This window comes from Bombina bombina, chromosome 2 (genome assembly GCF_027579735.1).
Source record: "Bombina bombina isolate aBomBom1 chromosome 2, aBomBom1.pri, whole genome shotgun sequence".
Classification (NCBI taxonomy): domain Eukaryota; kingdom Metazoa; phylum Chordata; class Amphibia; order Anura; family Bombinatoridae; genus Bombina; species Bombina bombina.
Window position 1 is genome coordinate 673,999,878 of NC_069500.1, and position 72,089 is coordinate 674,071,966.

A 72,089-nucleotide genomic window follows, 5' to 3' on the forward strand; every position below is an offset into this window, starting at 1 on the left:
TAAACAAAACCTTTAAAACTACTAAAACGTTTTTAGGGTTGACAGGACGAGAGTGGGGGAGCTCCGATAGTATTGCGCAAGCTTTAGGTGTATTATGGAAGTTACCTGAGTCAAGTCGATCCTTGGCGAGTGGCTGCAGTTTCCATTTCTAACCTTTCAGTCAAGAAGTAAGTTTCTTTCAAAGTCAGTCTAAAGTCAGTCTAAATTAGTCAGTTGTCTTGGTTAGGGACTAGTATGCACCATCTGCTGTGCAGATTTTCATTAGGAATAAACAGGGATTGGTGATGTAGCGTGGTAGTCAGTTTTCTTTTTGTTTGGCCCAGTATTGCAAGATTAGTTTCCTTGCTATCAAAACTACCATGTTAAGAAATCTGTGGTCTTGGGGGGGGGGAGTTATGTCATCCTGAATGAAGAATATGTATGTCGCAGACAAAGTTATTTTTGCCTTAAATAATTTTGAAAGTCGGAATGTCGTTTTGCCCCAAAACCTTTGCAGCTTAGGGCAAACCCATACTAGATGAACCAGATTTGGGGAAGGGGCTTAGCATTTGGTACAAATGTTTTTGTACGTTTGGGACCCATTTGGAGCATAGTTTAGGGGTTAGATATACATTATGCAGGAATTTTATTTGGGTTTCCCGTAGATTTGAGGATAGAGTAGCTTCACTTGTTGCGGCTATGCTTTGTGATAAGTGATCTTGTGTGACGTTAATAACTCGCTGACTGTGCCATTTTATCAAGATGTGCTGTGTGGTTTGTGGTTCATAATGTGCTGCTATAAGTTTGTAAATAGGTAAAATTGTGTGTAAGCCCTGTTTGGCTAGATTACATAAGGTGTCTATGTTGCTTATATCAAGCAATGCAAGTCCTTCTGCCAGTAGGGTTTTGGACATAGTGCCGGCTTTGGAAATTGGCGAATCTTTGGGTGTTGGGAAGGGTGTATTGAGATTGAAGATCTGAGAAGGAGAGCAATCGGCGGGAGGTAGGATTAATCAGTTGAGCCACTGATGTTAGGCCCTGACATTCCCAGTGTTTAAAGGTAATTGTGGTATATCCAGGAATAAAGTCAGGATTTCCCTGAAGAGGTAGATATTTGCGTGTGAACTTTACCTTCCACAATTGCCAGCAATTTTTTTTTTAAATGTATGCATACATTTTTTTTAAATGTATGCAAACTATTTTTACTTAAGTATCCATTTTAGGATATGCACAGACAACATGTTTTATGACACTTTAATGGGACATGAAACTTAATTTATTTTCTTTCATGGTGCAGATAGTGCATAGAATTTTAAACAACTTTCCAGTTGACTTCTGTTATCTAATGTGTTTTGTTCTCTTGGTATCCATTGTTGAAAAGCATTCCTAGGTATGCTCTGGAGCATCAATATAATACTGGGAGCTAGATGCTGATTGGTGGCTGCGAGTATATGCCACTTGTCATTGGCTCACTGATGTGTTCAGCTAGCTCCTTGTAGTTCATTGCTGCTCCTTCGACAAACGACGATACAAAAAAAATGAAGCAAATTTAAAAATTCAAGTAAATTGGAAAGTTTTTAAAAAGTGTATGGACTATCTGAATCATGAAAGAAACATTTTGGGCTAGATGGTGCACTATAGTTATAGCACCCTTGTAAATAATCAACAATACTGGCACAATCAGGGCCGCCAAATGTTGTAAAGGTAGTAACATACACACACACAGACACACTCATACACTGAAACACACACACTCACACATAAGGTTTCACATATAGACACTCTAGCAGACACGCAAAGAAACACACTGAGACACAGACTCCAAAACAGACACTCAGCACTTGTTTACATTGACCTGACAAGTAATAAGGTAAACTACAGTTTTGTAAAAAAAAAGGAGATTTAGAAAACAAAATATGGAGTTCTGATTATCTTTTTGTAAAGGAATATGCCAACTAAATGATGACAACAGCATGCAGTGGCTGAAAGGAAGGGCCCTGAACTGCCTAAACAATAATTTAAAGGTTAAATGGTGGATTTGTGACTTCCGGAAAGGTCTCGTTAGTCTCAAAGTCTGTAGAAAGATGTTAATAATCAGTAGTAAGGTCAAAATGTCCTAAAAAGGAACAGACAATGGACACACACACACTCAAACTTGCACATACACCCAAGGAAACACCGACAGAGACAGCCTCAGAAAACACACAAAGACATACACACACACACAGACACCCACAGAAAACACACAAAGACATACACACACATAGAGACAACTACATAAAACACAGAAAGACATACATACACACACCCTCACTGAGACATCCACAGAAAACACACAAAGACACACACACACCCTCACAGAGACACCCACAAAAAACACACACCCTCACAGAGACATCCACAGAAAACACAGACATACATTACATACATACACACACACACCCTCACAGAGACATCCACAGAAAACACAGACATACACACCCACCCTCACAGAGGCATCCAGAGAAAATACATAAAGACAAACATACACACACCCTCACAGAGACAAGCATAGAAAAAGCTCAGACATATGCACACACCATCACAGACATCCACAGAAAATGCACAAAGACATACACACCCACCCTCACAGAGAGACCCACAGAAAAAAAAATACATACACACTCATAGAGACACAAACCAAAGCACAAAGACATAAACACAGAAACACTCACAGGAGGAAACATTTATGCACCTTGCATCCCCTAAATCAACAGTGTGTGACATGCATGATAAGAAAATTGCAGAAATTAAGAGATCACTTTTTAAAGAATCATATTTGTAAATGTGCAAACAAAAATAATTCTGTGAATTCAAAATTGTACCTTAATGATCTGGGTAGATGGCTAGATGAAGAAAAGTACTTTTAAAAGGTTGACATATGTTTGTTTTTTCCCCATTTTCCCCAACCAAGAGCACCACTTCAAAAAAAGTGTACAAATGTTCCCATCTGTCAGCTGTACTTATAGATTTTGAAAATGCTGTACTCTATATGGTCTTGGTAGAACCATAAGCTGTGGTACTCATACCTTTAGATCTGGTTAAATGCATGATTTAGGCTTGTTGGTATGTATTTCAAAATTAAGTCAGCTGTAGTGTAAACTGAACAGTTTTAAGTTAACCTGTCTCATTTCAAACACTGAGCAATCTTAGTCTGAGAGTATAACATTTTATGCAGATGTAAAAATCTTAGATAAAATGCCTCCTTGCATCTGGAAAGTCCTTGCATAAAGGGGCAGTAAACTGGAATGTAATAAATATGTGTGTACAATGATCAACATGTGATATATATTCGATAGACATTTGCTATATAAGCAGTGTTGATCATGGTTCTAATATCATTTATTATTTACAGGTCGCTATGGTGATAGGATAAAAAGTGGCGCAATGCTTTAAACAATATTGGTCAACATTGGATCACACCCCTTTAAAGGTGAGCTTCACACTGGATACGGTGTGGCATTCACTAGAGATAAGCCCTGCATGTGTAAGCTATATGTATATAATCTAAGATTTTTCAGTATGGCACGTTCCCTGTATGTCCATTTGGATTGAATGAGTTGAATCACTACTATGTATAAATAGTGAAGGGTTGCCATGATGATTGTGTACACAGTGGCACTTTGATGATGTCAGGATTCAGCAACACCTAGGCACACCTCCTTAACATTGAGTTACATGCTGGCCTGGCATGCTTTTCTTCTTTAGTGAATCTGTATTAAAGACGAATATTGTTATTAGCATTATTAAGGTAAGATTCCAATGTATCTTATAACATGTAGTCACTATTAAAGGGACAGTCAACACCAGAATTGTTGTTGTTTTAAAAGATAGATAATCCCTTTATTACCCATTTCCCAGTTTTGCATAACCAACACAGTTATAATAATACACTTTTTACCTCTGTGATTAACTTGTATCTAAACATCTTCTGACAGCCCCCTGATCACATGACATTTTATTTATTATCTATTGACTTTTAATTTAGCCAATTAGTGCAGTGTCTGCCACAATTCACGGGCGTGCTCACAATGTTATCTATAGGGTTTACTTGAACTAGCTCTCCCCTGCTGTGAAAAGCAAATACAAAGCATGTGATTAGAGGCGGCCTTCAAGGGCTTAGCAATTATCATATGAGCCTTCCTAGGTATAGCTTTCAACTAAGAATACCAAAAGAACAAAGCAAAATTGGTGATAAAAGTAAATTGGAAAGTTGTTTAAAATTACATGCCCTATTTGAAACATGAAAGTTTTTTTTGGACTTGACTGTCCCTTTAAGCACTGTTAACTATAATACACATTTAACACTGTTTACACAATAATATGTTGTATATATTTATATTATTGCTGATTCACTGTTGCTGTGTGTTTTGGTTATTAGCCTTGTGATAGGCTGTGCACTGTTGGGAGGAGTTCACATTTAGCATTGAAGGTGTGGTGTTTCAATGCTTGTTCACTAGACACTCTCAGCATATGTGTGTATGCTGCTTAAAAAAACAAATTAAACTAACTTTTACTAAAATAATTTTTGCTAATTGAAGTATATTACAAAAATGCTTCTATTTCTACAATTAAAAACAAAACTAATCACCAGCACATATGATAAAGGGGTTATACATTTTTAAACCTTAGGGACGGTTACATTTTAGTACTAAACTGGATGATTTGTATGGCTTTTTTGACTTGAAGCAAACACAATTAGCCTATTAAGTACCTTTTCAAGTGTATTTAATGTTGTACTGGGACATGAAAAATCCCAGGATACTTAACAATAACCTCTTATCCAAGAACCATCACAATCTACATTTGGGTTTTAAGCCCTGAAAACCACAAACCTTATGAATGCTTTAAACTTGTGCATAAGTGCTTTCCTGTTTTATAATATAAAGACAAACAGGAAATCCCCCTTGATGGGATACTATGTAAAGGGATAGTACACAGCTTGTATTTACAAGACATATCTGTTGTGTTGCTATAGAATAATATATTAACCAAATGTAAACATTTTTAAAACACCCACCAATTGCCAATTTTTAAAGGAGCCAATGTGGGCTTGAGTATTAATTGATCACATTTACCTTTTTTTTATTGAGGAAGCTTACAAGTTTAATACAGCAGATGAGCATAAAAAAGTGACAGGAGAATAAACAGTAATATACACAGTGAAAATGGTAAAAGAGTGACTGTATGAAGAAGTGCTGGTATCATACAATTTGCAACTGGTTATGTTTAATACTGTGGCCGAACTGTTAGCCGACGGACATTTGGCCAATAGACATTTGGCCGACGGACATTTGGCCGATGGGTAATAGTCCGACACACAAGTGGCTGTCAGATAACAGTTCGGCCACGAGATAGGTAGATAGATAGATAGATTTGATAGATTAGATAGATAAATAGATGCAATAGATAGATAGATTCAATAGATAGATATATAAATAGATAGATTTGATAGATAGATAGATAGATAGATAATGTCACAGACAGAGAATTACAAGACGTGCGGGCTGGTACCCATGGTTAGGTTCCCAGAGTTGGTTGCGGCGCCCGAGGCTCTGATTAGAACAGAGCACTCTGGAGCGTATCTGCCCTCGGCCGAACTTGGAACATGCTTCGACATTCTGTCTCTAGCTATGAAAACCTGTCAAATGCATTCAGATAAGAGGTAGCCTCCAAGGGCTTAGAAATTAGCATATGAGCTTACCTAGGTTTAGCTTTCAACTAAGAATACCAACAGAACAAAGAAAATGTAATAATAAAAGTAAATTGGAAAGTTGTTTAAAGAGACCTGAAACCCAAAATGTTTCTTTCATGATTCAGATAGAGAATACAATTTTAAACAACTTTCCAATTTACTTCTATTATTTAATTTGCTTCCTTCTCTTGTTATCCTTTGCCGAAAGCTTTATCTAGGAACGCTCAGGAGCAGCAGAGAACCTAGGTTCTAGCTGTTGATTGGTAGCTGCATATATATATTGATTGTGATTGGCTCAGCCATGAGTTCAGTTAGAAACCATTAGTGCATTTTGCTACTTCAACAAATGATACCAGAGAATGAAACAAATTAGATAATAGAAGTAAATTAGAAAGTTGTTTAAAATTGTATTCTCTATCTGAATCAAGAAAGAAAAAAAATGGGTTTTATGTCCCTTTAAGTGCATTAATTGTATTAAAAAAATAAAGATTGTGCTATCTATATTTTTTAAAAAACTACACTAGGCAGTATTTGGGGGGGGGGGGGGGATTTGGGGCACATTTATAAAATTAACCAGAGATCTGACCTCATTGTTACCGCAAGCTTGCAATAGCAATAACCTGCCACTTGTAATGGCTTGTTAATTATCGCACACACGCATGCAAATAGGCAAATGTGTCTGTTTGCAGGTGCGCAGTAATTTAGCGCTTATCTAGCACTAATTAGTCCCTTTATTACCCATTCTCCAATTGTTCAAAACCAACACTGTTATATTAATAATTTTTACCTCTGTGATTACCTTGTATCTAAGCCTCTGCAGACTGCCCCTTATCTCAGTTCTTTTGACAGACTTGCATTTTAGCCAACCATGGTTCCCTCATAAATAGCTCCAACAGAGTGAGCACAATGTCATCTATATGGCACACATGAAGTAGCAGTGTCTGTGAAAAACTGTCAAAATGTACTGAGATATGAGGCTGCCTTCAACTGCTTAGAAATAATTTATTAGCCTACTAAGGTTTAGCTTTCAACAAAGAATACCAAGTGAACAAGGCAAATTTGATGATAAAAGTAAATTGGAAAGTTGTTTATAACTGCATGCGCTATTTGAATCATGAAAGTTTAGTGAATTATCTATATACAGTTTTTATATAATAGGGTCCTATTATTGAACAGTCAATGCTGCTTCAGAGCCCCATCGTTTCAGATCCGCCTGAAACGGAAGTTAGGAAGCAGAAGTCGTAAGACCGCTGACGGACTGAAATCATTCCGATCCTATACGATCTGGATAATTGACAGCCCCTGCTAGCGGCCATTTGGCCACCAATGAGCAGGGGGGCGGCATTGCACAAGCATTTCATCAGAAATGCTTGTGCAATGTTAAATGCCCACACCGTATGCTATCTGCATTTAGCGAGGTTATGGGGCAAATCTACCCCATAAACTCTTTTTTTCTCTTTCCAAAAATGAATTAATCAAAATAATTTGGCATAGCAATAAACATATTTTGCACGCTTTTGCTATAAAAATTGAGCTATTGTAGGTATTTCAGACAATTTACGGTATTTTGCAGCAATATTAGGTTACAGAATTTACTATATGGCCTATCCAAGGAGTTTTGGACAAGCACAGTCACACATTTTACAGCAAATGTAAGATATTTAATAGCAAAAGCAGTCAAAATAAATAAAAATGTGTCTTGCAAATCTGTTTAATTTGCATTAATTCATTTATTTATGGGGGAAAGAATTTTGAATTTGATTTATTTTATTATTGCACTATTGCATGCATATAACTATGTTTTTAACTCCTGCAAATGGATAAAACACATAGCAGAAATGAACCACTAGGAACTAGTTAAATACTGGTGAACCATTGACAAGAGACAAATTTGTGTAGCCACCAATCTCCAGCTACCTGCTGAGCATACGCACATAGGCTTTTCAACAAAGGATACCCAAAGAGCAAAGTAAAGTTTAAACATTTTATTGAGCTAAAGGTGTCTTAAAATTACATGTACTACCTGACTCATGAACATTTAATTTAGGCTTTCATGGTCCTTTAAAGGAACAGTCAAGACCAGAATTGTTATTGTTTAAAAAGATAGATAATCCCTTTATTACCCATTCCCCAGTTTTGCATAACCAACATTGTTATATTAATATACTTTTTACCTCTGTGATTATCTTGTATCTAAGCCTCTGCAGACAGCCCCTTTATTTCAGTTCTTTTGACAGACTTGCATTTTAGCCAATCAGTGCAAACTCCTAGGTAACTACACCATGAGCACAATGTTATCTATGTGGCCCACTAGATGTGAAAAAATGTCAAAATACATTCAGATAAGAGGCAGCCTTCAAGGTGTAAGAAATTAGTATATGAGCCTACCTAGGTTTTGCTTTCAACTAAGAATACCAAGAGAACAAATCTGTTGGCGCTCTACAAATACCTGATAATAATAAAATAACAAAGCAAAATTGATGATAAAAGAACTTTGGAAAGTTGTTAAAAATGGCATGCCCTATCTGATTCATGACTGTCCCTTTAATACTGTATTTATTGTTAGCCAAAGTGTTACTGTACTATTCCTCCAAAAATATACAAAACCCCCATAAATAAACAAATAAATTAATTAAAAACAAAACAATAAAATAACACCAGAAACACTACAAGATTTTCAGACCAGTTCCCCAAAGATTTAAATAATAATAGAGACAATTGCTTTGTGGAAAAAAAGGACTAGTAATTAATTGAAACGTGATTAGCAATTTCTTTTAGATTATAAAAGAAAAACACCTCTCTTCTGTCAATTGTTGGTTTCATTTTCTCTTAGTGGGCTAAATTGTATAATAATTGTTTACTTTATTGAAACATAATTGCTTAATTACCGTAAGTGATTTTGCTATAGATGTACAGTTCATTTGATATGGCTTCTCTTTATCATGTTATTAAAAAGGAAGTTATTAAGCAAATGGCATTCGAATCTCTAACGACAGACACATAACTTTTGCCTCACAGATGTGTTTTTCCCTGCTGATATCATCAAATTGTGACAATAAAAGCCACTGAAATCTCTAGGGGAATTATAAAGTCATTTAAATAATGAATAGCAACACAATAAGAAGCAAATTAGTAAACTAAACTGTTTTAGATTATGAATCTCTTTTTATTTACTGTTTTTTTTTGTTTTGTTTTTAAACGCTTATTCAGATGTATATAAATCTATATTGGTTTTTTTTATTACAAAAGACTTTTTTGTTTTTTTCAATAAGCGAAAAAAATAAATAAAATCTAATCACGCATAAGAAGCACTATTTGTCTAAAACATGTTAATCCCACAGAGAGGCCAAAAAGCTAATTCTGTTACCTGTTAATGGTGCAAATCTAAAACTGGTTTAGGTCATTTGCAACTTTTTAAAAACATAGGCTACTGCTTTTGATCTTTGGCCTTTCACAGTTGTGGGCCCAAACTAGGGTTGCCACCCGTCCCTTAAAATACAGAACACTTATAAGTTATACATGCTGCAGGGTGTGCAGGGAGGAGTATGAATAGTGCTGTCCAGAAACACAATACATGTTCCTCCCCGCACACCCTGCAGTATGTGTAACTCATAAGTGTTCAGGAAAACATGGCTGAGGTGGCAACCCTAGCCCAAACACAATTTTTACACAAAAGCAATAAATAGATAATGTTCCTTTACAGGCATTGTTTTCTTGGATATATCGAAAAATAGAGTTTTAATAAATATCACAGCATTTTGTTGTTGTTAAGAAAAACAGGTGTTCCTCTACTAAAAAATTTACATAAATATGTGGGGCATGTCACTGTCCTCCAACAGCGGTAGTGGAATTCTGATTGATAGCCAATGATTTTATATACCATGAACCATATGTGCACAGGCACACACTTCATGTTAGTTTTACAGTAAAAAAAACAGCCTATAATGTCCCTGATAGTGAACAAATGCCATGCAGTAATTTGTAATCTTATCACTGCAAAGCTATGTGTTTAACTCCTGCAAAGGGGTTAAACACATAGCTAAAGTACATTTCTGGACCAGTAGAGCACAGCTGATCCCCAAGAGGAAACTGCCACTGATTCAGTCAGCAGCACCAGTTACACAGCTGGGGTTGAACACATAGCGTTGCAGCATCACTAGTGATAAAATGGCATGGTCTGACAATTTTTATAGCTATAATGGCCCTTTAATGCAACTTTTTTTTCATGCAAACAAAATTGACATGTTTAAATATTGTTCCTTATTATGTGTATGCTATGCATTTGTTATTTTAATGTCCTTTTTCTATCTATTTAGAAAAAAAAACGGGAAGAAAAGGTTTTTAATAAAATTTAAAGTATCCATAAATGCAAAAACAAAGATAAACTACTTTATAATGTTCCTTTAATAAGGACTCACAACATCATTAAATACTTAATTAATTTTATTTTTTTATTTAATTCTCTTGAGTTGATCTCAGTCTCCTCACACCTATACATTTGTTTTAGCTGTCACCCATATGTTGATGTCACCACTGCTTCTTTGCCATGTGCCAAATATGGTCACTACCCAATATTTGTAATATTCTATTTTGCATTTTATTTGCATTAGAAAGCAGAGTAAAAATAAAACAAAACAATACAATACAAGGGACATTAAACTTAACTAAACATAAACATTATGTGCTAAATTACAAGTGGAGTGCTAATTAACATATTTTTCAGTAGCAAGTCCACATTGGCCCCTCCAATGAGTGGTGAGTGGAATTTGGCGATTGAAAAACAATTGCAGAAAACAAGGTTTTAATGCATTTAAAATATTTTCAAACTTGCCTAGTATGTTAATTCAGTGAAAATCTAATAATTGCATGGTGTTTACTGTGCCTTTATGTGGACTAATAACTTTTTTTTCCTGTCTTGACTAGTAACAAGTAAACTATAGTAAACTTTTCCAAACTTCATAATTAAGATATAGGGGGTAGATTTATGTAGCTGCAAATGCAGCTGTTTCTGCACAAGCCTTCAGGCTCGCCGGAAACATAATTTAAGAAGACTGCTGCTCCTTAACTCATCCGCTACCTCTGAGGTGGCGGACAGCAATCATCCCGATCGGATTTGATCAGGATGATTGACACCCCCTGCTAAATCTGCAGGGGGCATCATTGCACGTGCCTTTCACAATATGGGGCCGCATCTTAATAAATCTGCCCCATATTGTTAAATGTTAATCACTGATAGCCAGTGAGGGGATAGAACTATAAATGGAAAATTCAGAATTTTTTCAAGACTGTTATCTAGACAAGTTAAAGCTTATTTGGTTAGTTAAACAATCAGGATACAGCTACTTGTCTTACTGGTCTTCAGAAAATAATTAATTAAATACAATGGCGTCTATTTATCAAGGTCTGGCGGACCTGATCCAGACCTCGCTGAATACGGCGAGCAATACGCTCGCCGTATTCAGCATTGCACCAGCAGCTCACAAGAGCTGCTGGTGCAACGCCGCCCCCTGCAGACTCGCGGCCAATGGGCCGCCAGCAGGGGGGTGTCAATCAACCCGATCGTACTCGATCGGGTTAATTTCCGGCGATGTCTGTCCGCCTGCTCAGAGCAGGCGGACAGGTTATGGAGCAGCGGTCTTTGTGACCGCTGCTTCATAACTTGTGTTTCTGGCGAGTCTGAAGACTCGCCAGAAACCCGGCCCTTCAAGCTCTGTATGGAGCTTGATAAATATGGGCCAATTTCTCTTATTTTTCAAGATTTACTAAAGATCAGCTGTGATTCTAAAGCAGCATCAAAATGAACAAGTACAACTTTTTTTCTAGAAAGCCAAGCTAGATTATGCATTTAGAGAGTTATTGTTCTATAAAGTTGTGATAGTTTTGTCATTAAACAGCAGAGAGCACAACATCAGCAATATTAAGACAGGTAGTTTGCTGACATGCAATACCTGTATTGACCTGAAATTATAAACAACTAAACTCTTGGTTCCAAGCGCTAGTGCATAAAATGTCAGTGCGTGCTTCACTGCTTACGTCTTTTCAGTGGATGACATTAGGTCTATGGCAAATGAGGTAAAAATATGTATAATCAATGGAGTACAGCATCTGCCCTGGACAAATGATATAATAAGGAATTATGTCAGGTTTTGAAAGGTTAGATCAGCTAGATGGTTTAACCAATTGGCAGAAAAAGGGGACTTAAAGGGACGTTAAACTCATAGCAAATAACATGTAAGCAATGCATTGCAAAATACATCTGTTTTAAAAACATTTCACACTGTCATGCACATCAGAAAAAGTCCACTTAATTTTTTCTATATTAAAGTATGATGGGATCACTTTTTCCTCTATGTAGAAAAAAGAACAAGCACTCATTTTAGAGGTGTTTTACAGCAACAGCAGGCAAAATAAGAAATGAATGTATAATTGAATGCTGTTTTATTAAGTGGCACAGCAGACTACAAAAGCCTAATGCTAATCAGGACCATAAAAGCAGTGAGCATCAGAAATAACTTTGTTTTATGCACAGCATGTATAATATTTGAATAATTCTATCCCAAGGAACCAGCTGTACATGGTAAAGATCCCGTTTTGGAGAGAGTAAAATAAAAGTTTTTGTTTTCTTTCAGAAGGTAGTGAGAGTCCATGAGCCATTACTCCTGGGATCTAATACCCAAGCTGTGGAGTCCACGGGTAATTGGGTGGGACAAAAATTAAGGCAGGCATCTATTTACCATCCACTAAGACTGTCCTGTGAAAAAATATCCCAAAAGAAAAATTTCTGAAAACTCTGACAATTAGATATAAAACCCTTCTAATCACACAAGGAAAGAGAAAAAAGAAAATCAAAACTGGCAATAAAAATACTTGTTACCGGCTGTCTTGCCTGTAGAAAGGTCTCAACTATCTTGATCAAAAACTTTGCTTATGAATAAAAAGTTCAGTCCCTGGGCCCTTAAATTGATAAGCCTGAGATAAGAAAAAACTGAACATTCAGTTTAGGAGTGCATAACCAGCTCTGCATGATCAAGCTGAAGCAATCAGAAGTCCTGATTAGCAAAAGTGCTAGATGATAACTATGATTCTGTGGGGTGCAACAGATGAAGAAATAAAAAGGAAGATTAGATGAAATATCAAATAGCTGTAGAAATCGTAAGAAACTTAGATTAAATATAGCTGGTTCTGGCAAAGCATCTGGGATTGAGAGATAAAACAAAAGACCACAAAAGCCTAAAAGAGAAACTAAGGTCTCCATACTAAGTCATCAATCAATGCGACATTGTAGACGCGGATAAACTCGCTGTTACTCGCCGTGGGCGAAATGGTGTCCGCTGTTGCTATCTATTAAAAATCTACCCAGAAAAACAGTGGCGGATTATTGATAAATTTGACGCCTCGCTTGCCGTGACTAAGCTAATGTACTTAAATCTCAGTAGAATTGTATGGACAATTATTAACACATGACATGCAAGGTGTCAAATATGTCATAGTAGTCACGGGAACAGAATTTGTCTACTATAAAAGTGCAACTTTTTTAAACAACTTTATTATTGTTCAAATTTTTTTGATCAATTCATACAGTGCTTTATTTTTGTAATATTTATTTACAAATTTGATATGGCTTCATCTGGATCAGATACCACTTAAAAATCCAAGAATCCTCACTTTTCTCACCAGCAAAACGTAGTTTTGAGTGATATGATTATTGACTCATGATTATTTATTTGGATGTCGTGTAAAACAGATCAATTTTTCAAGGAGGAAGATGATCTGGCAACGGATAAGCGTTAGTTAGTGCCCAAGGTCCTGGAAAAAAAGGATGTTGAACAGCTCAAGAAACGTTATAACGACATCAAACGTTTCGTCAAGGCAAAATTGGCCAGAGAAAAAAATTCTGCACGTGCTACCGGGGGTGGACCAGCATATGTGGTTGACTTAAATGACTACGAGCAGAAGCTTGTTCAGCTTCTAGGGCCTGAGATCATCACCGGCATAACGGACGACTGTGACAGTGATTTGAGAGGTAAACGTATTATCGTAATAATTGACGCCAAATGCTTGTGAAATAACGATAGTTCTATTTGTCCAATATTATGGATGAAAAATAACCTTATTGGTCTTCTTACTAAAGAAATTAGCTGCTTACGTTTGTTAAGTCGCACCTAGGCCCCACTGATTTTGATTCATATAAATTATGACGCATTATTAAAAAAAATACATTACTATCGATTTTTTAACTAAATATATATATAATACAAATAAATTCAAAAAAATATGTGATTCTACAATAATCGTGTTTCTCTAATTATCTGTTGTATGAAGCTTTAACGGGAATATAAGAAAAATTTGGATATATACTGTATCTACTCTATTGTTCATGCATACAATAGTTTATTCAAAAGTTAAACATTAAATTCTTACTCAATAGTAAAATACCTTTTTATGACGCATATAAACCTTTTTTTATTAGTTTACTATAAATATAGGGGAGAACTATGTAATGTGATCCCTAAAGATAAAATTGTGCTAATGCCGTGCCTTTGTACTAAAACTTTGTCAAAAAATTTAAAGAATAGGCCCAATTTAATTGTAATTGTGATGTAATTAAATGCCATGTGACCGTTTATGTTCTAATATGCTTAGATACAAGTAAATAATATGATTTACTTTGATCTCAGCATATTCTGACCCCGTGATCACATGCATTTTTTATTTATTATCTATTGACTTTCATTTTACACAATTAAAGGTACACTTATCCCAAAAAAATTGTTGCAGGATTCGAGTATAGAATACAATTTTAAACAACATTCCAAATTAGTTCTTATAACTAATTTTCTTCATTCTATAGATATCCTTTGTTGGAGAAATAGCAATGCACATAGGTGTTGCAATCACACGATCTATGTGCATCAACCAATCATCAGTTACTGAGCCTATCTAGATATGCTTTTCAGCAAAGTATATCAATGGAATGAAGCAAAATAGATAATAGAAGTAAATTTAAAAAAAAAAAAAAATTGCATGTTCTTTGTAAATCACGAAAGAAAAAAAGTTTGTTTTCATGTCCCTTTAATGCTTGTGCCAGCAGCCACTGGCGTGATCAGAGTATTACCAGTATTAGCTTTCTTATTGAACTGTAAATTAAAAAAAAAAAAAATTGATTAATAACAATATTCAATTTTTTTTATTATTTTAAAGCTACACCAACACCACAACCACAGCCAGGGAGGAGTACCAATGAAGTGCCCACTTCTTCAAGATCTTCTGCAGCTGTTTCGAAACCATCTACAAGTGCAGCTCATGGTCAATTTATAAGGTCGACATCTACTGTCACACACAGTTCTTCATCTGCGGATACACTCCTTGATGTAAGGACCAGCACTCCAGATACCGGTGTTGGAAGAGGAACTGGTAAGTAAATGATTCTTTCTAACAAAATCACAAATTAGCATTTATCTATGTGTAAAAAAAAAGAAAAATGGTTGAAATTTTTTTTAACAAGCGTGGGTTATGTCTTTCATCTATCAAATCCAAAAATGTAGATTAAAACTAATATTTTTTTTTCTAAACAATAAAAAAAATGTACAACAATGATAGTATTGACATTACATTGAATCTACTTCGATATAGTTTAGAGATAGGAATGGCAGGTGAATGACATACACTAATAAGCTGAGCTTGTCATTAAAGGGACAGTAAACACCAGAATGTTTGTTGTTTAAAAAGGTAGATAATCCCTTTATTACCCATTCCCCAGTTTTGCATAACCAACACAGTTATAATAATATACTTTTTACCTCTGTGATTACCTTGTATCTTTGCCTCTTCAAACTGCCCCCTTATTTCAGTTCTTTTGACAGACTTGCATTTTTAGCCAATCAGTGCTGACTCCTAGGAGCTTCACGTGCCTGAGCTCAATGTTATCTATGTGAAACACATGAACTAACGCCCTCTAGTGGTGAAAAACTGTCAAAATGCTTTCAGATTAGAGGCGGCCTTCAAGGTCTAAGAAATTAGCATATGAACCTCCTAGGTTTAGCTTTCAACTAAGAATACCAAGAGAACAAAGCACAATTGGTAATAAAAGTAAATTGGAAAGTTGTTTAAAATTACATGCCCTATTTAAATCCTGAAAGTTTTTTTTTTACTTGACTGTCCCTTTAATCTCAAAATTAGTTGATATTAAATGTAATTTTAAAATTAATTTAAAGGGAATGTAATCGCATTATAATATATGTCAATAATTAAAATTAACTCAATTTTAATTATCCAATTTTTTTTTATAGTTGATTTGGGACGTTTGTTCTATAGTTTGACCGGACATTCATCATTTTTTCATCATTTTTTTTTTATACATTGGTTAATATGTAAATTTTTTGGGATGACTGTATTATAATCTCTCTCTTTCAATTCCATCTATTAAACCATCTGTTAATGCTTTTATTTTACAATTTTCTTAAATTTTATATTGTTTGAACTAGAAGAAGAAAACTCATCAAGGGAGATAACCATAAATCTATTACCAATAAGAGAGGAAAATCCAAATTCAGAAGAAAATACAGGACGTCAGGATGGAAGTCAGACTCCAGATTTTCTAGATGCCTTTGGAGATTCCCAACAATTTGAAATACATACCCCAGAGAATCAGGATGAACAAGTGGAAACACAGGCACCACCACCACAAGAAACAGGGGATGTAAATATTGCAAATCCACCAGCTGTTGGACTATTGGCCGACGTTGGCTTAACTGAAATGTTGTCACTTGCCAGGCAATATAGAGAGGACCACAGGGAGATGCAGAATGTAAGTAATACTAATATTGAACGTTGGGCAGCTATATCCGAAAAAAGTATTGAAATTGAAAAAGAAAAAATGGAAATTGAAAGGCAAAAATTAAATCTTCAAAGAGAAATGTTTCAGTGACAGAGGCAGATGGATGAAGAAAAAACCCAGCAAATAAATAGAGCCATAAGCCTCACTGAAAGACACTCCAATCACTATTATCTATTATAAGGGAAAGAGATGGTACAACAGACCACAAAACACCAAGGCTTCAATGAACAATTTATTTTTTATTTATACCCCCAACATTTCAAATGTTATATTTAAAAAAAAAAACCATATATATTTGTTCTATAAAGTTTTATTATTTATTTTTGTTTATTTTTTGTTTGATTTTTTTTCAATTTTATTTTTGTTAGTAAATACATAAATAATAATAATAAAAAAATATCCTTTATTCACAAAAACTCAAAATCTTCAATTACTATTGATTGATCAAAACCAAAAAAAGGAGTTGGTATTTTTTTAGCCTTTGTTATGAAAATTATATTCAATAATTTTTTATAAAAAAAACAAAAAACAGAATAAAATCAAATAACATATTTTTGGTACATTAAATCGACTTGCTCCAATAACATTCCCAAACTTGCCCTAATTTTAGAGATTTTGAGATTAACATTATCTTCAAGACAACTCTGAGGGCTTTAGTCTTCAGTTTCAGTAGTTGATGTTAAAGACACATCTGTAGAATAACAAAAACAAAACAATGAGTATTTAACTTTACATATCCATATTCAATTTATAAAACGATTATCTGTTCACAATTATTACCTCCTGCTGGTGTATTATCTATATCAACGACTATATTGGTTTCTACAATTTTGTCCACTCCTTTAAAGCTTTCATCAGACCTAATTCCTAAATTAAGAGTAATGAGTATGAAACATGCCTTAATCTTTCATAATTGTTCTTAAAACTTCAATTCTTGGCTGACTATCATCTGAACTCAACCCTTCACCTAATGGCACCCTATCAGGATTTTGAAAATCATCTATTTCAGCCATATTTTCTAGGTCTTCCTTTGTCATATCTTTGTTACAGTAATAAAAAAGAGATACATAAACAACTATGAAGCCAAAAAATATTTTAATTTTTTTTTTTAGATGTCATCTAACCATTACCTGTCTGTGTGTTTACACTCATTTGTTGAAAACCTTGATATGGATTGGGAGATAATTCAAAATCCAATAGCGTTAGCGGCATAGGTGGAGATAAAGCTTCACTCCTGGGTGTTTCCACCAACATTGACCAAAGGTAGCGTAGTGGCTGTTTACCCTTTCTTTTCCTACTTTGCATATCTATAAACATAAATATTAAAAAAAATATTCAAAACTTCAAAAAAGAATTAACATTGAAAAATGTTAAACAAATTTCTTAAAAATTGTAAGTTATGCATGCTACTCCAATTTTATTAATAGTATTTTTTTAAAGCAAGAATTTACATTTCATTTTACTAACACAGTTCTGCATGCTTATTTGTATAAAAATTTATATTATAATCTACTAACATTCAGCCAGTTTACGAGTTTTGCGTTATGAGTGGCTCACTAATAACTTGCAAGTTATTTCCACCACTCACCTTTAATAGCGCTGCTATTACAGGTTTGCAAAAACCTGGCGTTTGCGGGCGATATGGCTGCGTTGAGCTCCATACTGCACACAAATACCAGCGCTGCTTTGAGCTGATGTTACGTGCTCGTGCACGATTTCCCCTTAGACATCAATGGGGAGAGCTGGAAAAAAAGATTTCCCCTTAGACATCAATGGGGAGAGCTGGAAAAAAAAGATTTCCCCTTAGACATCAATGGGGAGAGCTGGCAAAAAAAAGCCTAACACCTGCAATCGCGTAAAGCTCTGTAACGCAGCCCCATTGATGTCTATGGGGAAAGAAAATTTATTTTTACACCTCACACCCTAACATAAACCCCAAGTCTAAACACCCCTAATCTGCCGTCCGACATCGCCGACACCTACATTACACTTATTAACCCCTAATCTGCCGCCCCAATGTCGCCGCCACCTACATAAATTTATTAACCCCTAATCTGCCGCCCCCAATGTCGTCTTAACCTACCTACACTTATTAACCCCTAATCTTCCACCCCCAATGTCGCCGACACCTACATTACACTTATTAACCCCTAATCTGCCGCCCCCAATGTTGCCACCACCTACATAAATTTATTAACCCCTAATCTGCCACCCCCCAATGTCGCCGCCGCCACTATACAAAAGTTATTAACCCCTAAACCTAACCCTAAGTCTAACCCTAACGTAACCCTAACACCTACTAACTTTAACCTAATTAAAATAATTCCAAATAAAAATTACAATTAATACCTAAATTATTCCTATTTAAAACTAAATAAATACTTACCTGTAAAATAAAACCTAAGCTAGCTACAATACAACTAATAGTTATATTATATCTAGCTTATGTTATATTTTTATTTCACAGGTAAGTTTGTATTTATTTTAACTAGGTTGATTAGTTAGTAAATAGTTATTAACTATTTACTAACTACCTAGTAAAAATAAATACAAATTTACCTGTGAAATAAAACCTAACCTGTCTTACAGTTAAACCTAACATTACACTAAAATTAAATCAATTACATTAATGACATACAATTAACTAAATTACAAAAAAAACACTGTTACACAAAATAAAAAAGAAATGATCAAATATTTAAACTAATTATACCTAATCTAATAGCCCTATCAAAATAAAAAAGCCCCCCCAAAAAAATAATAAAACCCCTAGCCTACACTTAACTGCCAATAGCCCTTAAAAGGGCCTTTTGCGGGGCATTGCCCCAAAGAAATCAGCTCTTTTACCTGTAAAAAAAAATACAAACAACCTCCCAACAGTAAAACCCAACACCCACACAACCAACCCCCCAAATAAAATCCTATCTAAATAAACCTAATCTCCCCATTGCCCTAAAAAGGGCATTTAGCTCTTTTACATTGCCCAAAACCCTAAGCTAAAAATAAAACCCACCCAATAAACCCTTTAAAAAACCTAACACTAACCCCCAAATATATATAGTTTTGGAAGACTGGACATCCACCCTCATCCAGCCGGGAGAAGTCTTCATCCAAGCGGCAAGAAGTCCTCAACAAAGCCGGGAGAAGTCTTCATCCAAGCGTCAAGAAGTCGTCCTCCAGGCGGGCAGAAGTCTTCATCCAGATGGCATCTTCTATCTTCATCCTTCCGATGCTGAGCGGCTCCATCTTCAAGACATCCGGCGAGGAGCATCCTCTTCATACGGTCCCAGTGGTACAGCTATACCTACAAGACTCGTAATAGCAGCGGTAGTGAAAAAGCAGCGTTATGAGCCATAACGCAAAACTCGTAATCTAGCTGATTGTTAATCAAGTTCCTTTTTACTGACTACTTAAAATTACAATTTGTGGCGTGTCCGGGCTATGGTCCAAGATGGCCGCTAAACTAGGAGCTCTGTAACCCAGTGTTACATTCTGCCTATAATCTGGAAATTAAAAAGCCATCCAGAGGGAATTCATACCCTATAACATGGGGGATACCTTGCTGATTGGAATCATATGAAAAATTTTGTTTGCAACGCAACAGGACTCCCTAGACTGGACTGCTGCATGTCTCTGGCGGCTTCTGAGAAGAGAGAGCTCAGCCCCCCTCGGGACAATGGGAAAACGGAGAAAAGTGAAATTCTCTACCTAACAGATACATTGAACATGGGAGACTTATGTGTGCTTTTGCAAGAACTGATGTCCTCTTTTGAACGCACAGTGTGCGATAGATTAGATCATCTCCTGATCCTCATTGAGTCCACCCATCGCAAGGATGAGAAATCAGATCAAAAGGGAAGGATTCATGCAGAGTCAGACGAAGCAGACATGAAGATACAATTAGGTATGTCTGTTCCCCCTGAGAGGGGAGGCCTGGCCTACATACAATTGAGCAGCTATGAGAGATCTCTGCCTTCCGCTGTGTCCCAGGGGGGTGCGGCCGGCCCTCCAGGGGTAGACAGGGAGAGTGGAGCAACGGCGTTAAGCTATAAGGCTAGAAAGTTCTTTGCCCCTATCATAAGGATACCTACCTATTCGGCATCTCCCACAGCCCTTCAGAATCTAACGAGACTGAAAACGTCGAGCGGAACCTACCTATCTACAGAGGGACTTGTACTGCAGTATCACGAACTCAGGGAACGCCATGCCATTTTCTGCCTACAGGCTACTTTGCAACTTAGTCTTCTAATTGGCCCTGTTCAATTTCGCCGAGTGCAGCACAGAGTCTTAAGAGAGACACCATACTTTGATGTGATCCATTCCCCAAAAAGGTTGGGACTCTGCAGATATTTCAGGGTCGGTATCGGCTAGTGGAGGAGACCTGGTCTCCTAGTTTTCGGGCTCAGTGATGGACACAAATCTCAAAATTCTGCCGATATTCATTCTCAGTTCATTGTCTGGCCCGTTTCTTCATGGACATAGGAGGCACACCTATATGTACTTTTGTCTGCACACATGATGATTTCTCTATTACATCTAGGTCTCTCTCAGATATATTTTATTTATATGATAGGTTCCTAGAATGGGGGCCTGACTAAGATTAGGATTAGGTTTTGTTGCAGTTAGTTACCTAGTTTGGCGTTATGTACATATAGAAGTTTTATGCTGCGAGTCATAGATTAATTTAAGTACTGCACATGCTTTGCCTTTCCTTTTTTGAATGATATTTCTATTGGGGAGACTGGGGTTGAACTGTCATACTCAAATAAATATAGGTTATATAGAACCCCACCAATCTGTTAGGTCCTAGAGGGCTCCTGGAGCTATAACCCCCTACATTTACCTCATACTTATTTTCAACACACATGGTTCTAAAGTGGCCGCTAATTTTCAATTGAGGTATGTTCCATTCTAATTTTTACATGTTTTAGGGGAGCTGATACGTACTGCACGGATATACCATTCTTTGCTATTGCAATTAGGAGAATACATAATGATTGTTGGGGGACAATTATATCACTATAAGTTCATATTGATTACTCTACTAGATTCATATAACTGTGGCTGTGCTAATCTTTACAGCATTATGTATGATAAATATAGGATCAGCACAAATGTTTATATATTTTTTTATTTACAGGAAGGTTTTACTACTGCAGAAATGGCTGGTTTTAAATAGGTGACTCTAATCCTGAAGGATATCTGGTTAAGCAGCCTTTGTTTCCATATTTCTATAAAATTATTAACCAAATTTCTTGGAGTCTAATAGAGGCTAGTGCACTCCATAAACTCCCTATTCTTTTTTAATTATTTATATCTTCTCCCCTTGGGAGATAACTACATTAAGTGGAGTTTTCATAATATCTTCTAAATACTTAATTGCTGCTTGCATTTGCCTTTATGTAGAGATGTATCTATAATAATGCGTCATTACCCCTAGAATTCCAGCAAGACCTGGCGTAAGGCAAGTTGCTATATATATGAATATTACTTTACTAAGGATGTTACTTAACCAAACCTAAAATATTGTTGCTGGGATTCTTTGAGGCCTAAGAGTGACCCTGCAGATTTGCGAATGCATTATAGGGTGCTAATTCACTCATATGTATATAAAATATCTAAAGTCCAGGAGTGACCCTGCTTCTCTTAAAAATGGGTTTACTCAATACCATAGAATACCTTTATTTTTGTTACCTGACTATGTACTGCGTTAAGCAGATCTAGAGTATCACATTTCCTTGTTGTTGTTTATGTTATGGACACACGAAGACCTATGGCTTTTCTTTTAGAGTTTGTATATGAAAACTAGGTCTTATGACTATCATTTGTTATGTTATGCTCTGTCCATGTTAAAATATTTATATATAAAATGAGGTACCCCTCATGGCCTACTATATTTCCTACTGTTTAGGAATGTATTCTGTTTGTAGATCTAAGACATGCCTATGTATTAAGTGTGCAAGAATTAATGTATGTATATAGGTATGTTGCCATGAAAGTATATAATGTTATTTATGTATGTCATTGTTACCTCAATAAAAAATAATTTAAAAAAAATAAAAAATTACATTTTACTCTACTAACACATGGCTGCATGCTTACTTTTCTAAAAATTAAAACTTTAATATACTAACATTGTTAAAGGGACACTCAACCATTTTTTTTCTATTTCATGATTCTGATAGAGCATGACATTTTAAGCAACTTTCTAATTTACTACAATTATCAAATTTTCTATAGTTTCTCTTGATATTTTTTTTAAAAGCAGGAATGTAAATCTTAGCAGTCAGCCCATTTTAGTTTCAGCAACATGGATAGTGCTTGCTTATTGGAGGCTTCCATTTACCCACCAATAAGCAAGAAAGATTTACAACCAAAAATGGGCCTGCTCATATGCATCACATTCCTGCTTTTTAAATAAAGATAGCTAGAGAACGAATAATTATTGATAATAGGAGTAAATTATGAAGTGGCTTAAAATGTAATGCTCTTTCTGAATCAGGAAATCATTTTTTGGGGTTTAATGTCCCTTTAAGCATGTTCCTTTTTTCTGACTAACTAAAATTGCAATCATCTACTAACACTGTTCAGCATGCTTACATTGATAGATAGTTATTATCTATAAATTCATGTTTAGTGTTCTATGACAGTAAATTATTTTTATTCTGTTCATTATAAATTAAATGAAAGAGACACTAAACACAAATTTATTATGTAATGATTCCGATCAAGCATGCAACTATAACCATCTATACAATTTGATACTACTAACATAATCATTTTAATAATTCTCAATATCACAATTGGATAAATAAGAATGAAAAATATGAATGAATTGTAGATTAATCATCAATGATGACGCAGCTAAAATTACATTATATGTTTCTTTTAAAATAAATTTAAAAAAATATATGCAAATCTTAATATATATATATATATATATATATATATATATATATATATATACACACAGATAGATTAAACTTACATGTCCTTATCAATCTTCTAATAGATTTGTAGTACTTAGGTTCCCTTCTCTTCAAGTCACTATATTTTCGAAGACACTGACATCTTGTTCTTTTAATTTTCAAAATCCTATGCATTCTTCGAAGCATCTCATATATAATTTTGTCACGGCATTCCTGTTTTACTGCCCTTACACCACCAACATGTTTTGGAAAATATTTATCCATCCTATAAATTAATATTACCAATTCCTCAGCACCAAATGGTTTAGGACGCCACATGCTTGACGATGACATCATTAATCGTTAAGTCAATGATTAGCGCAATGATCGCGGTATTTAGCAACTAAAGAATGCCAATGTTTCTAATATAATATATATTTCGATGTATCTATTTTTTTAATGTTTGAAAACAAAAAGAATTAATAGAATGTTCAATATTAAAACATTGTTTTGTTTATGTTGAATGGGATAATAAAGTCAATTTTTTTAATGAATAATTTGTGTAAACAGCATGAAATTTTACAAAAATGTATTGTCAAATATTAATTATTAGATTTACAACTTCAATTAAAAAAAAAAACAGGAATGAAAGATTACTAGACAGCCGAACTTCGGTTCAGCACCCTGCATAGTGCTTCATTATTGGCGTGTATATTTAGCCAACAATAAGCAAGTGCTACCTAGATGCTGAATCGAAAACATTCATGCTCTTAATCGTTCATTCCTGCTTATTAACTAAAGATAACAATGGAACTAAGAATTATTGTTAATAGGAGTAAATTATGAATTTTATCTAAATTGCTGTTCTGTGTAAAGTAATTCAAAAATAAAATTGTGTTTAGTATATATTAAAGTGTTACATATGTGTATAAATATTATAATGTTTTTTTGGTTACAGTACGTTTTGAAAGTTTCAAATTATATATTTTATTAATTATTTTTTGTAATATTTTAATAAACCAATATTTTTTGCATTATTTGTTGACAAATGGTTTTTTTTTTCCAATTTTTAGCACAACTATTGTCACTATTTGCTTCCTCAAAAAGGCTAATTGGATTAATGTTACATTAATTACATATACAATAGCAAAGTTTGGTCTATATGAGCCACCAGAACTTCTCAAACTTTGAAGGGAAAGCTAAGTTAATAAAAAAATAAGTGACAAGAGTAAGCCCTCAAGGATTTTGGAATTTGAATATGGCCCTACCTAGGAGCTGTTACAACTTTAAATTACAATAAAACAAAGACAATTACCTTGTTAAAGTCTTTTTAAAAGTTGTTTTAAATTACAAGTCCTATCTGAATCTATTTACAGTGAAAAATGGAGAGGTAGCGAGGTTTGGCGGATAAGTACGCTCGTAATTTTAAAAATGCGGTTTTGAACAAAATTTGACAGCTCTGTACATCAGTGTGGGAGTTTTGATGTGAAAATATTTGCGGGAAGCTTGCTGACTGCTTAGTACATGGAGCCCTAAGTCATGGATACAGAAACTGGTATAGAACCCACTGAAGGAGAAACCCTTCTCCCAGATAAAGCAATATTCATTCCTAGGATATGAAATCTAGAAGAATACAGAACACTGTTCAAGTCAAATTCAAGTGACTTCCTTTATTGGTAAGTAAACTAGAGGGTCTTCTCTGCCACAGCAGACTGACTTCAAAAACAGAGAAAAGTATCTTATTTGAGAAAAAACAAGCCTGAGAAGAAAGATGATTGCACAAAGTAAAAACATAATAAATAGTAACCTTGTCTCCTGCGGAAACTCCTTTCGCTCTCCAGACTGCACCACAACTCAAGAGACTGGTATCAGTAGAAAATATTGTCCAAAAAAACGATTAAAAAAAAAAAAAAAAACCTCCTGAAAACTGGAGTGGAGAATAAACCTCTAGTACAAAGATGATTTTACAGAGGTGTTCAAAAGGATTACTAAGAAAACTGATAATTGTTGCTACTTTAATAAAATCTTATGGATTTTCCCCACTCTCGTTATTAAGCACACCACCTCCTTGCAGTTAACACAGACACAGGAATCAAGTAAAAACACTGCTGCCAATTGGGGAAGGGAGTAAAGTGAGCACGCAACACTGCAACTTGGCGGGAAAAATTATTAATGCTCATGCTGCCAGAGTGAGACGCGCTGTGCATATTAATCAATGGAGCACTAAAAAAGTCCCCAAAACAAAAGTAATGCAGTGCTGTCAGTTGGTCCATAAACAATAAAACTTAACTTGTCTCTTTCACCTTTCTTAAAGTGACATAAGCAAATGCATGTTGCAGGCACCCAGTTCTTGACATGACACTGTCTGTACTTACCTAATAAATGTTCTCTGGCTATGATATACTGTACATGTTAAAATGTTCCTACTAATAGCCTGGGAGCTATGTGAGTGAATATACTTACCTGCCAGACACCCATACTACCGTGCTTAACCAGCTGCAGAGTTGCTGCATTCAGTAAAGAGCCCATCCAGTACTGTATAAAACAGCAGAGGATTTTCCATATGAGTACAACAACGAGGCTTGGGCAACAGGAGGCAAGGGACCAGTACCAGTGACACCTGTGGCAGGCTAGTGACCAAAACATCCACAGGAGATTTACTTTACACAACCTTAGTACTCTTCTATGTCCCTCTCATTTTATAATATGTGTCTAAGGGAAGAAATGGTTTTGAACTTAATTTAGAGAACAGCTTCTCACAAAGAATCTGGAGCACCTCAATTCTTCACATACTACTATGAGGCAAAGATAAAACTGGGATATCTGAGTGGTTAGATGGATTAAAAGCTTGTTGGATGTTCGGTATCTTTGCCTCCAAGTGTTGAATCTGCAGGAGTAATGGCTCGTGGACTCTCAACACCTTACGAAGGAAAGAGGATAGGGACAAACACTGGTCAAAGTACACTTTTAACACGGGCAGGTTAGAGCTAGTAGTACAAATTGAAAGTAAATTGTTTGCACGAGATACCTACATTCCATTGTTCTTTACATAGAAGAAAATGTTCTTTTTATTTAAATATAAATATATATATATATATATATATATATATATACACACATATATATACATATATCCAATTGTTTTAAAAATATATATATATCTATACCTATATAAATATATACAGGTATAGATTTATACAGTTCAATATTGATATATATAGTTAAAAATAAAAATAAGATTTTCTTCTAAGTGGATGTACATTGGAATGTAAATTATTTACATTAAATACACAGTAAAACACATTATTAAATATTAACTTTGATTAAAAATGATTCTTAAAGTTTTAAGGTATTTGAGTGGAAGGGGCTCAAAAGTATATACAGTACATATATATATATATATATACAGTATATATATATATATATATATATATATATATATAATAAACAAAAGGATAGGGCACTCACGGGTCTTTTCAACATCAAAGAAATGAATACTTTATTTCATACAAAAGTCAACGTTTCGGCTCACATATCGAGCCTTCTTCAAGACATTTAAAAACAAACAGGAATTAAGCAATGACCATAAAATGTAACAACTTAGATCACTGTAGTGTATGGGTATTTATGTGGGTTCTTTTTTGTGGGGTTTTATTTGTATTTGTGTGTTATTCCATATGTTTTATGTTTTTTACATATGCATTTGGTTGTAACATGAAGGATTGATTCATGTTACTGTTTACTTTTAGATGTCTTGAAGAAGGCTCGATATGTAAGCCGAAACGTCGACTTTTGTATGAAATAAAGTATTCATTTCTTTGATGTTGAAAAGACCTGTGAGTGCCCTGTCTTTTTGTTCATTATCTTATCTTTTGCTGAGGTGACACCTGGGCATTTAGTGGAAATAAAGGAGTGAGTGCATGCCACTGGTGGAACATATATATATATATATACATACATGTGTATATATTTGTTTATATTTGTATATATGTATAAATACACATGTATATACATATATGTATATATGTACATACTATATATACACCCATACACATATTTAGCCATAAAGTAAATAACTATCTCCCTATAAAGGGCCAGAATACAAGTGGAGCGCTGATTAATGTTCCTGCTCGAAGGTTAATTGCGCTTAAAGTAAGCTTTCTGCGCACGTCGGGTTATGCTCGTATTATGAGTTGAAAGTATACTGTTTTCGTTTGCTAACCCGCAAAGTGCAAACAAGTTAGAATATCTTGTGCACATTCACTCTTGCGCAAACCCGATCACATATTCTTAAGTGCGATAACCTGACAAGAAAATATGAATTCCATATAACAGAATATGTTCTATTTATTATTAAATAAATATTTGTAAATATATCTGATTATTTTTTTGTACACTATATATCTATAACTATATATATAGATGATTATATATAGGTATTGATATATACAGATATATATAGGAATATCTATTTATAAATACATAGAACATATTCTGTAATGTGCAGAACATTGGAATGTAAAATATTTACAGTAAATACACACTATAATAATTTATTAAATTTGAATATTGCATAAATATGATTTTTCATGTTTTCATCTAATTAAAGGGATATGAAACCCAAATTTTTTCTTTCATGATTCATAGATCATGCAATCAACTTTCAAATGTACTCCTATTATCAATTTCTCCTTGTTCTCTTAGGGTGATATCTATTAAGACTTCAACTTAACATCGCTTAAGATTGCGGCCGCGGACCTGAATACGATCTCCATATTTATAAAAAAAAGCCGGCAAAAAGCCACGCACCAAGTACGGGGCGATGAGCATCGTACTGTTGTTAACTTGCAGTCATCGATCTTGATCTTGCGTCTATTCAGCTTTTTTCCAACTTTATTTATTCCCTGTCACTAAACTCTGTCACTATACTAAAATGTTTAGCCCCTATCCCGCCGCTCCCGGACCCCGCCGCCACTAAATAAAGTTATTAACCCCTATCCCACTGCTCCCGGACCCCCCCAATAGGATGAGAGCTGCTCAAATCCTATTGGCTGATTGGAACAGTCAATAGGATTTTAGCAGCTCTAATCCTATTGGCTGATTGGAACCTTTCAGCCAATAGGAATGCAAGGGACGCCATCTTGGATGATGTCACTTGCATTCACGTTCCAGTTTACGGTGGCGACCGTATTGAAGAGGAGCTCCGCACCGGATGTCTTCAGGATGGACCCGCTCCACGCCGGATGGATGAAGATAGAAGATGCTGTCTGGATGAAGACTTCGCCGGCTGGATGAAGATGGAAGAGGCCGCCCGGATGAAGACTTTTTTCCGCCCAGATGAAGACTTCTTGCCAGCTGGATGGATCCTTCAAGCAGGACTTCAATAACTGTAAGTGGATTGTCGGGGGTTAGTGTTAGGTTTATTTAAGGGTTTTTTGGGTGGGTTTTATTTTTAGAGTAGGGCCTGGGCAGGTAAAAGAGCTAAATGCCCTTTTAAGGGCAATGCCCATACAAATGCCCTTTTCAGGGCAATGGGGAGCTTAGGTTATTTTATATAGGGTTTTTATTTAGGGGGGGTGGTTGTGGGGGTGGTGGGTTTTACTGTTGGGGGGGTGTTTTTTTTATTTTGGGGCACTTTTTTATTTTGATAGGGCTATTAGATTAGGTGTAATTCTTTTTTATTTTTGATAATGTTTTTTTTTTCCGTAATTTAGTGTTTTTTTAATTTTTTGTAATTTAGCGTTTATTTTTTTTTGTAATTTAGTAATTTTTTATAAGGTTAAATAGTATATTTAAATCATTTGAGTAGGGTTAGGGGTTTTTTAATACGTAATTTAGTTAATTTAATTGGTAGTTTAATTTAAGTGTAGTATAATAGTTAGGGTAGGTTAATTAATAGTTTAAAAATAGTTTATTTTAATTCTACAGGTAAGTTTAAATTTATTTGAAGATAGGGATGTTGTAATTTTAATTTAAAGTTAGCGGCTTTAGTTTAGGTTTAGTTTAATAACTTTATTTAGGTTATGGTGGGGTCCGGGAGCGGCGGGATAGGGGTTAATAACATTATGTAGGTGTCGGCGATGTCGGGGGCGGCAGATTAGGGGTGTTTAGACTCGGGGCTTATGTTAGGGTGTTAAGTGTAAATGTTACTTGTTTTCAACCATAGAAATCAATGGGATATCTGGCAGCATCGAACATAAGCTTTCGCTGCTTTCAGACTCCCATTGATTCCTATGGCATCCGCGGCCTCCAGGGTGGCGGATTGAAAACCAGGTACGCTGGGCTGGAATAGCCGCTAGCGTACCTGTTAACTATTTGATAACTTTGAAAAAGTGTCAAATAGTGCCGAATGTGTATTCGGAACATCTGTAATGATGTAAGCATCGATCTGTGTTGGATTGAGACCGGCGGATTGTATGTTACGTCACAGATTTCAACTTTTGCCAGTTTGTAGGCTTTGATAACTAGATCGGATCAAGCTCGCAACAATTACGCTGCGGCATTCCAGCGTATTTGCGGTTGACGGCTAGTTAGCTATCCCTCTTAGTATATTTATTAAAAAAGCAAGAATGTAAGAATACAAAAAAGTAAGAGGGATAGCCTCCCACTAAGAGAATACACTTCTAGCACTCAAGAGTTAAAGTTATGTAATAACAGCTGTGATAACTTATTTATGGTAAACAACTCTTACACATAAGAGGGGAATGTGAGCAACATAATAATTAACATATAACTTTCATAAATATAATGAATTAAAATTAGATTTTTTTCAATAAAAACACACTTAGTAACCTTGTGTAGTGTTTTTACATCGATTGTGATAATGGAGTAATCATATGTTAACTCATATTGAGCGACTGTTGTGAATATCTCCACAACGTTCCATCATCTAATAAGTAACAAAGTAATTGTACTACAGTAAGGTTAGCCTAAGGCTAATGAAAACACAGGAGCTCCTAGGACTCCTCACCAGATCCCTAACATGTTTCGCCATTTCCGGCTTTTTCAAAAATTATGTAAGTTAGGTATATTACTTATGTTTGACTCAAGACACTTATGATTTAAGTTACTTTATGCATCTCTTTAGATATCCTTGGTGCAAACATAGTTGTTCTATTATCCTATAAGCCTCTTTACATTGGAGGAGATTTACTATAATCTGACAAGCCTATTACGCATTGCTGGAGATATTCACATCGGTCGCTCCATATGAGTTAACATATGATTACTCTATTATCACAATCGATGTAAAAACACTACACAAGGTTACAAAGTGTGTTTTTATTGTAAAAAATCCTAATTTTAATTCATTATATTTTAATAAAAGTTATTTTTTAATTATTTTGTTGCTCACATTCCCCTCTTATGTGTAAGAGTTGTTTACCATAAATTAGCTATCACAGCTGGTATTACATAACTTTAAATGAAGTGTATTCTTTTAATGGGAGGCTATCCCTCTTACGTTTTTGGTTCTAATTTAACTTAATACACAGCACCTATACCCTGAAACTAGACTCCCTACAGGGAACTAATATAAGGGATTAAGAGTTTAAGTATACACAACCGTAGTGCCATTGGTTTCCCTACGTTCTTGTTAAGCATGTAAGAATGTAGGCCCATTTTTGGTTCAGTACCCTGGGTAGTGCTTGCTGATTGGTGGCGACATGTTGGAATATTCCAAGCTCCCGACATAGCCGCATCGATTAGAGGTGTTTACTATACCACCATTGGTTGGCAATGCTTGCTTAAGCAACATCCAGCTGTAGTAAACAATCCCTGAAAAATAACGAATGTCTGCCAAATCGCTACTCGTAATACCCCTAAACACGAAGTACCCCACATTGCACACTAACCTTTAACTAATAAACATCTAAACCGCCACATACCCACCGCAAATCAATAACTATTAACCTCTAAACTGCCACATACCCACCGCGAGTACTATATATTAACACCTGCACCGCCATGAACCCACTGCAAGTGCAAACTATTAACCCCCTATTCCCCATTAACCCACCGCAAGTGCTAACTATTAACCCCCTATGCAGATATAGACCCACACCAAGTGCTAACTATTAACCCCCTATACCACCATGAACCCACCGCAAGTGCTAACTATTAACCCCCTATGCCACCATGAACCCACCGCAAGTGCTATTAAACCACAATGCCGCCATGAACCAACCACAAGTGCTAACAATTAACCCCTATGCTGCAATGACCCACCACCAGTGCTAGCTACTAACCCACTATGCGGCCATAAACCCACCACAAGTGCTAACTTAAAAAAATCTAGCTTAACAAAATCTAACTTAAAAAAAATCTAGCTTAAAAAATTAAAAAACCTTAAACCGAAAAAAAAAAAAAAAAAAAAAAAGAACTCTAACACCTAATCCCCCCCCCCTAAACTACCCCCACCCTCTAAACTAACCCCACTAACGTACACAAAATAAAAAAAATCTAAGTTAAAAAAAGTAATAAACTACATTATCTAAAATAATAAAACATTATACCTAACACTAAACTAATATTAAATATCTTATCTGAATGCATTTGACAGTTTTTCACAGCTAGAGGGTGGTAGTTCATGTGTTTCATATAAATAACATTGTGCTCATGCACGTGGAGTTATTTAAGAGTCAGCACTAATTGCCTGAAATGCAAGTCTGTCAAAAGATCTGAGATAAGGAGGCTGCTTGTAGAAGATTAGATACAAGGTAATTACAGACGTAAAACGTATATTTATATAACAGTGTTGGTTATGCAAAATTGGGGAATGGTAAATAAAGGGATTATCTATCTTTTTAAACAATAACTTTTTTGGTGTTTACTATCCCTATAATCTTTGCTTTATAATGCCATATTTACCTAGTGCATAAAAAAGATGCCTTTAATGTAGAAATTGTTCAAACTGGCTAACTTTTCAGAATGTTCTGCTATGGAATTGAAGTGTAAATTTTTCTGAACTAGTTAAAATGCACATATGTAAAGTGTAGTAGAGGAATCAATAACTTACAACAGTAAATATAATTGCACTTAAGGTTATGTTAAAACAACTAGGGTTAGATTATAAGTGAGGCACAAACGTTTTTTCTTCCGCTAATATTACAAGTCAGGAGAAATTGCGACTGAGCTAGCACAATAGCCTTTTCTGCTTCAATCCTTACCGTGATCTAAGGGCTGTGGTAAACTGGTTTCCGAAATTAAAAATTTGCACAAAATACAACAAAAATACATTACGAAGTACACTTACACCCATAAACTACACTATTAACTTTTACACCGCCATCCCCCCACATTGCAAACACTATATAATGCTATATACTGCCATTCCCCCACATCGCAAACTACATAAACTATTAACCCCTAAACCACAATCCCCCCACAAAGCAAACTACCTAAATAAACTATGAACCCCTAAACCACCATCCCCGCACAACGCAAACTACCTAAATAAACTATTAATGCCTAAACTACCATCCCCCCACAACACAAATTACCTAAATAAACTATTAAAGGACCAGTCAACACAGAAGATTTGCATAATCAACAAATGCAATATAACAAGACAATGCAATAGCACTTAGTCTGAACTTCAAATGAGTAGTAGATTTTTTTTTCTGACAATTTTAAAAGTTATGTCTTTTTCCACTCCCATTGTACCATGTGACAGCCATCAGCCATTCACAAATGCATACACGTTTATTCTTGCACATGCTCAGTAGGAGCTGGTGATTCAAAAAGTTTAAATATAAAAAAAAACCTAACCTAATACCCCCTAACTTAACCCACATTAAAATACCCATAAAATAACTACCTTAAAATAAAAAAAGACCTGTAAAATTAAATTAAAATCAAATTTTACCAAAAAAAAAAAAACTAGCATTACTGAAAAAAAATTACATTACAAAAAATAAAAAAATCCTTCCATTTACAAAAAAAGAACACTACTATTACAAACAATAAAAAAACTACCATTACTAATAATAAACAAAATTACCAAAACATTTTTTTTTATTATTCTATTCTAATACCCCTTAAAAAACACCCCAAAATAAAAAAAAAAACCTATTCTAAAAATAAACTTCCAATAGCCCTCAAAAGTACCTTTTGTAGGGCATTGCCCTAAAGCAATCAGCTATTGTGTTTTAAAAAAACACTAACCCCCTAACATTTCAACCCCCAAACCCCCCAAAATAAAAATATAAACAACTGAAAAAATCCTAAACTACCCATTCAGCTCGTTTGCTGCCTAAAACCCCCCAAAAACCCTAATCTAAAAAAAAGAATACTCCCAAAAAACTAACTCTAACCCCAAAGTTGATACTCACTGATGATGATGGGCGGCGCTCCATCTTCATCCTGGCAGCACGCCATCTCCATCCATCGCTGGTCCATCTTCTTCCATTTTCATCCCAGCCTCGGTCCATCTTCTATCCCGGGGGCGACGTTGAGGTCGGTGGCAAGGTTGGCTTTCGTTGTTTTTCTTCAGACCTTCAACAGGAGGTCCTCTTCATGCGGTCTCCAGATGCACTCTGAATAGTGAATGCAAGGTACCCCTTTTATATAGGGGTACCCTTGCATTCCTATTGGCTGATTTGAATCTTCAAATTCAAATCAGCCAACATGTTTTAGAAAGGCAAGAAAAAGTCCTCTGATTCGGGTTTTGCAGTCTCCAATTATCTTTTAATTTTAAAAACGTACAAAAATCCGCTATTTGATTGGATTCTTTTTTTATGCGAGCGTCTAGTAGAGGCAGTGTTAGCTTGGGACAGTCTATCTAAATTGGCTTGGGAGCTAAATTAAAGTCTCCTACAACTATTAAGTTATGACCTATATATTGTGTCAGTTTAACCTGTAGATAATTCCAAAAGTTAGCAAATTTATTGGACCCATAAACGTTACAGATGGTGCATATTGTCTTTCCAATTATAAGTTTTAAAATAATATATCTTTCTTCTTTATCCATCTCTTATGAAAGTATTTTATAATTAAGATTTTTATTAAATAGTATTGCTACACTTTTTTTTCCTTAATTTGCAAGGGGTTGCCACTATGTCTCCCATCCATTTCATCTTAAGTTTCTCCATTTCTTGTAAATTGAGATGGGTCTCTTGAATACAAGCAATATGTTCATTCCACTAGACATCCTACCAGTACTTTAACAAAGCAATGGGAGGGAGAGAGAAGAGTGAGAAGAGAGCACGTAAGGGGGTGAAAAGAAAAAAAAAGAAAGAGAAGACCCAGTCCCACCCCTCACAACTGGTATTCCCAGACATTCCACTGAAATTAAGGATAGATCATACTGATTAATTTCCACAATAACAATAACCATTTTAACTATATACTATAACATTATTAATCCTAAATACATATTAGTTATTATTCATATAGTAAACTAATATGCAATAATATCTACTAGTATTGGCTTTTTAAATCAGCTAAGGTTGTTGGATTTATGAAGATTTAAAAAAAAATAATAACAATGATACTTTCTTAAAATTATCAAATATTAGGGTTTCATCTTTATTATTTTTTTTAATTTAGCTGGGTACAGAACTGTAGCTTGAAAGCCAGCTTTGATGAATATGGAGCTAAGGGGCACAATCTCACATCTTTTATTAAACGTCTCTGCTCAGAAGTCTTGAAATAGAAATACCCTTTCCTGATCAAAAAAGAACGGTTATTTTTATCTATACATTTTCATCATCTGTATCTTTTCTTGAAAATTTAGAAATGTAACTATAATTATTCTTTTTTTGGCTAAACCATCATTATTTAACTTTTCTGGACCTAATCTGTATACTCTTTCTATAGCGATATTTATATCAGAGTGAGGAATACCCAACATCTGAGGTAACGAGACTGAGGCAAATTTAACCAGATCAGCAAATTCCGCTACTTTAGAAACTCCCACAATTTTAATATTATTCCTCCTAGCACAGTCTTCTAATTCATATAGCCTGGACTGAAAACATTTAATCTTATCTTCTTGTGTTTTAATTATCTTTGACAGTGATGATATTTCATCTTCTAAATTGGAAACTCTAGATTTGACTTCTGTCATTCTATTTGCAAATTCCCTGACTTGTTCAAAGTGTGGCATAAAGATTTCTGCAATCCGTTTTATCAGTACTTGGGTGTTCATATTTATATTAAAGGGACACTGAACCCAAATTTTTTTCTTTCGTGATTCAGATAGAGCATGACATTTTAAGCAACTTTCTAATTTACTCCTATTATCAAATTTTCTTCATTCTCTGGGTGTTTTTATTTGAAATGCAAGAATGTAAATTCCAATGCCGGCCCATTTTAGGTGAACAATGTGGGTTGTCCTTGCTGATTGGTGGATAAATTCATCCACCAATAAGAAAGTGTTGTCCAAAGGTCTAAACCAAAAAAAAAAGCTTGGGTGCCTTCTTTTTCAAATAAAGATAGCAAGAGAATGAAGAAAAATTGATAATAGGAGTAAATTAGAAAGTTGCTTAAAATTGCATGCTCTATCTGAACCACGAAAGAAAAAATTGGGGTTCAGTGTCCCTTTAACTATATTAATCGTCTCACTATTACCTTCCTGGGTACTTTCTGTATTGGTTTAAGTTCCTTTTTCGTTAACCTTAGAAGGCATTGTCAGGGATCTACACTTAGCCCAGTCTACAAACAACTTGCCTTGAAAAACAGAACTATTTATCCTGTCCTATGCAATGGACAAATACTTAGTAAATCCCTGCTTCTTCTTCTCAAACCTCCCTCCCACATTCAGTGTATCAGAAATAAGAACACCTTCTCAATACAAAGTAGCAGCAGTCAGCAATATGATCTTTCTAAATAAAACACTAATATTTTACAGGTAATAGTACAAAATGATAAAGGCAGATGCTCTTTTTATTAGATACTCAACATAATATAGCCCAATAACCTTATAGCATACTAAGTTGAGGAATTTGCTCCAAAATGAGCTGTTATTTGTTTTCCAAATGCTCCCAGTCCTTCTGGAGAAACGTGGTCTTAACACAAAAATTCTTAATTTTGTTTAAGTTTTCTAAAATTTAAAAGTTCAGTAACACATTTAAGGCTCATGAGAGAGAGCTGGTCAAAACCGTGCCTTGGCAGCAGTACCCCATTTAACATCAAATCAAGTTTCAAATAATATTGGAGAGCTGCTTCTGATTACCAAATCATTGCGGGCTTGGCTCTCCCTGTGTTGATGGCTAAAAATCTCTCACATGTATACCAAATATCTGCCTGGGGGAAATCCTAATTTTATCGCCGGTTTTACAACTTCTCCATTTGAATTCTTGTATAAACAAGGATTGCACTGTATACAACAAATGCTTAGAGAGAGGAATACCCAGATTAAGACCTTTAGGGAATTACAGACAGTGACACAATATTCTCTCCCAAACTCACACCATTTTGCATATTTTCAGGCAAGACATTATGTAACTGCTCTAATTAAGTCAGATAACTTTGTAGAACATTCACAACCTATTGCAAGATTTACCATACTTTTCGCTCACGGTATACATTCCATTTCCCCTATATACAAGATTTGAGGGACTCACAGATTAGATTCTTACACCAGACATATCACACCAAAGATATATAAAAAATGGGCACCTTAGACAGATAATAAGTGTTTAATATGTCAAAGAGACAACCTGGACAATTGAATTAACGCTCAGTTCAGAGACACTCATTCTAACAAAAGGTTTGAAGAAAATGGACATATTTCTAGGAACTGTATTGCTATTGGCTAGAAAATTAGTTTTTAGGACATGGAATAGTAAAATGTTACCATCACTTACGCAACTTAAAGAATCTCTCTTGCACAAGCTATTTAATTATATGATGTTGTGGGAGATGTGATACACAGAACTAATTGTTTTAAGAGGAAATTATAATTACAGAGATATTTACCGTTCAATTAGCTATCTTTGAATTTAGTTCATAAGGTACTCTATACTTAGAACCCAAGAATATAGCCTAATAAGTAATGGTAGAGGCATATTATACAGGTATACCTCACTTTACAGCGCTTCGATAATACAGCACTTTGTGGAGCTGAAGTTCAACCTCCAATGATTTTGAAACAGTGCTGTAATCATCGTGAGATTGCAAGAAAAGTGACTGGCACCATTTTGTTATACAAAGTTAACTCTGTTTACAGCATTACAGTGCAATCTGTGTCTCAGTGCTATAGTCTGGCAAATTTTACTACAGCAATTGTCACTATTTTACAGATACAGTATTTATTGAATACTAATTGAATACTGTGCTGTTCTAGTGTTAAACTAAACGTAGCGCTATTGCACCCCTAATATATGTTAGATAAAACATGTCTTCAAGTTTTTAAACACACTGGCAAGTGAAAAGAATGCTAAAACCACATTGTTTCACTTTAAGGAGGTTTTTACTTTACAGCGGGGCTCCGGTCCCTAACCCGCAGTATGAGTGAGGTATACCTGTATTATATTATGTTATTGTATTTTGTTTTATTACATATACATGTCTAAATATATATAAATATATAAATATATATATATGTGTGTGTGTGTGTGTGTGTACAGTATGTGTGTGTGTATATTTGTATTTATGTATTTTTATGTGTATATATATATATATATATATTTGCAAAATATGAAAGTGACACACTCCAAAATGTTTTTTAAATCTTTAAAAAACATGTATTTACAAGCCTCCAATACAAACGGTCTTGAGGAGCGCAGCACAATGGCTTACACGTTTCGGGTGTTACCCGTAAGTCATTGTGCTGCGCTCCTCAAGACCGTTTGTATTGGAGGCTTGTAAATACATGTTTTTTAAAGATTTACAAATAAATGCTATTTTTTATTCAAAGACACTTTATGGAGTGTGTCACTTTCATATTCTGCACTTATTGTGACCGGCAATACACGTTCCTCCATTGTTGCTTGGAAGTACCTTGGGATTGGATGTTTGTTGTTGCACGTCATATCTCCTATCCGGAAGATTAGTAATACGGCGGTTTGCTGAGTGGAGACGAAGACGGAGAAGATTTGGAGACACATAAGTCCGAGTTAAACTTCAGGTATTTGAACCGTATGTTTATGATGCACTAAAAGCCAGGATAATTGGGACTGTAGTATTATACATAAATGTATTAGACCAAAAAGGTCTGTCACCTAGTCCGCATCTATTGCGAGAGGGAATACATCCCAGGGTGAATACTGTGATACCCATATCCAGCGAATATCTCCCAGCACCGCCAAACACTCATGCCACAAAAAGGGTAATTGTAAACATCCTTCCTAAGAACAAATATAGACTTTTACACGAAAATCCTAAGTATTGAGTGTGGCCTGCAATTCCTTCTTTTTAACTATATATATATATATATATATATAGAGAAGAAAGTAAAATGTGTTCACTCAGTATACTGGGTAGACACAAGTGGCACTCTATAGTTGGCGCTAGTCTGTATTGTGTATGGTATAGTGGCAGCTATATAAGACAAGTACTGGTTGAGATGTGAAGTCCCAGTCAGTAAGTGAAAAATGTGTATACAAGAGTAGATACAGCGCCTATATATCCATTTAAAATATGGGTGGTATATGGGAATATGAATGAGAACTAGAGCTAATTATTAGAAAAATAATAGCAATTAAAAGAATATTAAAAAAAAGATAGATTTTTAGAATCAATTATACTTGAAGAATGATGAATAGATTATGAAACAGTGTTCATATGAGTCTTTAGACAATATATAGTCCGTAGTAAATCTTCATAAGCAGTTGATATCAGTAAATAGATGGTATGTAATACCCTTACCAGATATTACCTCAATCTGATGAGGTAAGTATGCCGCACTGGGGGTATATACAGATGGTAGAATCTTCTCCTTGTATTTAGATGTGGTGCCTCTTGGGTTTTCGTAAGCCTCCTGGAGTATGCAGGGATATGTTTCTGGTTGTAGATAAATCCCTTGTACTTCCTTTGTGTTGGTAGTTAGCCTCTTGGAGTACCTTTTCTGTCTTGGTATACAATTGCAAGTCTTTTATCACTGGATCATTCAAGTATATTTCACTCCAGTACTTTTCTTCACCACAATGACACACCACATTGTGGTGAAGAAAAGTACTGGAGTGAAATATACTTGAATGATCCAGTGATAAAAGACTTGCAATTGTATACCAAGACAGAAAAGGTACTCCAAGAGGCTAACTACCAACACAAAGGAAGTACAAGGGATTTATCTACAACCAGAAACATATCCCTGCATACTCCAGGAGGCTTACGAAAACCCAAGAGGCACCACATCTAAATACAAGGAGAAGATTCTACCATCTGTATATACCCCCAGTGCGGCATACTTACCTCATCAGATTGAGGTAATATCTGGTAAGGGTATTACATACCATCTATTTACTGATATCAACTGCTTATGAAGATTTACTACGGACTATATATTGTCTAAAGACTCATATGAACACTGTTTCATAATCTATTCATCATTCTTCAAGTATAATTGATTCTAAAAATCTATCTTTTTTTTTAATATTCTTTTAATTGCTATTATTTTTCTAATAATTAGCTCTAGTTCTCATTCATATTCCCATATACCACCCATATTTTAAATGGATATATAGGCGCTGTATCTACTCTTGTATACACATATATATATATATATATATATTTACAGACATGTATACACATATAAACACATAAATACATATGTTTACACACACACACACACACACATATATATATATATATATATATATATATATATATATATATATATATATATATATATGTAGAAGTCTCAGATTTGTTACAAAATTCTCTAACCCGTTCTCTGGGGTATGCAACATCATTAAGAAATACATGCCAATCCTATATGGAGATGACACCTTAAAACATGTCATCAAACAAGTCTGTGATTTTGTATACTTCAGAAACTTAACTATAGGTAACATGCTCTCGCCAAGCATACTACCTTACTTGGGTGTGCACAGCGCATGGTTGGAGGTTGCGGGTACCTATAAGTGTGGGAAACCATGTTGCAAATCATGTATCTACCTTAAACAAGGAGAAAGATTTAAATCCTATGTAATGGATGAAACCTTTACCACCCAAGGTTGTGTAAAATGTTCTTCCGCATACGTAATCAATCTAATTGAGTGTTCTGAACGCAAGAAACCGTACGTCAGATTAACTACCAGGGACATACATACTAGGTTTCCAATGATGTACACTGCTCAGCACTATCTAGACACTTCATACAGGTACATAACAAGAATGTTGATAAATTCAAATGGAATGCCATTGAGGTTGTGCACACACCACAGAGAGGAGGTAGCTAACAAAAAAATTCTGGAAAGACAGAAAATATATTGAATTCACAAACTAAAAACTCTGGTTCCAGGAGGGTTTAATTCACAATTTGCAGTGATTAATTACTGGGAATAATATAATGACAATAATAATAAGAAGTGTAAACTAAATGGATGTATAGCATGCCATGAGTACTTGTTTAAGTATTATTATGGAACTTATGATATATATATCAATATCTTTGTACATACCAAGTATCCTAGAATTTATCTAGGCAATGGGAAATTATATATATATATATATATATATATCCTTCATCGCTTGAATGATTACAGTCTGTAGTGTTAGCATAATGCAAATTAAGGGGACACAATGTTTATATACAAACAATCTTGGTGGTAATAAAATACACCTATAGACACCTTTTGTTTATTAATCGTTTACAGTATTAATAATCAACTAGATTACGAGTTTTGCGTTGCGGTTTTTGACACTGAAAAAATGGCAATTTCAGGGTAAAAGCAGGAACCCACTATTGGGAGACGTGTCGGTATAGCTATACCGCAAGTATTTTAGCCTGTAACGCAACGTCAATCCCGCTCTCAAAAAATTACGTTTTGCGTGGGATTTCTATAGTGCCTGTATTACAGGTTGTGCGGTGAGGCTGAAATGCTTGCGTTACAGCCTATACCGACACAATCCATACCGCCATCGGAGACCAGTAGTTATGAGTTTTGTGAAACATATTTGTTACAAAGTACACTAACACCCATAAACTACCTATTAACCCCTAAACCGCCACCCTCCCGCATCACAAACACTATTTAAAATGTATTAATCCCTAATCTGCCACCCACCCAAATCACAACTATTCAATGAAGTTATTAACCCCTAATCTGCCGCTCCTGACATAGCCGCCACTAATAAAAATTATTAACCCCGACATCACCGCCACTATAATAAATTTATTAACTCCTATTCTGCCACTCCACGACATTGCCGCCACTAAATAAAGTTATTAACCCCTAAACCTCGGCCTCCCACATCTACACCACTAAATAAACCTATTAACCTCTAAATCGCCGGCCCCCCACATCGCAAAACACTAAATTAAACTATTAACCCCTAAACCTAACACCCCCTAATTTTAAATAAAAAATACAATATAACTGTATTTAAAAAAAATAAAAACTTACCTGTGAAATAAAAATAAACCTAACATTAAACTATAAATAACCTAACCTTACTATTCTAATAATATAAAAAAACTAACCATAAAAATATCTAAATTACAAATTAAAAAAAACAATACTACGAAATTATCAAAAATAAAAAGAATTTTACCTAATCTAATAGCCCTATAAAAATAAAAAAGCCCCCCAAAATAAAAACACCCCCTAGCCTATAATAAACTACCAAAAAGCCCTTAAAAGGGCCTTTTGTAGGGCATTGCCCTAAAGAAATCAGCTCTTTTACCTTTAAAAAATGTAGCTCAATTTAGCATTTAGCTCTTTTTCAAAGCCCAAACCCTAATCTAAAAAAAAAACACCCCAAAAAATTTAAAAATAATCTAGCACTAACCCCAGAAGATCTACTCATGGTTCCTGAAGTCCGGACATCCATCTCCATCCAGGTGGCATGGTCTTCATCCAGGAGGCGAGGTCTTCATCCATCCCGGGGGCATCTTCTATCTTCATCCCGGTGGCACGGAGCAGAGCCATCCTGGGAGACATCCTGAATGGAGCGTCCTCTTCATACGGTCACCGCTGTACACTAAAGTTGAATGCAAGGTAGCCGAAATCCTATTGGCTGATTTAAACAGCCAATAGGATTTCAGTAGCTCTCATCCTATTGACTGTTTTGAACAGCCAATATGATTTCAGAAGCTCTTATCCCATTGGCTGATTTAAATTTGAAGAATCAAATCAGCCAATAGGAATGCAAGGGATGCCATTTTGAAACAGCTACCTTGCATTCAAATGTGCGGCGGCGACCATATGAAGAAACGCTCCGCGCAGGATGGGATCACCTTCCAGGATGGCTCTGCTCCACGCTGCCAGGATGAAGATAGAAGACGTCCCCGGGATGGATGAAGACCTCGCCCGCCTGGATGAAGACCTCGCTGCCTGGATGGAGATGGATGTCCGGACTTCAGAAACCGTGAGTAGATCTTCTGGGGTTAGTGTTAGGTTATTTTTTATTTTAAAAAGAGCTAAATGCCCTTTTAAGGGCAATGCAAAAAAGGTAAATGCATTTCCCTTCTACTCCATACACCCCTATCTTTTATTTTTTACCCAAGCTACACAAGGACAGTACCCATCCCCCCAGTAGACCGATCTTATCCAGGGTGGGATTCCTGCTCTCCCTGCTCGAAACCCTCTCTGAACTAGTGGATGCTTACCTACAACCATTAGTAGTAGTTGAGTTACATTAGAGATTCTATCCAAGTTTTAAAAATGTCTAAAAACCTTAAATGGCAACACAACTATAGATTTATATTAATTGATGTAATATCCTTATATATATCTATCCCACACCACCAGGGGTTACCTGCTATTTCCTATTTTTTAAACATCCATTATAACTATACAAAATATGTTAAATATTTTTTGGTAATAGCCATTGAATTTCTCTTAATTTCTTTTTGTTTGAGGGTTGTTGCTACCTCCAGAGGCGTGGGACGGCCATGGGAGCAAAATTTGCCCCATCCTATGCCAACCTTTCTATGGGTTGGTGGGAGGCCGCCCAGGTCTATGGAGATAGCAACCCTTCTAAGACCAACATTGTATACTATGGTTGATATATTGACGACCGGCTGGTGGTGTGGGATGGAGATGAAATATCAGCACAAAGGTTCATGGATGATCTAAATAAATTCACGGGGGAACAACATGAGACTAACATCAAGTATTTTTATTTGGAAGTAGTGGCTGATCCACACACAGGTGCCATTAATACATGTGTATACAGAAAACCCTCAGGAGGGAACACTATCCTTAATTATAAATCTTGTCACCCAGGCCATGTGAAAAAAGCAATCCCGAATGGACAATACATTAGAACAAGGAGAATTTGCTCCAATGAAACAACATATAAAGAACAGTGTAAAATATTGGAGGATAGACTGCAGAATAGAGGCTACCCAGACAAACTTTTGTATAATACTAAAAATGGGGTAGATCAGATACCAAGAGAAGATCTATTGCAGTACAAAAAAAGAGAAGCCCAAAACAAAATAAATGGTGATGATAAAGTCATTTTCAGCACTCCCTATAGCTTGGAATATAAAAAGGTCTGTAATATAATCAAACAATGCCTTCCTATTCTAGCTGGGGACCAAAGCTTAGAATGTATAGCTATGGGGGGTTGCAAGTTTGTAGCCAAAAAAGGGAAGACTATTGGAAATATATTAGCTCCATCTGATCTTCCAAATAAAAATGTAAATACATGGTTACCCAATAGATTGGGCTGCTATAAATGCAGGGCTAATCGGTGTAAGGCTTGTAGCCATGTTAAGGAAGGGACACATTTTGTTTCTACAGTAACGAAAAAATCATATGACATTAGATTCAAATTAAACTGTAAGTCAACTCATGTAAGTTATCTCCTGACCTGTAGGGGTGCCAAATACAATATGTTGGAAAGACCAAATATTTTTTTTGAAAGACAGGACCCTAGAACATATCAGAGATATAGAACACCCTAAAGTATTTACCCCTGTGGCTAGACATTTTAAAAATGCACACTCAGGAGATGCTACACTTCTTTCTATTCAGGCCATTGACCATGTTTCAGCACACAAAAGAGGAGGGGACAGAGAGTACAATCTAAATTACAAACAGGCAAAATTGATTTTTTATCTCAACACCAGATATCCCCAAGGGATAAATATGGAAAGTGATGTTAATCTTTTTATCTATATATATACCCCCAATATAGTTTACTTGTATATATATATATATATATATATATATATATATATATATACATATATATATATATATATATATTAAAAAGGGTAAATAGAGGAACGCTAGTCCCTTACTTTTTTGTATAGCCCTATGTACATACCAGTAGCCAAAAAATATCCCTAGTAGTAATGAATAATAGCCTGGGTTTTGTTAATTTTTTTTAAATAAATTCAACTGCAAACAAAAGACAAAAAATATGTGTCTATAGAAAACAAGAAATATGTTTATACATTAATAGAATTAAGGGTACATTAGTGTTTATTGACTTTTGTATCTAGTGAGGTATCTTGTCCTAACGCAGCGACAAACACCATTCCAATGCATAATTTAATAGGCAGGTAGTAGTTAATCTTTTGGTAAGTTGTTTTTAATTGTATGTAATTGATTTTTAATTGTTAGGTAATTTGATTATGCCTCTTTAAATAGAGGTTTCAGCTGAGGCATCAGTTAGCAGTGAGCAAGTGTGACAGACCCACACGGAACATGTCTGCATTTTTATTTGCCTTCGCTGAAAACTACTATGTGCCGTTGTGAGCTGTGGGCTCACTTTTGTTTTTAGCTGTCTCACGAATAAAAGTTACTTTTTATATGGTTTTTGCCCTCCTACAAGTCTTTTTTTATTTTATTTTTTTAATTTTTAAAAGCTTTATTGGTAAATTATATGTAATATCATATTAAACTGAAAAATATTGAGACTGCAAAAGCATGTACATTCTTTCATGTTATACAATAGGAATCACAATCCTGTAACAACAAGAGAGTCCAAGGTTCTCAAAGGTACACAGATCCTCCTTTATGGTTCTAATATGGTTGTATACATAGACCTAGTATGAAGCACACAAATTAGTGTATCCCGGTAAGACCGGCCAACAAGATAAGGATTAGATCTGAAAGGAGAGGACATCCATTTGATGATCCACCGCCAAGAAAGGAGTAGAAGAAAAGAATTGAAGTACAAGGCCCAGCCGGGGGGGGGGGGGAGGGGATAAGGAGGGGGGGGGGGGAAAGGATCACTACTGTGCTGAGGATATGTGGTTAAGAGATTCCCAGTAAAACATGACCTCCTGGAAGAAGGTCGCCCCCCCCGTCCTAAAATATGAGAACTCCTCGTTAGAGAGGAGCTCTGATGTGCTGAACTTCCACTCTTGCAATGTGGGTATTGAGGAGGATCTCCACTTTCTAGCTATTAATAACCTTGCACTATTAAGGCCCATTTGTAACAATTTCCACCTGATTTTGCACTGTTTCCCCTGTTTGTAATTGAAGAGTGCAGTAGTTGGTGTTAAAGTGAAGGCATTTCCTAACAATTTTTTATAAAAGGTCTATACGTCTCTCCAAAAGGGGGACAGATATTTACATTGCCACCATATGTGCGACATCGTGTCAGGCGATCCGCAGCCTCTCCAACAGGATGCATTAGCCCCAGGATATATAAGCTTGATCCTTTCCGGTGTAAGGTACCAACGGAACAGAATTTTATGATTCAGCTCAAATATTCTCGGGGAGAAGGGTGATTTGTGTGTGTGGTGGAATATATTGTTCCATTGTTTCTTGTTTAGTAGAATTCCTAGCTCTGTGCACCAAGATGATGTGAATGGTGGTAGTGGGGGTGTGGAAGAGTTGTCTAAGAGTTTCTTAACTATTGACAGAGATCCCTGGGGCAGTGTATCCGCCAGGCATAGGTGTTCAAAATTTGTGGGTTCTCTAAGAAGTTCCTGCCTCTGGGGGGATGTCCCCACCAAATGAGCCAGTTGAGTGTACTTGAGCCAAGGTGTAAAGGCGCCTCCCACAATTTATGCCAGGTGGGTACGAGCCTTGACTTTACCGCTCTCTGTTAGGCAAGTGAGTGGGATAGTGTTTCCTAGACCCCGTTTTGCAAGTTCTTTAGGGACAAGGCCCCTTGTCAACTCTGCATTAGTAGGTATAGGTGTCATTGGGGAGAAGACTGATGTTATGCCCTTCCTCCTGGCACATATTTGGTCCCATGTCTTGAAGATGTGTGTACAATGGGGATTGTTTAATTAGGGCCGGTCTACTAACGTGCTTAATCCAACAGAGGGAGCCTAATGTGGGAGAATGTAATAAATATGCGTCTATTGTCGTCCATATTTTGGATTGTGCCACTCTAATATTATTTGAAGGATTACCGCTTCATAATATTGCAAGATATGTGGTAGTCCCATGCCTCCTCTACCGGGGGGTTGAAACAGTATCTTTTTGCTAATTTGGGGTTTGACGCCTCCCCAGATAAAATAATTAATTAGTGATTGTAATTGATTGAGGTATGAAGCAGGCAGGTGGATGGGAACTGCTTGAAGTATGTAGAGAATTTGTGGAAGTGTAGTCATTTTAATCGCCTGGATACAACCCCACCTGGATAGAGGTTTGTCCCTCCAATTGTCAAGGTCTTTACGCAGCTTATGCAAAAGGGGGGGGATAGTTGTGTTTGAATAATTTACTGTTAGACAAGGTCAGGTAAATTCCCAGGTATTTAATCTTGTCAAACCTCAGACTATAAGGGCAGACTGAGTTGAGTCCCTCAAAGTCCATCTTGGGCATATTAACATTAAGGATTTTGGACTTCCGTGCATTAATTAAAAAGTTTGTGTGATCCCCGAAAGTAGAGAATTCAGATAGAAGATGGGGGAGGGATAACTGTGGGGAGGTGAGAAGGACCAGGACATAATCTGCGTATAGTGTGATTTTGTGCGTGCAAGGGCCTAGCTGTATTCCACTAATGTTTACATTATGTCTAATGTGTGATGCCAATACTTCTATTGATATTGCAAAGAGGAGCGGGGACAATGGGCATCCCTGCCTTGTACCGTTCTGGATATTAAAGCTATCCGACAGAGTACCGTTGACTTTGACCCTGGCTGAGGGATGAAAGAATAAACTAAAAATGTGATGTATCATTTTAGAACCTATACCCATTGCACTCAGGCACAACTTCAAAAAGTTCCAGCCCAGCCGGTCGAAAACTTTCTCAGCATCTGTTGAGATTAGAATCGAAGTTTGTTTCGACCGGCTGGCATGTTCCATGAGGTGTATGACCTTTATCGTGTTGTCCCATGCTTCTCTTTTGGGCATAAAACCCGAATGATCCGCATGGATCAACTGTGGTAGTACTTTATTCAGACGTGAAGCTAAAATTTTGGCATACAGTTTTATATCAGAGTTAAAAAGTGATGTGGGCCTATAATTCTCTGTTTTCATTGGGTCTTCATCTACTTTTGGGATTACTGTTATATGGGCCTCCAAAATTTGCCTAGACCATGCATGGTTATCGTCAATGGAACGGAAAAGTGACGTAAGATGTGGGGCTAGGAGTGTTGCAAAATGTTTGTAATAAGTGTTGGTGAATCCATCAGGTCCTGGACTTTTATGGAGGGGTAGAGATTTAATAGCTGCTAAGGTTTCTTTGATAGTTATGGGTTCATCTAAGGAGTCAGCTATTTCCGCAGATAGTGTGGGGAGCTGTCTTTCTGCTATGCAAAGATCGCTATCAGGTTATTTATCTGCCCGTGGTGGTGGGGGAAGATTATTTAATGTATTGTAAAAGGATCTAAATTGCTCTGCGATCTGATCGCTACCTGTCAGGTTGTGTCCTTTAGGGTTAGTAAGTGCATGTATGTAAGAACTATTTTTCCACTGTTTAAGTGTTCTAGCTAGTGATGTCCCTATCTTGTTGGATTTGGAGAAATATACTTTTTTAAGGTAAAGAGCCTTCTTTTGAGCTTCCCTGTATAGAAGATGGTTAAGCTCACCTCGCACCCTGCGTAGACCCATGGCTATAGTATTGTCTAAGGGGTTTAGTTTATGTTGAGTCTCGAGAACGCGAATAGAACTCAGAGTTTCTGTATAAGCTAATCTATATTGTTTGGTTAAGAAAGCTTTATATTTAATTAATTCTCCCCGGATGACTGGTTTATGAGCTTCCCATAGCGTGTGAGGGGAGACTTCTGGCGATTCGTTTAATGTGAAGTATTCTGTGATATGTTCTGATATTTGTTTAGTAAGGGTGTGATTTTTCAGCATTTCTTTGTCTAGCCTCCATATAAAAGGGGTCAACGGGGCATCAGTCTACTTCATAGTTACTGCGACCATAGAATGGTCTGACCAACTGATTGGCTCTATGTCTGAGTCCTTGAGCAAGCTATAACTGAGTTGGTCCACAAAGATAATAATAGGTGTCTATTAGGGCAAGTGAGTGCAAGTTTGCGCCAACATCCGCTATGGACCTCTGGGAAATTCCGCTTCTTCCCGTTGAGCAGTCCAAGACCGGTTCTAATGCCATATTTAAGTCTCCAGCTAGAATGAGGGTACCTTTCAGTAATTGTAAATTATTTTGAGTGACTCTTTGAAAGAATTTAGCCTGTTTAAGGTTAGGCGCGTAAATGTTGGCCAGTGTTACTGGCCTGTTGTTTAGTAGGCCCACCAGAATTAACCACCTGCCCCCGGGATCTGCATCTTTTGACAAAAGCTGGAATGGTAGGGATCTGTGCATGAGTATTCCCACTCCCCCTCTTTTCTTTACATTAGATGCAAAGTGGCCAGTTGGGAAGTCTCTATCAGAGAATTTAGGTGAGTGGTCCTTAGCAAAGTGTGTCTCCTGAATACAGGCAATGTCCACTTTGGATTTTTTGAGCCAAGACAAAGCAACTGAGCGCTTAGTCGGGGAGTTTAACCCCTTGACATTCAATGTGAATAACTTAAATGATTGTGTCCCCATAATCTAATATGTTGTATGAGCGATGCAATTTGTGGTGTTTATCTATTGATGGGAGTGGCCCTGTGCCCCGGGTCTGGTGGCTGATAGTAGTGTTTTCCTCAGCTCTGTAATGTGTAGTATGTCGCAGAGTTCTTACCTGTGTGCAGGGTTGTGGAGAGGGGGCTAGGTCCCAGCTGGGCCAGGAGAAAGAGCGCAACAGAAGGATAATTAGTAAAGATGCAAAACCCTTGGGTCTCCGATAATTACCTTTAAAGCTAAAATAACACAAAATTAACATGAGCATATCAACATATATATTTAAACAAACAATAAACTTAACCATTATATACTTCCATAAGAGGAAGGTGGGACTGGAAGGGGTATAAGTAATAGCTACAACTTTTGGTAGCAGGTCGGCTAAACTTAGAAGGCGAGAACATGGAGAGGGAAAGGGGAAAGAAGGTGAAAGGGAACAGAGCCTTTGCTGATAATAACGTTCATGCAGTATCATCTATGCAGCCTGTATGATTCGTAGAGGTATTGGAAGTCTGTAGAGCAACTGGGGGGGGGAGGAGAGGGGGGGATGGTAAGGGCAGAACAGTACCGTGTCCATCAGAATTATATACTTTCCTAAGAAAATAGTCTGTACTTGCACTCTAAGTGTGGTAGCTGTGAAGGTGCACTGCTATGCCTCCTTTGGTGGCATGTACTAGATCATCTAGTGTTATAAGGCAAGAGTCTTTCCCACAGTTCCAAGCGCAGACATCCCACTGTCAGGTGGCTCATCTGAATCTGTTTCCAAAACAAAGCAATTGGGGAGCAAGATTTTTCATTGCTTGGGGTCGCTTCAGGTAGTTAAGGTATGTTCTTCAGTTAATGTGCTTACTGGAGGTTTCCCTGAGCCTCTGTCTTTCCTTTTGTGGGAGACTCGTGTCCACTCCTGTCTCTGCAGTTTAAAAGTTCCAGTTGCCTGTGTGTTTTCTCTGAGAGTTGGTGGCATTGGTTTCTTTATTTGTAGTTGAGATTAAAAGGTGTCTAAGTCATCCTGCGTTTTATAGATGGCTGTCTTATTATCCCTTACTACTTTTAGGCAGAAGGGGAACCCCCATCTATAAGGGATACCCATTTCTCTAAGATGCAATGTGAGATACTTAGCTTCACGTCTCTTGGCTAAAGTTAGTTGACTGAGGTCAGCATAAAGTTGTAGTTGACACCCTTCTTGGTAGACGGCAATTTCTTGCGTGCAGCTGCAAGTATGTTTTTTTTGTCTCTCAAACTGACAAACTTAAGGACGACATCTCTCAGTGGTGCCGAATCCTTTGGAGGGGGCCTCAATGCCCTATGGTAGTGGTCCAAGGGGAACTCAGTCTCTTCCTCATTATCCAACAATTTATTGAACAGTCTCTGGAGGTAGGGGAGCAGGTCTGGTGTTTTAACAGATTCTGGGATGCCCCGAATCCTTATATTCTGCCGTCTCCCTCTATTGTCGAGGTCTTCGATCTGCTCCTGTAGCTGCTGTATCATGGTAGAGTTATGGGCGGTTTGGTGGATATGTGTCCCTAGAATTCTGTCTGTCTGTTCTACTTCCTCCTCTAGTTTCACTATTTGGTTCCCGATTTCGCTGATTTCCTTCCTCACCTCAGATAAACTGTTCTTGATCATGTTGCTGACTGGCGTGATAAAGGTGGCAAAATCCTCCTTGGAGGGCAAAGTTTGCAAGTCTGCTTTGGATATCGGAGTATTCCCTTTGGATTCTGTTTCTTGATCTGTCATATTTGGTTGTGTCTTTTCCAGTTTGTCAGTAGATTCTACTGTAGATGTATCCACAGCTTTAAAAAAGGCATGCACTCCAGGTGTAGCTGAAGCCAGCCCTTTGCTAGGTTTGTCAGGCCTTGCTGTCCTCCTGGAAGACATAGTGTTGCTGCACAGGTGACAAAATCCCTCTTTGTTATACAGTTACGATGCTATATATATATATATATATATATATATATATATATATATATATATATATATATATATATATATATATATGAGCCCAGGGCTTTGGGCTGGCTTAATTTAAAACTAGCTCCACAGTAATGATAAGTGACCAGGAGCACTCAGATGTAAGTGCTGGACTGGGCTCATGTTTCAAGCTGTCTATTTGTGCATGCGCTATGGCAACAGGTATATGAGAGGCAGAGTGTCCCCAATAATATATGGTAGGAATGTAATGTCTCTTGATGATTGTTGAAGCTATTAATAGGTGGTGATATTGTTTACAGCTGTGGCAATCAATATGATCTTGAAGTCTGAGCCATGTGGTAGTGTGATAAAAACTCTGTACTCACATATTTAGCCCTCTATGGAAACAAGGCTGCCTCCACGTAGTTAATTGGACTGAGATCAGCACGTTCTGCCCCTCTCAGTAACTTCTCTCGTCCGGTATTTCAGAGGTACTACTATGCTACAAGTGCTGAGCGACTTTGCTCCACAGCTACTTATTGCTCTGGTGTGGGAGTATTTAACTTTATTGCGGCTCCAGATGTTTCAGGTAGGCCTTAAGGCGTCACAGCGTGGCTACTCGTACCAAAAAATCGCGGAGCAGGTGCAACACTCAGACTTTGCCGACTTGTCCGCTTGCGATTATAAGTCAGTGTCCATCGTTTGGAGCGAGGTACTCCTGTTCTCTTGGCCGTAGTAAGATGTTTGCACCGACCAAACTTCGGAGCTCTATCTACCCACGTCCATCTCGGGCGCTGGCTAGCTCCACCCCTCCCTGCAAGTCTTTTTTAACCTCACCGCCTTGTGATGTGTCTGATTTATACATTGCTACTTTGGCTTGTGATGTAAGCGCCTGCTTGTCTTGGGCTCCCAGGAAGTGGGAAGGAGTGAGAAGAGCGTAGAGACCGGTGCATTCACTGAAGACACACTGCCCACAACACATGTCCCTGGAGGCTGGTAAGCACCACTGTATTTTTCTGTATGCTGCCCATACAAATGCCCCTTTAGGGGCAATGGGTAGCTTAGGGTTTTTTTATTGTTAGGTTTTTTTTATTGTTAGGTTTTTTATTTTGGGGGGTTGGTTGGGTGGTGGGTTTTACTGTTGGGGGGACTTTGTATTTTTTTAAATGTAAAAGAGCTGATTTCTTTAGGGCAATGCCCTACAAGAGGCCCTTTTAAGGGCTATTGGTAGTTTATTGTAGGCTAGTGGGTGTTTTTATTTTGGGGTTTTATTTTTTATTTTTATAGGGCTATTAGATTAGGTGTAATTGTTTTTATTTTTGATAATTCCATTTATTTTTTTTGTAATCTTAATGTTTTTTTACGTGATTTTAGTGTTTATTATTTTTCGTATGATTTTTTTTTTTTGTAATTCGATTTTTTAATTTGTAATTTAGATATTTTAATTGGTAGTTTTTTTCATTTTATTAGAATAGTAAGGTTAGGTTAATTTATAGTTTAATGTTAGGTTTATTTTTATTTCACAGGTAAGTTTTTATTTATATAGTTATATTGTAATTTAAAGTTAGGGGGGTGTTAGGTTTAGGGGTTAATAGTTTAATTTAGTTTTTTTGTGATGTGAGGGGCCAGAGGTTTAGGGGTTAATAGGTTTATTATAGTGGTGGGGATGTCTGGTGCGGGGAATACGGGTTAATAACTTTATTTAGTGTCGGCGATGTCGGGGACGGCAGATTAGGGGTGTTTAGACTTGGGGTTTATGTTAGGGTGTTAGGTTTAAATGTAACTTTTTTCCCTATAGACATCAATGGGGTTGCGTTACGGCGATCGCCATTCGGCACTTCAGGTGTTTAATGGCAGCACTATGGGGAGTGAAATAATGCAACTTTTGTTGCATTCATTTCGCACCCTTTTTAGCGCAAAACTCGCAATCTAGGTGATTGCTTGTAAACCATATAGCCCCTGCATATATATTACCTATTTGCTTTGGATAATAATCCGCCTGCTTGTATATATTTGTACATAGCTATGTTTTTCTTGCTGGTAGCTTAAAGGTTAAATTAATTGATCTTTAAGGGGCGGAGGGATGCCCTAAAAACACACCTTCCACACAGGAGGGGTATGCCTATGATTACGGCCATACGGGCCGAAACATGTTAGATACTCTGACACTCACTCTTTTAAAAGTGCTAAATAAAGCTTGGATTTTTTTACCTATTTGAGGATGCCTGGACACTTTCATTTCTTTTTATATATACACGTGCATCAGAGTCCTTTGCAGTCAAGTAGCTGAAAAAAATGTAAAATCATATTTATGCAATATTCATATTTAATAAAGGTTTTAACAATGTATTTATTGCAACTTTTTCCCATTCCAATGTTCTTCACATAGGGGAATATGTTTTATGTATTTATAAATATATATCCCTATATATTTCTGTACATATTTATACCTATATACAATCATCTATATTTAGATATATATTTTACCAAAAAAACATCATATATATATTGTAAGGTTCTCACATTCACAATAATTAAATATATAGTTTTGATTTTATGGTTTTGTAGTTATCTAAGCAATCCCAGATAAAATGTAAATAGATCTGGGTGATACTTATATAGCAAAATACTAAATTGTAGTATGTTGAAGTATAATGAAACATATCAGTTAAATATGCCCAATATAAATGTAACAAGTCTGAAGGTATAGAACATGTGCTACCAATTGTAACACTTTGACTGTGTATCAAGATTAGTACATTTAGTACTGATAGGATGAACTGCAATGAGCTTATTATTATTATTATCGGTTATTTGTAGAGCGCCAACATATTCCGCAGCGCTAATGGTTAAGTTTAAAAAGCAAGTTGATACAAACACACTGATTATGCAGGAGCTTAGATATTTCAGAAATCGTTATGTGAATGATCAGGTGTAAAGGAAACAATTGACATACGGCAGCTGATATATTCACTCAGAGCTGGTTAATACGGTAAGTAATGTCCAAAGGTTATAAACAAAAGTAAAGATACTTGCGGTTGCAGTAATACAAACACTATGAAGTTTACGATGTGTTGATGGATTCGAAGCAATTGGGAATGTATTCGCAGACGATGAAGGTACTCCGTAGAAGCAGCGTTCAGGTCAGAGCAGCGGAAGCATCCGGAAAGCTTCAGGAGTGAGAAGCAACTGATTCAATGTGAACAATGGTTCATAGGTAACGCAGTGGAGAGCAGCAGAGCACACAGGTGCGGTAGATCCAATAAAGATATACTGAAGAGTAGTTCCGTAGAAAGCAATACAATAACACAGCATACAAAGTACAAAGTCAATAAGCGATAAAGAGAATAAGATAAATTCTCAGAGAGACAAAAGTTAGGCTTGAGTTGAAAATGAAAGGTAACACCAAACAGACTTCAATAATCAGGCAACATGGTAGTGTTGCTATTGGCTTTAAATAGGGTGTACCTGATAATGGGAGGAGTGAGATTTAAAGAGACATGACATATATATAGAAATATGTATATGAATAAAGAACATATTCGGCTATGTGAAGAACATTGGAATGTGAAATATTAATATTTCATGTCGAATTAGCACACTTGGTTAAATGTGATTGGGCTTGTACAACTTCTTGGGCATTTTTAATCCACTTTTCAAGCTCCAATGAAGTCTATGGGGAATATTTTATCGCGGTTGCAATATTCCACTTGTAATACACACGCAAAAAGCTTACTTCTAATGGAGTTAACAAGTAATAAATAGCACTCCACTCATAATCTAGCCCATAGTCAGGAGCAGATCAACTTTTATAAATAAAAAAAGTTCTTAAAAGCAAACGGTGGTGTAGAAAGTGCAGTACCTGAGTTAGATTACCAATGGCTGAACATGCTGTCTATATCAGATTTATGCATTTGTCTTTAATATTTATTAATAAACATAGTCATCTACACACAGAGATATGCCTGTGCCTTACAGTGAGACCATTAATAAAGAAACTTGCAGAAACTTTAACATTTAAGGAAAACATTTTGCTGTGTGAGAAGAATAAAAAAAAATCACATAGACAAAGAACAATGATAACACTACATTGGAGCTTTGTGTATCTACCCAACAGATTGACCTTACAACATTTCTTTGGAACATTTATTCACTGTGTTCAGCAGTGTGCAGGACTTGTTTCAAAGACTGGGTAGAGATGAAAGAAAATATAACCCTCCTATGTATAAGGGGTCATAACCTGTCACAGAGAGTTATAACAAATATAGTCCATAGTGGCACTGTAAAAAAAAGAAAAGCAATATTTATTGCAACATATATATTGACGTTTTGATCTCAATAGTATTTTTTTCCTTACTGGGCACCTAAATGTCAATATATATGTAACAATAAATATTCTTTTCTTTCTTTGTAACACCAGTGTCTTCATTTATTAGAACAAACTTTCTGTTGCAGACTGAACTTTATTGCTCTGTTATTTGAGCATAGCCAGAACAGTGTAGTGCCTGGTATGATGCATTTGTATTGCATTGCTATACATTTACATTGTTTTGTTTCTCTATTATCTTTTTATTTTTTTCATAGATTGTTTCCTAAATGCCATTAAACATTTTGTTTAAAGTTATTTTCTTTTTTTACATATTTGGATACAATCTAGTAATTGTACAAACTAAACTAGTATACACAGGACATTAACAGCTGGCTAGAAACGGATTAATATGACCATTTATGTTTCCCTTTAAATGTGTAAAACCCAGGAAATCCTGGTTTCATATGATCTCTTCAGGCTCGCCGGAAACAGCAGTTATGAAGCAGTGGTCTTAAGAATTGCTTGTGCAATGTTAAATGCCGACAGCGTATGTCGGTATTCAGCAATGTCTGGCGGACAGGATACGCATTCAGCGCTGTCAGCCAGACTTTCAGAAATCGGCCCCTTTGAATCTATGGGGAATACGTTTTTTTTTTTTACCAACAAAATTTACCTTCATCTGGAGAAGGGCAAAATCTTTAGTGTGTCACCCTCATTTCTTCTTTTTTTTTCTCTTCCTCTCTCTTTTTCCATTCTATTTTATTTCTCTTCCTACATTACTGTATGGGGTTGTCCCTTTCAATTCCTGCTACCTAATAAACTATGTCACTTTATTGGTTTTTGTAACTTATTTTAAGATCCCTGGGGGGGGGGGGCAGCTGAATGTTATCAGTTCCCACCCAGAAGAGAAAGAGACTGAATAAATGCAGAAGTAGGGTCTTCAGCCACCTTTCTGTCTGGTAGGAGTGATCATGTGGGCAAAAAAGCACAGGGAGCACAGGAGAAATGGCATTCATATTCACACCCTTTTATACTTATACTACCACTAGAATCCAGAAAATCTGCTAAGAACCTGTAACAAAGATCAAACTACATTAAAAAATGAAGAGCACTGGTATAGATATATATATATATATATATATATATATATATATATGTGTATATATATACAGGGAGTGCAGAATTATTAGGCAAATGAGTATTTTGACCACATCATCCTCTTTATGCATGTTGTCTTACTCCAAGCTGTATAGGCTCGAAAGCCTACTACCAATTAAGCATATTAGGTGATGTGCATCTCTGTAATGAGAAGGGGTGTGGTCTAATGACATCAACACCCTATATCAGGTGTGCATAATTATTAGGCAACTTCCTTTCCTTTGGCAAAATGGGTCAAAAGAAGGACTTGACAGGCTCAGAAAAGTAAAAAATAGTGAGATATCTTGCAGAGGGATGCAGCACTCTTAAAATTGCAAAGCTTCTGAAGCGTGATCATCGAACAATAAAGCGTTTCATTCAAAATAGTCAACAGGGTCGCAAGAAGCGTGTGGAAAAACCAAGGCGCAATATAACTGCCCATGAACTGAGAAAAGTCAAGCGTGCAGCTGCCAAGATGCCACTTGCCACCAGTTTGGCCATATTTCAGAGCTGCAACATCACTGGAGTGCCCAAAAGCACAAGGTGTGCAATACTCAGAGACATGGCCAAGGTAAGAAAGGCTGAAAGACGACCACCACTGAACAAGACACACAAGCTGAAACGTCAAGACTGGGCCAAGAAATATCTCAAGACTGATTTTTCTAAGGTTTTATGGACTGATGAAATGAGAGTGAGTCTTGATGGGCCAGATGGATGGGCCCGTGGCTGGATTGGTAAAGGGCAGAGAGCTCCAGTCCGACTCAGACGCCAGCAAGATGGAGGTGGAGTACTGGTTTGGGCTGGTATCATCAAAGATGAGCTTGTGGGGCCTTTTCGGGTTGAGGATGGAGTCAAGCTCAACTCCCAGTCCTACTGCCAGTTTCTGGAAGACACCTTCTTCAAGCAGTGGTAGAAGAAGCAGGAAGAAGTCTGCATCCTTCAAGAAAAACATGATTTTCATGCAGGACAATGCTCCATCACACGCGTCCAAGTACTCCACAGCGTGGCTGGCAAGAAAGGGTATAAAAGAAGAAAATCTAATGACATGGCCTCCTTGTTCACCTGATCTGAACCCCATTGAGAACCTGTGGTCCATCATCAAATGTGAGATTTACAAGGAGGGAAAACAGTACACCTCTCTGAACAGTGTCTGGGAGGCTGTGGTTGCTGCTGCACGCAATGTTGATGGTGAACAGATCAAAACACTGACAGAATCCATGGATGGCAGGCTTTTGAGTGTCCTTGCAAAGAAAGGTGGCTATATTGGTCACTGATTTGTTTTTGTTTTGTTTTTGAATGTCAGAAATGTATATTTGTGAATGTTGAGATGTTATATTGGTTTCACTGGTAAAAATAAATAATTGAAATGGGTATATATTTGTTTTTTGTTAAGTTGCCTAATAATTATGCACAGTAATAGTCACCTGCACACACAGATATCCCCCTAAAATAGCTCTAACTAAAAACAAACTAAAAACTACTTCCAAAACTATTCAGCTTTGATATTAATGAGTTTTTTGGGTTCATTGAGAACATGGTTGTTGTTCAATAATAAAATTAATCCTCAAAAATACAACTTGCCTAATAATTCTGCACTCCCTGTATATATATATATATATTTAATTTTCAAAATGCTTTATTGAAAGAAACTGAGGTTTTACAGCAAAGCTTGATTACACATGGCATACATCAATATTGTTACAAGGTAAAGTCATGCATCAGCTATTATTATACAATGCTCATACAATAGGTTATAACAATAAACCTTCATGGATTAAGGTGTTAGGTCTTGGATCTGTAAAAGTAGCGCTAGGATAATCCCGCTTCTAGATTGTGAGTGGCATCCGTTATTTAAACAATATCAGCCTTTCTCATTGAACCTCAGTCTGCATCCCTATTAGCTAAATGGGTATCTCTTGGGTCCCAAGTAAAAGCAGTTTAAAGGTTATATGGGGTTGATGTATAAGTAAAGCATAGGAAAAACATAATAGACTATGCAGGGGAAGGGTTCTATAAACCAAATATTATGAAAAAGTTAGGTTGAGGACCAAAATTTAGCCCACAATTAACATTATAAGAAATGTTATACATAACACTTTGAACATCTACTTGTCTTATCACAGGGTGAGCGTAAGGATGGGATGATATAAGCACCAAAAGTTCAAAAAGTAGCAGCACCACTTGGTTCAATATTCAACAATGTTTATTGGGACATAACAAACATTTAGCACATTGTTTCGGTCCAACTGACCATAATCATGTTGCATAAACATATGCCTTACACCACTCTATTTAAAGCCTCAATAGGAGGAGTCTAGTACCTGTACATGTGTCTCCTAATTAATTCACAAACATGCCATGTCTGAAAACTTAAGGACTCCATCTAGTGGCTGAAAGGATATACATATGATCAACATGTGCAGCATATGCAGAACCCCTGTAGAGTGCACCTGGTTGCAGTAAGTGCTGGGCATTTCTTTTTCTTTGAATGATATGATATAAGCCAATGGGATTAATATGGTATCATCAGTTAGATGATGATGGCTAGCTATATGCATCATAAGAATTTACCAATTAGCCAGAGCTTTCTTATAAGGCAATATAGTCGTCTAGTGGGTATAGAAATGTTTGAGCATCAGTTTATTAAAAACAGAATTTATGCTTACCTGATAAATTTCTTTCTCTTGCGATGTATCAAGTCCACAGATTCATCCATACTTGTGGGATATTCTCCTTCCTAACAGGAAGTGGCAAAGAGAGCACCCACAGCAGAGCTGTATATATAGCTCCTCCCTTAGCTCCACCCCCCAGTCATTCGACCGAAGGCTAGGAAGAACAATGAGAAACTATAGGGTGCAGAGGTGACTCAAGTTTTTTAAATAAACATATTCTACCTGTCTTAAACCTAATCCTAATGTAAAAACAAAAGTACAGGTAAAAAAGACAACAGATGAAAGTACTAGAATAAACAATAAATAGTTGTGCTCTGAGCATGCAAAATAAAAGGAGAAATAATGTGAGAAATAGCCCCCACAATACAAATATTACTTTTTCAACATTTTACAAGTAGAAAATCTTTTATCCAAACTGTTTGGAACCAGAAAGGTTTGGATTTCGGAATAGTTTCGATTTTGGAATATTTGCAAATTGCATCTGTAAAATAGGACAGTTTGGAGAGGGGATGGAACCAAATGTAAACAACAATATCTTATGTAATTTAGGCAATATTTATATGTGATAATACAGCTTATACGTGTGACCTAAATATAGTTTTGTACAATTTTTAATACTTTGTATACATAAAACTTCAGAAAGATAGTGCAGTACTGTCATTAGAAAGATAATATTTGTTGTTTTAAATAAATATAGACTATTATTTGCATTTGTCGAGAAAACAACAAAACAAACCAAAGACCCAGGCAGAAAAAAAAGAAGAAGCATTTTTTGATAATTTTATTTTAAAAAAACGTTTGGATTTCAGAATAAGTTTGGATTTTGCAATTCTGTATTTGGGGATTTATACCTGTATTGTATAAAGAAAAAACAGCATTTATGCTTACCTGATAAATTTCTTTCTCTTGCGATGTATCGAGTCCACGGATTCATCCATACTTGTGGGATATTCTCCTTCCTAACAGGAAGTGGCAAAGAGAGCAACTACAGCAGAGCTGTCTATATAGCTCCTCACTTAGCTCCACCCCCCCAGTCATTCGACCGAAGGCTAGGAAGAAAAAGGAGAAACTATAGGGTGCAGAGGTAACTGACGTTTTTTAAATAAAAATATACTACCTGTCTTAAACAGACAGGGCAGGCCGTGGACTCGATACATCGCAAGAGAAAGAAATTTATCAGGTAAGCATAAATTCTGTTTTCTCTTGCAAGATGTATCGAGTCCACGGATTCATCCATACTTGTGGGATACCAATACCAAAGCTTTAGGACACGGATGAAGGGAGGGACAAGACAGGTACCTTAAACGGAAGGCACCACTGCTTGTAGAACCTTTCTCCCAAAAATAGCCTCCGAAGAAGCAAAAGTATCGAATTTGGAAAATTTGGAAAAAGTATGAAGCGAAGACCAAGTCGCCGCCTTACAAATCTGTTCAACAGAAGCCTCATTTTTAAAAGCCCATGTGGAAGCCACTGCTCTAGTAGAATGAGCAGTAATCCTTTCAGGAGGCTGCTGGCCAGCAGTCTCATAAGCCAAAAGGATGATGCTTTTCAGCCAAAAAGAAAGAGAGGTAGCCGTAGCCTTTTGGCCTCTCCGCTTACCAGAATAAACAATTTGGTTGCTTGTAAGTAGAACTTTAAAGCACAAACCACATCAAGATTGTGCAACAGACGTTCCTTCTTTGAAGAAGGATTAGGACACAGCGAAGGAACAACAATTTCCTGATTGATATTCCTATTAGAAACAACCTTAGGAAGGAATCCAGGTTTGGTACGCAAAACCACCTTATCAGCATGGAAAATAAGATAAGGTGAGTCACACTGTAAAGCAGATAGCTCAGAAACTCTTTGAGCCGAAGAGATAGCTACTAAAAACAGAACTTTCCAAGATAGAAGCTTAATATCTATGGAATGCATAGGTTCAAACGGAACCCCTTGAAGAACTTTAAGAACTAAGTTTAGGTTCCATGGCGGAGCAACAGGTTTGAATACAGGCTTGATTCTGACTAAAGCCTGACTAAACCCTTGAACGTCTGGGACATCTGCCAGATGCTTGTGTAAAAAAATAGACAAAGCAGAAATCTGTCCTTTTAAGGAGCTAGCTGATAATCCCTTCTCCAATCCCTCTTGGAGAAAAGACAATATTCTAGGAATCCTAATCTTACTCCATGAGTAACCCTTGGATTCACACCAATAAAAATATTTGCACCAAATCTTATGATAGATTTTCCTGGTGACAGGCTTTCTAGCTTGAATCAGGGTATCAATGACCGACTCAGAGAAACCACGCTTTGATAAAATCAGGCGTTCAATCTCCAAGCAGTCAGACGCAGAGAAATTAGATTTGGATGCTTGAATGGACCTTGGATTAGAAGGTCCTGCCTCATTGGCAGAGTCCACGGTGGAACAGATGACATGTCCACTAGGTCTGCATACCAAGTCCTGCGTGGCCACGCAGGTGCTATCAGAATCACCAAAGCTCTCTCCTGCTTGATTCTGGCAACCAGACGTGGGAGGAGAGGAAACGGTGGAAATACATAGGCCAGATTGAAGGACCAAGGTACTGCTAGAGCATCTATCAGTACCGCCTGGGGATCCCGGGACCTGGACCCGTAAGAAGGAAGCTTGGCGTTCTGACGGGACGCCATCAGATCCAATTCTGGTGTACCCCATAGCTGAGTCAGCTGGGCAAATACTTCCGGATGGAGCTCCACTCCCCCGGATGAAAAGTCTGACGACTTAGGAAATCCGCCTCCCAGTTCTCTACCCCTGGGATATGGATTGCTGAAAGATGGCAAGAGTGAGACCCCGCCCATCGTATTATTTTGGTTACTTCCATCATCGCTAGAGGACTCTGTGTTCCTCCTTGGTGATTGATGTAAGCTACAGTCGTGATGTTGTCCGACTGAAATCTGATGAATTTGGCCGCAGCTAGCTGAGGCCACGCCTGAAGCGCATTGAATATTGCTCTCAGTTCTACAATGTTTATCGGGAGGAGAGTTTACTATCCCACTCCTTAGTAACAATATTCACAATCTTCTTAGGGACTGGAAAAACATCAGTGTAAACAGGAACCTCTAAGTATTTGTCCATTTTACACAATTTCTCTGAGACCACTATAGGGTCACAATCATCCAGAGTCGCTAATACGTCCCTGAGCAACAAGCGGAGGTGTTCAAGCTTAAATTTAAAGGCCGTCATATCAGAATCTGTCTGAGGGAGCGTCTTTCCTGAATCAGAAATCTCTCCCTCAGATAGCAAATCCCTTACCCCTACTTCAGAACATTGTGAGGGTATATCGGATACGGCTACTAAAGCGTCAGAAGGCTCAGCAGTTGTTCTTAACCCAGAGCTGTCACGCTTTCCTTGTAAACCAGGCAGTTTAGATAAAACCGCTGTGAGGGTTGTATTCATAACTGTGGCCATGTCTTCTAAGGTAAAAGAAGTCGACGCACTAGAAGTACTTGGCGTCACTTGTGCGGGCGTTACTGGTTGTGACACTTGGGGAGAGCTAGATGGCAAACCCTCAATTCCTTCTGTCTGAGAATCATCTATTGCTATATTTTTAAGTGTTATAATATGCTCTTTATAATTTATAGACATATTAGTACAAGTGGGACACATTATAAGAGGGGGTTCCACAATGGCTTCTAAACACATTGAACAAGGATTTTCTTTGGTGTTAGACATGTTAAACAGGCTAGTAATGAAACAAGCATGCTTGGAAAACACTTTATTCAAAGTAAATAATACTTAGAAAAAAATGGTACTGTACCTTTAAGAGAAAAAAGATGCACAAACTCTGCAAAACAGTGTAAAAAAGCAGTAAACTTTATGAAATTTTTACATTAGAATCATAAAGCCTTAGTAAGTTTGCACAGCCAGCCAAATAAACGATTAACCCCTTAATGTAAAAACCGGATTGATAAAACGTCAAAAACCGGTATAAAAACGTTCAGCACCTTGCCACAGCTCTGCTGTGGCGCCTACCTGCCCTCTAGGATAGATTTGTGGGGGAAAAACTTATTTTAGGCCCTCAAACACAGCAGGACCCTCTGGAGAAGCAGCTGGATGTCTTCAGAGTAAAAGAAACTGCACAACTGAGGCGCGAAAATAGGCCCCTCCCACCTCACTCGATGTTAGTGGGGCCTAAAAGAAGCACACCAAAGTGTTTCTAAACTAGCCATGTGGGTTAATAACCCTTAAATAAGCCACAATGACCCCTTAAAGTCCCTCAAAAAACATTCAGCTCTCAATAAAAAAAAAACGTTTTTTCCCATAAGTGCCACCAGTAACAAATGAGCCCTTTATGCAAGCTGAAATTCTCTATTAAGTGTCTGAATACAGCTTACCCTTCCCTCATGGGGATATTGTCAGTCTTTTCTAGAATTATCACAGTCTGTCTAGAAAAAAATTGACTGAACATACCTCAATGCAGCTTAGCATGCAAACCGTTCCCCCAACTGAAGTTTTCCTGTACTCCTCAGCCTCTGTGGGAACAGCAGTGGATCTTAGTTACAAAGTGCTAAGATCATCATCCTCCTTGTAGAAATCTTCATCCCTTTTCTGTCAGAGAGTGAATAGTACACACTGGTACCATTTAAAATAACAAACTTTTGCTTGAGAAAATAAAAACTAACATTTTTGTCACCACACTCACTTTACCCTTCCTAGCAGTTAGCAGGCAAAGAGAATGACTGGGGGTGGAGCTAAGGGAGGAGCTATATAGACAGCTCTGCTGTGGGTGCTCTCTTTGCCACTTCCTGTTAGGAAGGAGAATATCCCACAAGTATGGATGAATCCGTGGACTCGATACATCTTGCAAGAGAAAATATTATATTTCACTGCTAGGATAACTATGGATTAACAATTGAGTTCATAAGCGATGAAGTAAAGGTCATTCACTTAAGCTATGACATTCTACTATCTTTCTCTCCAGAGCCCCGGCCACAGGCTGCTTAGAGAGGGTTGGAGGTTTGGGATGATGCAATACATAACTATTGTGGAGTAGAAATATAACAAATGATCCAAGAGCGCCAAACTAGAGGCACAGGAAGAATTTAACGATTGAATGATTATTACTCAAACATATAATTGATTATTATTCCAACATTTATTAACATATATTACCTAATGACATGGATCCATGTTACAAATAAACTAAAAATACAATAGAATATAGTTAAAACATGTACAAGATGTAATGTGGAAGCATATATAAAACAATATAAAAAACAATTCCAAATGCAAATGTCAATCGTTAAAATAAGTTAATGGGTAAACAAATAAGAGTCATGTGAAATGATCTCTATATTATAGAAAAAAGAAGTTCAATAGGTGATATAATCCCCTTGATTAAACATGATGGTAAAAATGATGGTAAAAAATCCAGTGAAAAAATCCAGTGATAAAAAGAAAATTAAAAAACAAACAGAAAAATTAATTTGAATCTGTGAAGCAGTGGGAAGGTGTAAAATATAATATAGGGATCCCCAAAAAAGATAATGAAATGTAAATGTGTAAAAACCAAAAATATAAAATGTAAATGTGTAAAAACCAAAAATATCCAAAAATAGAAAAATGTGGAAAAATGTGAAAAAATGAGACTGAAATTAAAAATGGAAATAGTGCATCCAAATGTCAAATAGTAAAAAGATGGGTGTATATACTCCAATTAGGTGTCAGTTAATGAATGTTAATGAGTGATCCTCCTTGTGAGTGTATCCGTGTGAGTGAAGATGATCTTTCCTTTCGCTGGATAATTGTATTTTTCTTTCTGTATTAGCTTTAATAATTCCTGTAATTCAGAAAAATAACATAGTGCAATAACATTTAAAACCATAAATGATAATGAAATAATGCTCACCAATTTTGTCAACGCGTTTCGGCCTATTTAACAGGCCTTTCTCAAGGGTCCTGAGAAAGGCCTGTTAAATAGGCCGAAACGCGTTGACAAAATTGGTGAGCATTATTTCATTATCATTTATGGTTTTAAATGTTATTGCACTATGTTATTTTTCTGAATTACAGGAATTATTAAAGCTAATACAGAAAGAAAAATACAATTATCCAGCGAAAGGAAAGATCATCTTCACTCACACGGATACACTCACAAGGAGGATCACTCATTAACATTCATTAACTGACACCTAATTTGAGTATATACACCCATCTTTTTACTATTTGACATTTGGATGCACTATTTCCATTTTTAATTTCAGTCTCATTTTTTCACATTTTTCCACATTTTTCTATTTTTGGATATTTTTGGTTTTTACACATTTACATTTTATATTTTTGGTTTTTACACATTTACATTTCATTATCTTTTTTTGGGGATCCCTATATTGTATTTTACACCTTCCCACTGCTTCACAGATTCAAATTAATTTTTGTGTTTGTTTTTTCATTTTCTTTTTATCACTGGATTTTTTCACTGGATTTTTTACCATCATTTTTACCATCATGTTTAATCAAGGGGATTATATCACCTATTGTACTTCTTTTTACTATAACATAGAGATCATTTCACGTGACTCTTATTTGTTTACCCATTAACTTATTTTAACGATTGACATTTGCATTTGGAATTGTTTTTTATATTGTTTTATATATGCTTCCACATTACATCTTGTACATGTTTTAACTATATTCTATTGTATTTTTAGTTTATTTGTAACATGGATCCATGTCATTAGGTAATATATGTTAATAAATGTTGGAATAATAATCAATCATATGTTTGAGTAATAATCATTCAATCGTTAGATTCTTCCTTTGCCTCTAGTTTGGCGCTCTTGGATCATTTGTTATATTTGTGTTCCCTTTAGGGTTAGCTAGATACCCTACATTCCAGGAGCTATAAGGAAGGAGGTTGAGCGCTGGTAGACATTTTAAACATATTGTGGAGTAGATTCTATTGCCGCAAAAAAACATTTCATATCTATAACAATGTTATGGTCAAAGTGACAGATTTATAACAATAAAGGAGAATTTGTAAACTAAGCAGAGTAATAATTAAACACAATTCACAACTGAATAACACTATAACTTTATACGGTTACCACCGACTGCAATATAAGGATCTAGTGACCCTAGTAAGAAGTTTATTCGGGGTCAGCCCCTTGATTCTGCCTGATCATAGAGATCTGTTTCTAGGGAAGTCAGCGGAGTTCTTTGTAAAGGGTTGTTGAACCAAGTCATTAGGGTCAGGAGTTTTATTGGCATTTTGACATGCTTTGGTTCCGTATGAATTATTGGCTGTGTGGAGCCATGTAATCTGACCGAGCCTGTGAGCTTTACTCCAGGATCACTCTGTTTGCCAGTCACGGGGGTGGTGTAAGGCAAAGGGCTTGGTGACTTAATGATCTTAGCTGTCCGGGGGAACCCCCAAGGCCACGAAAAAGCCTATTCTGCACCAATTTCTGACCTGTTTGAGAAGTCTGAAATAGCCCCTTGCTGCCTTCCGGTATAGATGATGTCATGTTGTCTAAGCGGTGATCGCTTGTGTGTTAGTGCTTACCAGTGGAGCCGGTGACATTATCAGGTAGGTTGGTAAAGTTTGATGGGAGCTCCTTAGTGGTTGATGGTTCTCCTGACCAAGAGATTTTTGGTTTGAGCATTGCAGGCCCCTTTCGAATATAAATTGTTTCCAATATGTGCGCAGTTTTCATAGCACCGCTCTGAATGTCAAGTTTCAAGGTTTTTCCTGTAGTTTATTATGGCATAGTATTAGTGCACAATTTGTTAATCAGAATATCATATGGGGCTCTTTCAAGCAGCTCCTTCATAAGCCTTTCAAAGTTTGTGTAGTGTAGGTTGGAATAGATTAGTAAATCCATGCCTGCCATGGTCACCATTTTCTTTCTGGGCTTGGATCCTTGCCATGTAGCTTATCGCTCTTTTATACGTAAGGCTCTTGGTGTCTCTGTTATTTGCAAAGCAAGGGGAGTAGAATCTGCACAAGGTGGTTTTATGCTTAATTGAGGCAAGGTACCTCGGCAAGCCGAGGGTGGTAGTGCTGCCTCTATCGTCCGATGCAGAGCTTCAACGTCATGAATACAGCAAAATCTTCAAGATATAATGCTCTTCTAACCATTATTGCAGTATGTATGGTAAATGGGGTTGTGATGCTGTTGTCAGGTTTTTTTTCCCTGCTTTGTTTGCCATGAGCTGCTGGCAGCCATTTTACTCACCTCTTACTGAATCTGGTGCAGAGTGTCTGATGCTGCTCATTTTCTGCAAGCCCTCTTATGGCCGGACTGGTGTACATCATCCGTGTGAGACAGGTTGCAGTCTCAGTATTGTGATGTCATCACTTATTATTTAAAGGGCCTCTGTTCAGTATGCTTTGCCCTTGCGTTGTCTCAGACCTGTTTGTGAGTGCCTGTGTCCCAGTTCCTGTGTGTTACCTGGCTGTCTGACGTCCCTCCTGGTTCCTGATCTCTGGCTTGCTCCTGACTCTGCTGTTCTCCTTGTTCCTGATTCGGGCTCGTCTGACTACTCGCTTTGGCTCCTGACTCTGCTCGTCTGACTACCAGCTCCGGCTTAGACTCCTGGCTTGATGTTTGACTTGTGGACTTTTCATTATTTTTGTTATTAATAAAGGTGTGATTATTTTTGCACTTCAGTCTCAGTCTGATTCCTAGCACCCTGACATTAAGCAAGGGCCATGAATTCTGATGGTGCTAATAATCCACCTTTACCCACCATCATTTCCAGGATGGATTAACAGGATCACCGCTTGGATCAATTTGCACTAGCCCTGCAAACCCTGCTGACTCGCACTGCACATTTGCACCACAAGTTATGGCTGCTCCTGTTTCCGCTGCTGCACCTAGTCCTACCAGGAGCATGTCCGGTTCTGCACCTCTATGTCAGAGATATGGAGGTGATCCTATTCAGTGCAAAGGGTTTTTGAACCAGGTGGGCATTTACTTTGAGATGTTACCTCATGCGTTTCCCTCTGACAGAGCTAAGGTGGGATTTCTTATCTTGTTACTCCCTGACACAGCTCTTGCCTGGGCTAATCCCTTTTGGGAGACTAATAAACCTGTAATTTCAAATTGGCCTGAATTTGTGGCCTCCTTTCGAAGGGTATTTGATGTTCTGACTCGCTCCTCCTCTGCTGCTAAACGACTCATGTGCATTCAGCAATGTACGAGATCTGTTGCTCAGTATGCCATTGAGTTCGTACGCTTGCTGCAGAGGTAGGTTGGAACAATAAAGCCCTTGTTGCTGCCTTCTTTCATGGGCTCTCTGATGCGATTAAAGACGAAGTTGCTGCCAGAGATTTACCAGAGGATCTCGAGGCATTGGTGTATTTTTTAATCCTAATTGACATCAGACTAAGTGAGAGGCCCTCTTTCAAGGAGCGCTTGCGGAAGCCTCCTGTTACGTTGTCTCCTACCTGTTCATTCCAACCCATGCCTCCCTCTCCTCCTATGCCTCCTGGTCCCGAGTCACCAGGTACTGCTGAGCCGATGCAGTTGGGATTAATGCATCTCTCCACGGCAGAGAGGGCCTTTAGGAGGAGGGAGGGGCTCTGCCTCTATTGTGGGTTACAGGGCCACCTTTTAAAGTCTTGTCCTACACGGCCGGGAAACGCTCGCACCTAAGGTCCTGATGGGGGCAGACCTTGAGTGGTTTATCCTCGTCCCCGGAACCGCTAAAGGAAAAACCTTGGTCCGTTCCACTTGCTATTGAGGCCATTGATGGCAGGCCCCTTCAGCCTGCACACGTTACTCACGAAACCGCTCCGTTATCCATGGCTGTTGGGGCTCTCCATTTTGAAACCCTCCAGTTCCAGGTGATAAACTCTCCGCATTTTCCGGTTGTTTTGGGTTATCCCTGGCTCCAAAAGCACAATCCCAGTCTCAACTGGTGCAGGTCCAAAATGTTGTCATGGTCCCCGCAATGTATTTCCACGTCTTCGGAAACCAAAGTCTTGTGCACTTCTTTGGTATCTCAATTGCCAGAGGAGTACCGAGAGTTCCTAGATGTTTTTGACAAGGTGCGTGCCGGTACGTTGCCTCTTCACCAGTCTTACGACTGTGCCATAGACCTGCAACCCGGAGCCATTCCACCTCGGGCCGGGTTTACCCTCTGCCTGTTTTGGAGAATTGTGCTATGGAGGAGTATGTTGCTGATGCTCTGTCGCGGGGGATCATCCGCAAATCCTGCTCTCCTGCAGGGGCTGGCTTCTTCTTCATGAAAAAGGGTGGCGAGTTAAGACCATGCATCGATTATAGGGGTCTTAATCATCTTACCATTAAGAATGCTTACCCTATTTCGCTAATTACGGAACTCTTTGACCGCCTCAAGGGAGCTATGGTCTTTACTAAACTTGATTTAAGAGGAGCATACAATCTTGTTAGGATTAAGGAGGGCCACAAATGGAAAACAGAATTTAACACCAGGAGCGGGCATTATGAGTATCTTGTAATGCCTTTTGGCCTATGTAATGCTCCAGCTGTTTTCCAGGAATTTATTAATGATGTCCTACGAAATATGTTGCAACAGTGTGTTGTGGTGTATTTAGATGATATCCTCATACACTCACCCACTCTTGAGGCTCATCATTCTGATGTTACACGGGTACTTCAGAGATTACGTGAGAATGGTCTGTTTTGTAAACTCAAGAAATGTAACCTTCCTAGGTTATGTTATCTCTGTTGCAGGGTTCTCCATGGATCCTGACAAGTTGTCTGCAGTCCTGCAGTGGCCTAGCCCAGTTGGTCTTTGCTCTATTCAATATTTTTGGGCTTTGCCAATTACTGTAGGAAGTTTATTAAAAAAAATTCTTCCCTGGTTAAACCTATCACTGACATGACCCGTAAGGAGAATAATCCACTCCATTGATCACCTACTGCCAATAAGGCTTTTGAGAGTCTTAAGACTGCCTTTGCTGCCGCTCCAGTTCTGGTGCATCCTAACCCTGTCCTGCCTTTCATTCTTGAGGTTGATGTGTCTGAGACTGGAGTAGGTGCCCTCTTGTCTCAACGTCCTACGCCTGACGGTTCCTTGCATCCGTGCGGTTTCTTCTCTAAGAAATTGTCTCCGGCGGAGTGCAATTATGAAATTGGTGATAGGGAATTACTGGCCATAATTTTGGCACTCAAGGAATGGAGGCACCTTCTTGAGGGTACTAGCGTCCCAGTGCTCATTCTTACTGACCACAAGAATTTGACTTATCTATCTGAAGCAAAACGTTTGTCGCCCCGACAGGCCAGATGGGCGCTATTTTTGTCTCAGTTTAATTATGTGGTCTCCTACCTGCCTGGTAGTAAGAATGTTAAGGCTGGTGCCCTCTCTCGACAATTTTCGCCTCTGTCCAAGGAGGAGTCTGTACCTACTCCAGTTATACCTCCTGGCCATATTTTGGCTACCATACGTACTAATTTGACTTCTCCCTTGGGGGAGGAAATCCTGGCTGCACAAACCAATGCACCTCCTGAGAAACCTAGTGGTAAGTGTTTTGTTCCTGAGAATCTTCGAATTAAACTATTGCACACTTACCACTATCCTAAAGCCGCAGGTCACCCGGGCAAGAACCAAATGATTTGGTCTGTCACTCGACAATTCTGGTGGCCAGGTCGTCGTTCTGATGTTGCTGCGTATGTTGCCTCCTGCTCAGTCTGTGCACAGAATAAGACTCCTCAACGTCTTCCTGTGGGTCTTCTTCAACCTATTGCTAATGGTGAGCGTCCTTGGACACATCTTTCCATGGACTTTATTGTCGAGTTCCCTGTTTCCAATGTTATCTTAATGGTGGTTGACCGTTTTTCAAAAATGTCACATTGCATTCCCTTGAAGAAGTTGCCTACCGCTCAGCAACTTGCTTCAATTTTTGCATGGGAGGTCTTCCGTTTACACGGGTTACCCAAGGAGATAGTCTCAGACCGGGGTAGCCAGTTTGTCTCCAGATTTTGGTGTTCCTTTTGTGCTCAAATGGGGATCCAGCTTTATTTCTCCTTGGTATATCACCCTCAATCCAATGGTGCTGCGGAACGGTCTAATCAAGCTCTGGAACAGTTCCTCCATTGCTATGTCTCAGATCACCACAATAATTGGTCTGAACTGTTACCTTGGGCAGAGTTTGCTTGTAATAGTATTAATGCTTCCTCCCAGTTATCCCCGTTCATGGCGAATTATGGGTTTCAACCATCCTTGTTGCCCGATTAATTCATGTCTCAGGGTATTCTGGCTTTGGAGGAGCATATCCGGCAACTCCGTTCCATGTGGGTGCAGATTCAGGATTGCCTTCATCATTCTATGCAGCGCCAAAAGTTCCAGGCTGATCGTAGGCGTCTGCCTGCGCCTTCCTACCAGGTTTGTGAGAGGGTTTGGCTGTCCTCCTGCAACTTGAACCTTCAGTTGCCTTTCAATAAACTGGCTCCCTGTTATGTTGGTCCTTTTCGTATACTCCGACGGGTCAATCCTGTGGCCTATGCTCTTGACCTTCTGCAATGCGCATCTCCAATGTTTTTCATGTCTCCCTCTTGAAACCATTGGTTTGTAATCAGTTTACCACTGTGTTGCCTCGTCCTCGTCCTATCTCTGTTGACAACCA